A 72,089-nucleotide genomic window follows, 5' to 3' on the forward strand; every position below is an offset into this window, starting at 1 on the left:
CAGCAAAACAACTGGAATGCTGCCGTTCGAAGCCAAATCTATGTCGATGCCTGTCGGTAGATTGGCGTTGACACCGTCAAGTGTCCGGAAGTAGAACGAATGGACCATCTCTTGTAGGCATTTACCCCAAGTTTATCAGACTGGGTGAGGGGTGCTGCGATGTGGCATTCTGTGGAGGACTTTACGCACCATGAATTGGCAAGAAGATATCGTAACTGCCTCCACAATTACACGTAACTAAGCCATTAGTTCACTAAAGATTCGCTTTTATAATACAGTTACGATGTGTCTCCAAAGAGCTACGACGTGTCACCATTATCGCTTTTCCAACAAGACGGATATCTGCTGCATATGGTTACAACTTTCGACACCTTGTTTATCCATGATAAGACTAAGTGAAAAGCATATTCATTCAAATAGCCACTGTGAAAATATACAATGAGATGACGAATGTCATGGGATAGCGATATGCACGTATACAGATGGTGGTAGTATTGCGTACACAAGGAATAAAGGAGCAGCACATTGGCGTAGCTCCTACTTGTCCTCGTGAGTGCTGACGCGTTGCAGGAACTGGCGGACTTTGAAAGCAGAATGTTGACTGGAGCTATACATATGAGACAGAGATCCACAGTGCCAACTGAGTGCCGAGAAAACCATTTCTGGCATTACCTCTCACCACAGACAACGCTATAGCCGACGTCCTTCACTTAACGACCGAGAGCAGCGGCGTTAGCGTAGAGTTGTCAGTGCTATCAAACATGCAACACTGTGTAAAATAATCGCGCAAATTTACGTGGGACGTACAGCGAAAGCTACCATTAGGACAATGCGACAAAATTTGGCCTTAATGGCCTATGGTATCAGGCGACCGATGCGAGTGCCTTTGCTATCATATCGGCTGGACCCTAGGGACGACAGGAAACGTAGCCTGATCAGATGAGTCCGATTTCACTTGGTAAGAGCTTATGGTTGGGTTCGAATGTAGCGAACACTCAACGAAGCTATGGGCTCCAGTAGTCAACAAGGCAGTGTATGACCTGGTGATTGCTCCACAATGGTGTGGACTGTGTTTACATTAAATGGACTTCGTCCTCTGGTCCAGCTGAACCTATCATTGATTGTAAATTTTTATGTTTGGCTACTTGGAGACCATTCTCAGCCATTCATGGACTTCATGTTTCCAAATAACACGAACCCCCACCGAACATTTGTGGAACATAATAGAGAGGTCAGTTCGTGTACAAAATCTTGCACCGGCAACGCTTTCGCATTTACGTACCGCTAAGGCGACAGCATGGATCGGTATTTCCGCGAGGAACTTGAACGACTTATTGAGTCCATGCCGCGTCGAGTTGCCGCACTACGCTAGACAAACGAAGATCCGACACAAGATTAGAAAGTATTTCATGACCTTTACCACAACAGTGTACATCATGAACTACGCCCATCCACGTTACGTACAAGAAAATGATGTAATTTTGAGATTTGACAGTATGTGTACTGGAAGAGCCAGCACATGGGTACTACTAAATCATTATTTAAAGTGGAGTAAAGGACTAACAACCAGAAAATAGAAAAACAAATCCACTTACATTTCAGCTTCAGATGGTGGTTTCAAAACTTTCAGCATTGTGAGCCAATATTTTTCATTCGTCCCTGGCCAGGGTTTGCATGGGAAACTCCTGAAGCCTTTCTCCTGAAAGGAAAACACCAAGTATTAGGAATGGGCAGATATGCTCTGATAAATCTGTGTTCGTTTCTATTGCCACCAGTTGCTGGTTGACTGTTCTACCATTTAAGATAATGGAATTATTGGGGCAGTATCTTAGTGGATGCTCACTACAAATTACAAGCAAAGATATTGACGATGTACGTGTTGCTATAGTGGCAAGGAGTTGATCTTGTGCAGAATTATTATAGTTATTGTCTAGTGACGCCAAACTGTGTGTTCAAACTGTCAACAAGATGAGACATATCTGCATATATTGTTAATACCATAAAATCGTTGCCTGGTGTATAAGTACAAGGGCAACTCAGCATTGCGGGGTCTTCCGCCTTTAGCGGCAGTTCGCCATTCCAACGGTCATGAGATGCCCCGAACCTCTATCTGCTCCTCCGCAGCCTAGACAAAGCCGTTGGAAGAACGACGGTGAAGTCTTAAATGGGAAGAAGCGGTAATATCTGGTACAATAGGAAGTACCAACTTTCGGCCCTTCACAGAGGTTCACTAAGTATGACTATAGATGTAGATCCAATAATTTAGTTATTTGTCAAAGATGCTACCCTACACCACACTAATGTATCTGATGTTAACTGTGTTATCACTAAATTGTACGATAATCGAGGCATTCGCATTCCAAAAATTGGGGGGGAGGGGTAAGAATGTAGGGGATGGTAGATGATGGATGGAGGGAGTGTGAGGTAGCTCTGATTGGAAGAGGAGGATGTATGCAGTTCAAACGAAAACTCTGAAACAGTCTACTTCTGGGTTTGTAATAGTGGATGGTTATGGAAGAAGACAAATCAACATTACAAGCTATAATACATATTTTCTCATATTTATATCGTATGGCACAATTTTTAGGGCAATATATCCCTTGGAAAGAGCAGTTCAGGTAATGTACGTAGTTCACCTACCATCATACTACTGACAACTCTTGAAGGCATTAGACATTTTATTCTCATTTCACAATTCATTCACTTGCTAATAAAACTACAAAAGAACAGTCTATTTCTGTTCATAGTTACTACACTAGTAGAAAAAAAGGCAGGTTGGCACCAATCAAGACGCCAGCATCATCCGACAATTTTGCCAGTATAATAAATGTCTTAGGCATGACTTAATGTGAACAATATGTCAGGTATACTTCAAGTGAAGAATATTGGAATTTTTACTCTTACAGGTGATACGTACGTAAGCATCCTGTCTGATCAGCTGCATCCATTCATGTCCGTTGTGCATTCCGACGGGCTTGCTCAATTCCTGCATGACAATGGCATACCACACACCTCCAGAATTGCTACAGAGTACCTCCAGGAACAGTATTCTGAGTTTAAACACTTCCGCTGGCACCAAACTCCCCACACATGAACGTTATCGAGCATATATTGGATGCCTTACAACGTGCTGTTCAAAAGAGATCTCGACCCTCTCGTATTGGGTCGGATTTATGGACAGCTCTGCAGGATTCTGGAGTCAGTTCCCTCCAGCACTACTTTAGACATTAGTCGAGTCCATGTCACGTCGTGTTGCAGCACTTCTGCGTGCTCGCGGGGCTCTACACGATATTAGGCAGGTATATCAGTTTCTCTGGCTCATCAGGGTACTCATTTCATTTGTTGAACCATTTGAATGCAAATCAATGTTTCAAGGCCTCACAGTAACGTTTAAGAATTGAGTAGTAAATACGAGGAATTGTTCGAGCAAGGTTTAGCAAGGGCTACAGTCTTTGAAGCGCACATTACTGTGAAAGACAATGCACAATCAAAATGTTTTCGCGCACGGCCTGTCCCCCATACAATACGTGAGGAAGTTGCTGAGGTACTGTAAATATGTAAAGACAGTTGGGCTGTTCATCCCGTTTCTGCAATCTACTGATCATCGTCCTTGGTCATTCTCAAGAAGTCTTCAGGTGGTTTACGTCTGTGTACTGATTTTAAAGCAACACCAAACCAAAAAACTGCCGTGGGTTCTTTTCCTATTTCACGTTTGGAGGAATTTACGGAGAATCTGGGGCAAGGTCGATATTTTTCAAGTAAAGATTTGTGTGAGACGTATTTTCAGCTGCCACTGGACGAGCAGTCCAAGCAATACTTCGCGATAAGCTCTCACCTGGGTTGTGTTCCAGCATAAAGACTACCGTTTGGTCGAGCTTCACCTTATGAAGGACTGTACTACTTAGGTCATTTAATTAATGCACAAAGTATTCATTCTACTACATCACACTTGGATACGTTTATAGATCTGCGAAACATTAAGGAGCTCCAGTCAGTCGTGTGGATGCATGCATACTACATCAAATTTATTGCTAACTCTGTGTAAATTGCTGCATCGCTCAACTGCCTGCGCTGCGAAAATGTTCCTTTCGTGTAGCTCAAAGAGCTCCAGAACGCATTAAACGAAGCATTGTTCAGTCCTCGACGTTTCATTCACTTCGACCCAGCTAAGCAGGTTGTGTTAGCTGTAGATGGACCTTCATACAGGATCGGGGCAGCGCTCTCCCATAAAATTGTTTATTCCAGTAGACCTATAGCTTTTGTCTCGATAACTCGTAACAAAACACAGTGTAACCACAGCCAGATTAGAAAAGAGACACTCGCCTTATCTATGGTATTACAAAATTCTACCTACATTTCTGCCGTCACAAGATCTACTTGCCGACAAACACCCACCTGCCTCTGTGTCTGCGAACTATTCCACAACAGTACTGGCCTTGTGACATGACGCTTTGTATTGTTGAAAAATGCCACTGCCATCGGGAAAAGTGATCGTCATGAAGGGATGTACGTGGTCTCCAACCGGTGAAGGGTACTCCTTGGCCATCATGGTGCCTTAGCACAATGGAGAAGTCGCCTGTTTGTCCATAACCCGAAGTACATGTGTCAAGGAACTGTTCCCCTGGAAGGCGACGGACTCGCGACCTCCAGTCGGCATGAACATTATGACGAAAGAATCGGAGTTCATCGGGTCATGGAGTGCTCTGCCACCAGTGCCGATGGTCGCTTGCCCATTTCAGTCGTAGTTGTCGATGTCGTGTTGTTCACAGCGGCAAAAGCTTGGGCCGTCGGTTACGGAGGTCCATCGTTAGGGGTGTTGGGCGCACTGCGTGGTCACACATTGTTTTACTCTGCCCAGCCTGATGTTCGTTCCGACACAGTTCGCCGCCTTTCCTGTTATATAAGTCTGCCAGTCCTACGAAGTCTGAACGTGTTTTCACATGGTTTTCGCCACGTGTTGAATACACTCATGCAGTACTCCTCGATCTCCCAAAAAGTCGTACAGTTTCCGAAATGCTCGTGCTGAGCCTCCAGCCATCACAATCTGGCCTCGATCAAACTCAGATAAACAACACACCTTCCCCATTCTACACACGGACAGACACTCACTGATACTACTCGCAATATGCATGTGTCTGACTTCCACACATTCCTCGCCAGGTGACTCTGCTCCCGCCTGGACGTTTATATAGATAGTAGGTCGGTGATCATAATGTTCTGGGTGATCGGTGTATGAATAATAAAGATGAGGATGGCCAATGACCTCTTTAGTGCTGATGCACACCAGGTTCGATGTCTTGTGGGAATAGTGGAAGTACCGCGAATAAAAAGGGAAATGAGCAATGGGCACTACATCAGAAGTGTGTGGGCTAGGTTAGAATTTGGGTCTGACATGAGGCGTACTAACGAAGTGCGCGCAGTTATGCTGACCACGGTCTCTTAGTTGTCAGAGAATCTGCTTAGTAAGCAGGAGACTTTGTTTCAAATTCCTGTCTGGCACGAATTTTGACATTCCCTACTGACGTAAATCCATACCCACTGACAGCCATTGCCGTCAATTCCTTTGTGCCTGAAGTAATATTGATTTCACGAGTCCATTCTGGGACACACGATTGTTGTTAGAGGTAGGCACATAAACAATGTTTCCTTTTGTTGTCCCCAAGACATCCGGATTTGTTTTCTTTTATTTGTCGTGAAGGTCTTCCAGAGGTCATTGTCTCAGGCAATGGATCACAATTAACCTCAACCTATTTCCAATAGTTTTGTTCCACCAATTTCATACACCATTTGACTACTGTACCTTTCCATCCTCAGTCTAGTGGTGAAGCTGAACGTTTCGTTTGAACGTTAAAACGTCACACGGGAATACTCCATTTCCCCACACATGGGAGCAAGCTTTACAGATTTCCTGTCGTCCTACCACACTTTGCAACGTGTCGAGTCGTCGCCAACTGAATTGTTACACGATCGTAGACACCTTACCCTGTTGCATCTTATGCGGATACCATGGAAACAAAATTTCGGCTGCAAAGTGAGGTCTTCTACAAAGGATTTGCGCAGAAACAGTGTTGGTACCAGCGAAGGGTTGCGAGAGCCTTCCAGACGAGCTTCTTACTTCACACAAGTTAGTGTAAGGCTGCAGGGGTGACACTGAAACCAGATATGTTCTTCTTCAGAATGAGATTTTCTCTCTGCAGCGGAGCGTGCGATGATATGAAACTTCCTGGCATATTAAAACTGTGTGCCGGACCGAGACTCGAGCTCGGGACCTTTGCCTTTCGCGGTCAAGTGTTCTACCAACTGAGCTACCCAAGCACGACTCACGCCCCGTCCTCACAGCTCTACTTCTGCCAGTACCTCGTCTCCTACCTTCCAAACTTTGCAGAAGCTGTCCTGCGAACCTTGCAGAACTAGCACTCCTGAAAGAAAGGATATTGCGGAGACATGGCTTAGCCATAGCCTTGGGGGATGGTTCTAGAATGAGAGTTTCACGCTGCAGCGGAGTGTGCGCTGATATGAAACTTCCTGGCGGATTGAAACACAGTTTTAATCTGCCAGGAAGTTTCATGGTGTTCTTATTCGCATATTATTGATTTTGCCGCAGAATGCCTATCCTCAGACCGAGTACGTCGGCCTAGCCCACACCAGAAATCGCATTTGTCTCTCTGCAAGTCGCGGGTGGCACAATCCACATTGTTGCTCATGGAGGTAAATGGCTCACAGCCGCCCCTGATGTCATCAATTTGGGCGCCTGTCCAGCAGGCTGAATCGATGTCCACACCCAGAAGTGTCTTGTGCCGCCACAGATGGCCACATTGTTGTTCAAGACACCACAGTGTCTGCGTGTCTGGATGCAAGTGTGCCATCTGCGACTGGTTCTTCGTCCAGTGTTCCTGGTCACCACAATGTGGTGTAGACCCTCTTTACCCTCGCTGTGTTCTCCATTGTGTCAGCATTCAGTTATCACCCCATCCCCCCCTCACTCTCGTCAAAGCCACATGCATGATCCCTGCACGACGAAGGTGCGAAGGTGCGGTTGACGGGGAGCGGCTGGGACGTGATGTCGTCCAAAGAACAGGGCGACAAAGCCAGGTTGGCACCTCGCAAGGAACCCATAGAAAACAATAGTTGCTGCATGCCGTCTCTTCAGGTCGTACCAAGGAATGATGTGTGTCAGCGTAGCGACACCTCCTAGAGATATGCCACGCCACTGGATTCGATAGTCTAGTTGCAGCTAAACAGAGGGGGAAGTTCACCGCAAATCTCAGTCACCGAGCAAAACGATAGCGTATACTTTTCCAGTATGTTAGATATCTTAGACAGAATGAGTTTCGTGTCGGCGCCAAGTTTCAAAACATCCAGAGAGTCACAATGGTATTTCCCAAAATATAAGAAACTTGTGGAGATAGCAAAAATATACGTATAAATAACTGTAAATGAACATTTATGCAGTATGCTGGAAGTTAGTCAAATTTCATGTCTTACAGTTCCACCGAAAGCAAACCAAAGAACGCACCGTTGAACCAGGGAACGTATTTTCTCTCGGCACAACTATTAGAGTTTTCGATGGCCGAAAAGTTGTTCGATATTGCGCAGGGTGGCCATGCATATGTAACCTGTCGTTTAGAATATATCTTAATTTTCCATCTTTCACTGTATAATTTCATCTTGCCCGCTTTTTGACGTCCACTCCTGCCACTTACATCTTGTGTAATAAATTGCTAAAGAACTGAAGCTATCTGGCAGATTAAACTGTATGCCGCACCGAGACTCGAACTCGGGACCTTTGCCTTTCGCGGGCAGGGGCTCTACCGACGGTCGGTAGAGTACTTATCCGAGTAAGGCAAGAGTCCCGAGCTCGAGTCTCGTTCCGGCACACTGTTCAATCTGCCAGGTAGTGGTTTCACTCTCATTTTGCTAAATAAGTGATTCAACTTTTTTCCACTGGCTGAAAACGTAATAAAAAGCAAAACAAATGTAAAAACTGGCCGACAATCATTTCTCCTTGACCACTTCATCTCTCCTACAAACAAATTTTTAACTGAAAGTGGATCACATGAAGAAAAAAAGTGCAAGAATGAAATGTGAGTGTACCACTGGTTACACGAGCAGTATTCAAGACATACACTGCACCATGTAGGACGGCTTGCTTATGTTCCCCTGCGCCAGTGATTTGGATCTTAGCGCTGTGTTTGGCACTCCTGTTAAGACACGTGACCGAAGAGACCACCGACGTGGCGGTGCTGAGGAGAGGCGCGAACGGCGGCAGTCAGTTGGACTGAAGTAGAGGGGACAGACACCTCCCGGAAGCTAGCGCCGAGTCTGTAGGAGGGGCTGTCTGCACGCCGTCGAAATTCAGCGAGGGGGAACAGAGGGCTATGACGGCCACCGAGTCTGGGAGCTCGACCGGTGATTAGAGATGGACAGTGAATCAAGGGACCTTCTGGAGAGACCCCAAGAAGAGCAGTTCTGATGGTACGTGAGTCCAAGACTCTAAGTTGGCGTGTGTAGCGACACAAAAACGGACGTGGTCAGCACGGGCAGCACCGGAACTGGCGTGTGGACTGCAGCCTGTTGGAGGGGGTGCCGAGAGGTCTGAGGCGGTGCAGTCATGGAATGTGCCGCTGGTCCTGGCGGAGGTTCGAGTCCTCCCTCGGGCATGAGTGTGTGTGCTTGTCCTTAGTGTGTAAGCTTAGGGACTGATGACCTTAGCACTTAAGTCCCATAAGATTCCACACGCATTTTTTGGAGCGGGTGCTGTTTTCTTCAGTCACATGAACTCTGTTGGTGGTAGGCGAGGAATGGCTTCAGCAGATTGCAAGGACCTCAGCGAGAGTGCATTTGAGTTAATCTCGGCAGCCTGATGCTTTTGTATTCAAGTCGAGTGACAGAGTTACATACAAATGTGACGTCAGTGATAGCTCACTTCATCCAGAAGTTGCGATCGCTATGGCTTGATTGGCCTATTGTACGTGAGACAGTGATAAGAGGATATTGTGTTGAAAGGAAACTGGTTCACATCGGTGCATGCAGTGCTCGTGATTATTCAAAAGTAACTTAGCATCTTGTCACAACTGTGGATCTATTCCATACTCCTTGGTTATTTTGTCGATTCACTACAGATCCTGTAATTGAACCTGTGGTTCATCCATGTACACTGTGAATTTCTATATTAATGTATTCTCAATATATACTCTAAGACAAACAAAAAAGAACGGCTCACTGCAGAATCGGTGGGTGCGATGTGCATGTAGACATAAACAAATGATTATGATTTCAGAAAATTTTTATGATTTATTCAACAGAAAAGGTTTCACAGTTGTGCTAGTTAATAACGCATGGGTCTACCTCTGGCACTTATACAAGCTGTTATTCGGCTTGATATTGATTGACTGAGTTATTGGGTGCCTATGTGAGGGGTATCGTGCCATGTTCTGTACAATTGGCGGTTACATCGTGAAAATCCCAAGCTGGTTGGAGGACTCTGCCCACAACACTCCGCAAGTTCTCAATCGGGGAGAGGCTCGCCGACTTCGCTGGTCGAGGTATGTTTAGGCAAGCATGGAGATACACACTCAAAACTTTCGCCATTTGCGGGCGGGAACTACATGCTGAAGTTTAAGAACAGAATGGCTTGGCGTGATTGGCAAGAGCGCAGGGCGTGGAATATCGTCTACGTAGCACTGTGTTATAAGGGTACCGCAGATGACAACCAGAGGGGTCCTGCTACCAAAGGAAATGGTTTAAGAACAGAATGGCTTGGCGTGATTGGCAAGAGCGCAGGGCGTGGAATATCGTCTACGTAGCACTGTGTTATAAGGGTACCGCAGATGACAACCAGAGGGGTCCTGCTACCAAGGGAAATGGCACTCCAGACCGTAAATCCTGGTTGTCAGTCCATATGGTGGGCAATATTTAGGCTGGTATCCCACCGCGTCGCACGGTGGGCCATCAACGGAGACCACTCAACTTCAGCCAGTGAGATTCAAGTTTTCTGTTGTACATAAATGAATATTTACTTTTACAAAAAGTTGATATTGTCATAACAGTTGGAGGCCACAGACTTTCTAATGTAGTGTATTTGGATTTCCCATTTGGGACTATGTATGATGGTTTTATATTAATTACCGTCAGCATTTGAAGAAGGTATATCGCATTAACCACATTTTGTTGAAGTTTATTCGGGCCTCAAGGAATATTTTGTTCAGCATTTGAAGAAGGTATATCGCATTAACCATATTTTGTTGAAGTTTATTCGGGCCTCAAGGAATATTTTGTTCATAATACTTTTTTAGATCTGGTTAAAACAGTTTTTTCATTGTGAAAACAGGGGTAATAAAAATACTGAGTCCCATGTCTGCACAACCCCAGTCCGAACACCTCAATCACCACGTTAATATTCATTATATTGCATCCAGAGCACTATTTCGAGACCTTTAAGTGGCCAGTACTAACAAAAATATCGTGTGTAGTTGGCCTCTAAACTGACGCGGTTTACCGATTTTGATGAACTTTACGTACGAAAGACAAGAATAAAAATTAATTAAATGTGTGTTAAATCTTACGGGACTTAACTGCTAAGGCCATGAGTCCCTAAGCTTACACACTACTTAACCTAAATTATCCTAAGGACAAACACACACACTCATGCCCGAGGGAGGACTCGAACTTCCGCCGGGACCAGCCGAGACGAGAATAGGTAAAATTTTTTGCTCACCACAGTTTCCTCATCCGGGTTCCTCAGTGGCAGGCACCTCCTCGAGCCGAGGTCGTAAGTCTCGAGCCAGTTGCACTTCTCTAACAGCGGCGACACGCCTACACGATCGCAGACAAAGAACAATTCGCAGGCGAACCAAGCGGACGCCACACCTTCCTCGAGGCACTCCAACCTTCTGACCCTGGAACAATATAAGAGAGGACGACATGTGTTGTTGTTGTGGTCTTCAGTCCTGAGACTGGTTTGATGCAGCTCTCCATGCTACTCTATCCTGTGCAAGCTGCTTCATCTCCCAGTACGTACTGCAGCCTACATCCTTCTGAATATGCTTAATGTATTCATCTCTTGGTCTCCCTCTACGATTTTTACCCTGCACTCTACCCTCCAATACTAAATTGGTGATCCCTTGATGCCTCAAAAATTCTCCTACCAAGCGATCCCTTCTTTTAGTCAAGCTCCCCAATTCTGTTCAATATCTCCCCATTAGTTATGTGATCTACCCGTCTAATCTTCAGCATTCTTCTGTAACACCACATTTCGAAAGCTTCTATTCTCTTCTTGTCCAAACTATTTATCGTCTATGTTTCACTTCCATACATGGCTACACTCCATACAAATACTTTCAAAAACGACTTCCTGACACTTAAATCTATACTCGATGTAAACAAATTTCTCTTCTTGAGAAACGCTTTCCTTGCCACTGCCAGTCTACATTTTATATCCTATCTACTTCGACCATCATCAGTTCTTTTGCTCCCCAAATAGCAAAACTCCTTTACTACTTTAAGTGTCTCATTTCCTAATCTAATTCCCTCAGCATCACCCGAGTTAACTCGACTACATTCCATTATCCTCGTTTTGCTTTTGTTGATGTTCATCTTATATTCTACTTTCAAGACACTGTCCATTCCGTTCAACTGTTCTTCCAATTTTTTGCTTTCTCTGACAGAATTACAATGTCATCGGCGAACCTCAAAGTTTTTATTTCTTCTCCATGGATTTTAATACCTACTCCAAATTTTTCTTTTGTTTCCTTTACAGCTTGCTCAATATACAGACTGAATAACATCGGGGAGAGGCTACAACCCTGTCTCACTCCCTTCCCTATCGCTGCTTCCATCTCATGCCCCTCGACTCTTGTAACTGCCATCTGGTTTCTGTACAAATTGTAAATAGTCTTTCGCTCCCTGTATTTGACCCCTGCCACCTTCAGAATTTGAAAGAGAGTATTCCAGTCAACATTATCAAAAGCTTTCTCTAAGTCTACAAATGCTAGAAACGCAGGTTTGCCTTTTTTTAATCTACTTTCTAAGACAAGTCGTAGGGACAGTAATGCCTCACGTGTTCCAATAATTCTACGGAATCCAAACTGATATTCCATTCGCCTGTAAATAATTCGTGTTAGTATTTTGCAGCCGTGGCTTATTAAACTGACAGTTCGGTAATTTTCACATCTGTCAAAAACGGTTCAAATGGCTCTGAGCACTATGGGACTTAATATCTATGGTCATCAGTCCCCTATAACTTAGAAATGCTTAAACTTAACTAACCTAAGGACATCACACAACACCCAGTCATCACGAGGCAGAGAAATCACATCTGTCAACACCTGCTTTCTTTGGGACTGGAATTATTATATTCTTCTTGTAGTCTGAGCGTATTTCGCCTGACCCATACATCTTGCTCAGCAGACGGTCATAGCTGGCTCTCCTAAGGTTCAAATGGTTCTGAGCACTATGGGGCTTAACTTCTGAGGTCATCAGTCCCCTAGAACTTAGAACTACTTAAACCTAACCAACCTAAGGACATCACAAACATCCATCCATGCTGAGGCAGGATTTGAACCTGTGACCGTAGCGGTCTCGCGGCTCCAGACTGTAGCGCCTAGAACCGCTCGGCGCTCTCCTAAGGCAATCAGTAGTTGTAATGGAACGTTGTCTTCACCCAGGGCCTTTTTTCGACTCAGGTCTTTCAGTGCTCTGTCAAACTCTTCACGCAGTATCATATCTCCCATTTCATCTTCATCTACATCCTCTTCCTTTCCATAATATTGCCCTCAAGTACATCGCCCTTGTATAGACCCTCTATATATTCCTTCCACGTTTCTGTTTTCCCTTCTTTGTTTAGGACTGGGTTTCCATCTCAGCTCTTCATATTCATACAAGTGGTTCTCTTTTTTCCAAAGGTCTCTTTAATTTTCCTGTAGGCATTATCTATCTTACCCCTAGTGAGATAAGCCTCTACATCCTTACATTTGTCCTCTAGCGACGCCTGCTTAGCCATTTTGCGCTTCCTGTCGATCTCATTTTTCGTTTTTGCCTGCTTCATTTACTGCAATTATATAATTTCTCCTTTCATCAATTAAATTCAATATTTCTTCTGTCACCCACGGATTTCTACTAGCCCTAGTCTTTCTACCTGCTTGATCCTCTGCTGCCTTCACTAATTCATCCCTCATAGCTACCCATTCTTCATCTATTGTATTTCCTTCCCACATTGTTGTCAATTGTTCCCTCGTGCTCTCCTTGAAACTCTGTACAACCTCTGGTTTAGTCAGTTTATCCAGGTCCCATCTCCTTAAATTCCCACCTTTTTGCAGTTTATTCAGTTTTAAGCTACAGTTCATAACCAACAGATTGTGGTCAGAGTCGACATCTGCCCCTGGAAATGTTTTACAATTTAAAACCTGGTTCCTAAATCTCTGTCTTACCATTATATAATCTATCTGAAACCTGTCAGTATCTCAAGGATTCTTAAATGTATACAACCTTCTCTTATGATTCTTGAACCACGTTTTAGTTATGACTATGTTATGCTCTGTGCAAAACTCTACCAGGCGGTTCCGTTTCTTACCCCCAATCCATATTCACCTACTACGTCTCCTTCTCTTCCTTTTCCTACTACCGAAATCCAGTCACTCATAACTATTAAATTTTCGTCTCGCTTCACTATCTGAATAATTTCTATTATCTCATCATACATTTCTTCAATTTCTTCGTCACCTGAGGAGCTAGTTGGCATATAAACTTGTGCTATTGTGGTAGGTATGGGCTTCGTGTCTATCGTGGCCATAGTAGTGCGTTCACTATGTTGTTTGTAGTAGGTTACAAGGAAACCTATTTCTTTATTCATTATTAAACCTACTCCTACATTACCCCTATTTGATTTTGTATTTATAATCCTGTATTCACCTGACCAAAAGTCTTGTTCCTCCTGCCACCGAACTTCGATAATTCCCACTATACCTAACTTTAACCTATCCATTTCCCTTTTTAAATTTTCTAACCTACCTGCACGATTAAAGGATCTGACATTCCACGCTTCGATCCGTAGAACGCCAGTTTTCTTTCTCCTGATAACGACATCCTCCTGAGTAGTCCCCGCCCGGAGATCCGATTGGGGGACTATTTTACCTCCGGAGTATTTTATCCAAGAGGATGTAGATTCCCCTTGCTTTCAGCCGTTCGCAGTACCAGCACAGCAACACCGTTTTGGTTAGTGTTACAAGGCCAGATAAGTCAATCATACAGACTGTTGCACCTGCAACTACTGAAAAGGCTGCTGCCCCTCTTCAGGAACCACACAGTTGTCTGACCTCCCAACAGATACCCCTCCGTTGTAGTTGCACCAACGGTATGGCTATCTGTATCGCTGAGGCACGCAAGCCTCCCCACCAACGGCAAGGTCTATGGGTCATGGGGGGAGGACGACATGTATAACAACTAATCAAAGTACTGCCAACATGTTGAGCAGACACTGAGGAGAGCTTCCCTTACAATTAAAGACTTTTAGTACGAGATCTAAAAACAGAAATAACCCTTTCCTCGTTATTGTTTATTATTCCACACCCACATACGTTCCTCTCCCTTACAACTGCATCAGCAAATAGTAAGATAAAATACTTTATGATAATATGCCTTGAGCAATTTTTCATTTTACGTTACTGGTCACCAGTCTGGAATGCCGCATCAATGATGGTGTTAGTCAATGACGTCTGAGAACTTGGTTGGGAACTTAACCACAGGTTTATTTTGGGATGTATGGAGATCTTCGTATCTGTGTTAGTTGCCAGTTGACCAAATAATTTTAGATCCTCTTGTGCAGCCCCTTGAGAGTAAAATGTCTGGATTGAGCCGATGAGTAAGAAGTTCATTAACTCATCTTTAGTCTTTGTGGCACACAGCAACAGAAGTCACTGAATTACATTACAAGGACCTTTATTTGTCTGTATGAGTGTACCCTTCATCCTGTCAATTATGTGAACATATGCTTGTACGTGAAGATTCTTGTGAGCGATTGGAATTGCTTTGGCGCTGCGGGAGTGATCTTCTTGTTTCAGGTAGCTTGTCCTGTTCATTAGTTTGCTGACTGAAGATAAGCAGGGGGGGGGGGGCGCATCTACATACGGGAGATGGTACCTTCCCACGGCGAGAACTACTGTAGGCTAGCCCCCTCGTACGCAGCCACAGTCCGTGGTTAAGCAGCCCCATCACATCCGTGCCGCCTGCACGTCATACAGAGTGAGGTATTACAGATCATAAGCAGTGACCCAAGTTACGCATGTACCGAGAATTTATATAATGGAATCCTCTTCGATACTCTTGTAGAGGTATTCAAAGTACTCGCCACACGACTTTACAACGCCTCGACACACTCGAACAAATCCTTCAATCTGAATCTGAGAAACTGCTGTCATTCCCAGAGGTGGAAGTATAACCGCTCAACAATTCTGTTCCTTAGGGAAAATTAACCATCTATGGAGGGCTTAAATTAAGCATACAAGCTTTGAAGCTAAATGATAGGCACCGCCAGCTGTACAATTCAACGATTCAACACAAGCAGGGACGTGAAACGTTCCGTGCAAAAACAAAGCCCACACAACTCTATGCAACAAGCGGCCAGTTTTATAGTCAACATTAGTAGTAATATGACGACTTGGTAAGTTACAGATACGCACTGTTGGTGGCCCAAGAGATTTCCCCAAAGATAATTTACACCGGTATCACCTGTCCACTAAAATTTTCCAATACCCAAGCACGCTACTGGCACAAATTTATCGGCAGTCCTATTTCCCGCCCAGACAATTGCAGAGGTCTCTTTTCCCAATCGACTTAACGTAGCGCTTTTTCCGCCTCTGCACTTAAAACTGCTACCCTACAGTCACTTTCCGTCTAGTGTCTCCCTGAAGTGATCGTATCAATGGGTATCGCACCCAGACGTACAGGTGTTACAGACCCGCTTCCTGTGACTCCTAGATTCGAATACTAACTCGTAGAGGTGACAGTAGAACGTCCTGTGTTGGTCACCATGATAGTGCTGGCTCCACTACTTGTTAAATAACAAAGAAAAAAGCCTTCATCGTGTTTTCGTGACATATTCATGGGAAGAAGCAATTAATTTGTTGACTCTACCTGGAACGTAAGTTCTCGGAAGCTGACGTTAGCTTAGCATCCTCCTGATGCTTACGAATTTGCTAAAAGAACCTCCAGCGAAACACGTTACTCTTCTTTCGATCTTTTCTGTTTCCTCAATGAATCCTATCTGTGCGGAAGAACCTTCAGCGAAACACGTTGCTCTTCTTTCGACCTTCTCTGTTTCCTCCGTGAATCCTATCTGTGCGGATCCCAGACTGGGGAGCAATATGCAAGTACTGGTCGAACGGGGTTTTGTAAGCTACCTCCTTATGGGTGGACTATAGTTCCTGAAGATACTTTCATCGGATCTTAGACTGTCGTCTGCTTGCTTACAGTTTGCTTTAGTATTGTTTCAGATATCTAACGGATGCGACTGTTTTCGATGATTATGTTGCAATCGTGTAATTATAAAAATGGATCTTCCTCGTTATTTATACGTAATAGTTACATTTTCTTGTACTGATATCACAATCTCAGGCTCCTGAAAGAAGTGGTTACGTAACTTCAGTGTATTACCACACTTAGTTGCTGTTTGGTGTGTGGTCTTCAGTCCAAAGACTGGTTTGATGCAGCTCTCCATGCTACTTTGTCGCGTGGAAGTCTCTTCATCTCCGAGTAACTGCTGCACCCTATATCCTTCTGAATCTGCTTACTGTATTCATCTCTTGGTCTCCCTCTACCATTTTTTACCACCTACGAATCCCTCCATAATAAATTGTTAATGATGTCTCAAAATGTGTCCTACAAACCGATCCGTTCATCTAGTCAAGTTCTATTTAGTACCTCCTGATCTACCCAGCTAATCTTCAGCTTTCTTCTGCAGAAGCTTTCAAAAGCTTTTATTCTCCTCATGTATGAACTGTTTATTCTCCATGTTTCACTTCCGTACGTGATTAACCTCAGACATATACTTTCAGAAACGTCTTTCTAGCACTTAATTCTATACTTTTCGTTAACACATTTCTCTTAATCTTTTCTTGCCATTGTCAGTCTACATTTTATATCCTTTCCACTTCGACCATCATCAGCTATTACTCTGCACACATAGCAAACTCATCTACTGCTTTAAGTGTCTTACTCCTTAATATAGTTCCCTCCGCATCAACTGATTTAATTCGACTACATTCCATTATACGCGTTTTGCTTTTGTTGATGTTAATCGTTTATCATCCTTTTAAGACACTGCCGTTCCATTCAACTGCTCTTCCCAGTCCTTTGCTGCCTCTGACAGAGTTACAATGTCATCGACAAACCTCAAACTTTATCTTTCCTCTCCCTTCATTTTAATTCCTTACGCACACTTTTCTTTTGTTTCCTTTACTGCTTGCTGAATATACAGATTGAATAACACCGGGAATAGGCTACAATCCTGTCACACTCCCTTCTAAATCACTGCTTCCCTTTGATGCCCCTCGACTCTTATAACTGCCATCTGGTTTCTGTACAAACTGTAAAAAGCTTTCGCTCCCTGTATCTTCCCCATACCACCATTAGAGTTAGAAAGAGAGTTTTCCAGTGAACATTGTCTAAAGCTTTCTCTATGTCTGCAATTCCTATAAACGTAGGTTTGCCTTTCTTTAACCTATCTTCCACGAGGAGTCGTAGGGTCAGTACTACCTAGCGTGTTCCGGAATCCAAACTGATCTTCCCCGAAGTCGGTTTCAATCCGTTTTTCCCTTCATCTGTAAAGAATTCGTGTTAGTATTTTGCGACCATCACCTTTTAAACTGACAGTTCGGTAATTTTCATTTCAGCGTTTTAGCGTTTTCATTTCTCCACACCGCAAAGAATAAAGGACACCAAGAAGATTTATTGGGTAAGTTATTACTCAACTTCTCTGTAATTTGGCTCACATGGAAAACTGCAACTTGTGCTGAAGTCGTTCCATCTTGGTTTGGGCTTAGGATGGTATGTAGAAGTAGCTTTCAGTTTACAGCCCTTAATAATTGACAAGTCTCGGAAAGATTCATTGTCCATCAGTCACACCTCGTTGTAGCGTTGCAGATGTTCGAACCCAGCATTTGAATGTATGAGGCTTGGGGACACGAAGAGCATTTAGACAATATCACATAACCAGTGCGTGGCAGGGCAGTGGACTCAAGACTACAGTAAGACATACCTTAAGTTGTCAGTCTGTGCTTCGTGAAACCAGCAAAATACTTCGTGCACCGATGAATTTCTTCGTGATTATGGAGAAAAAACTCATCCTGGTGGCAGTTCGATGTAATAGCCATGTAACATTTTAACAAAACATCTACCCTCCCTCGCTAGAAAAGACAGTTGGATGTAAGCATTTACATAATTAAAACAATGTGGAGTCAAGTGGTCTTCTTTATTCTCCCATCATCTGGTAAGGTGTTGTGTAAATCCGTGGAGTTTCATGGCTGGTTGATTTCTTGCCCAAATTTGCAATGCATTGCAAATATCGGCTCAAATGTGCAAATGACGACATTACACGTTGTGTGTGTTCTATGGAAACTAACTTGTTTAATTTACTAAACGGTATTTGTGTACTCGCGGGTATACAGCCCAGTTGTTGTTCAATTTTCAGAATATGTTTCGACGAGTTATGCAGCCGTCGTGTTCAGGTGTTGCACGTTGTGGTGCTACGTGCACTCGCTCCATGTACTCCAGCCACACTGTTAACCAATGTTGATACCGCTCCGCTGTTTGTAGTTGATTGTGTGTTCGACTCCCGACGCCCAGTACGCACTTTGATGTTCTTTCGTTTTTCAGATCCCGTATAGGCACAGGCATATTCTATCAGTCTTTTCCAGCTGTGATGGATGTGACAGCCGTCGAGATCTTAATAAAGCGCCTAACTTCAATCATAGTTCAAATTGCAGCCTCCCTTCCCGTCTATTATATTTTGCATAATCTTCATTTAGATATATTACTTAAACGCTCTCTTCCACGAACTTGGAGTTTGCACTGCAATACTGATCTCCCCGTATTTCATATTATAATCGTATTTCAAAGAGTACTTGGCGATACCAAATGGTCTTGGTTGTTTTAGACGGGTGTGTCGCTAATGTTCACTGTATCTCGCCTCGACTTCTCTAAATGTGTGCCCCGTGTAAGACGCGCCGCATTCGCATGGAACACGGTACACACCAGGCTTTCGGGTAATTCGATCGTCTTTAACATTATAAAACACTCCTTATATTTTTATATGAAACAGAGGATGGGGAAAGAATGTGAAAGGAAGTATGAGAATTCGTGACTTCCAGCCGCTTAGGGTATTGTGGTAATGCAATGCCGAAAGTCGAATTTGTGCGATAGCGGGACTTGAATTCTGATGCTCCACGTCCGTAGAACGGTTTCCTTAACTTCCTCTGCTATCCGAGCATGCTTACCATCAAAACCAAATTCTCAAATTATCGTACGCTGCAATGCAGGGTCCCTCGTCCATTAATTATCTTGCACGCAAAAGAATGATTCTCGTAGGAGTGTAGACTGTACTAGTGCACCTGCATTGAAAATAACTTCAAGGAACCGTCACACTGTTTCAGAAAAGCATATATTCGACCATCAAACACAGCATACATCACTCATATCTACACTTCTTATCTTCTTTGACGGGAGCGAAACACAGCAAATGTCATTGTTCTCTAGAAGTTTACCAATCTCGCCAGAAAATGGGGTGGGCGTCACATAGATTAGAGATTCGTGGCTTCTCTTTCGGAGCGAGTGCACATAATATCGCAACTCACAGCACCTGAAGAAGAGGACTGGGTCGTCAAAATATTGTGCAAAGAAATGTAAGCTCATCACTAATCAGTGACACTGAGAAAACGTGAAGGATCTCGTCAGTCACGGTGCTTGCCACTGCCAATAGGAATTTTTTCCTTCTATGCCCTCAAGCTTGCATTCGCTGCTGCTCGGATTTCTCTTAGATTTGCTTTACCATTAACAGCGATGCACAGCAGTATATACAGTTTTAGTGGTGAAGAGTTGGCCGTTATCCACGTCGTGGTTGTGTTCGGTGCTGACCTGTTCTGGCAGCGACGTTCGGCACGTTGCAGTACTTTTGTCGCTACAAATTTTGCAACTCATGCAACACATTCACAGGAATTATTTTCATCAGAAGGAAACGAGTCGTAGATGTCTGTCTGGGGCTAGATCTGTTTGGGTTCAGGAGAAATGCAGTAAAACGGTAGGTAATATTGACCTATGACGTATTTTATAGGAGAGATTGATGAGAGAGAAACCTCCATTCATAGCTTTAGTATATCATATATACTATATCTCTAGTCAACATTCCTTTTTCTCAACACATAATAATCGTACAGTGGTTAATTAAGTACCGTTAGAAACTCATTTAACCGGCTTCTGAGATTGTATAGCGATTTTTCCCTAAGACTTACTATTTGTGGAAAATTTTAACATGAAATAGACTATTAACTAGCACAGGAAAAAGGGCGTCATGGATGCCCAGCTTCGTACCTGTTGTTTACGAAGGTACCTTATTGACAAGAAATTAGAGACTCCCTTTCCAAATTATGTTATTACGAATACCATTTCTTTTGTTTTAATACACTTATTAACAGGATAATTTGTAAAGAATCGCATTCGATAATAACCGTGACCAGTGCGGTAGTTCGTAACTCTACCCGTCGTACATGTTGGCTTTTCTAAATAAATATATTTTCCAAAATGACTAACACATTTTTCATGTCGCCATGAATTGTTATTTACCTACTGCTACTATGGCCTAACGTGCTTCTGTAACTGAAAACCGCCGTCTGCTTCACGTCTGCTGTGCAGCGAGCTACCTTAATTTAAATATTAACTGTATTTTTCTTAGTTGTCACTTCCTCTTCCGTGTGTTTTTGCTTTTAGGAAGCTTTATTTGTCGAGTGCTACTAATAGTGTTCCATAGATTTCGTGTTTGTTTTGAATACAGTCAGAGAGAGTCCCTTTAGTCAACCATAGTGCCAGTAGTGCTAGTGTTTGTTTTCAATACAGTCCAGAGACAGGTAGTGTTATTTTCTTTGTTTTCTACAAGAAGTGGCTAGCAATCACAGTTTAGTCAATAGTCAGCCGCCTTTAGTGAATTAGCAGTCTAGTTAAAAGTTGATTAACTCTCTTCAGTAAATTGATTCTTTAGGATGAATAGGATGTGTGACTGGTGTGTATGGACGCAGGAATAGCTGGCCACTGTTCGCGAACAGCTGAACGTGTTGATGGCCGCGTTCAGCCGTCTTCACGCTGCTGCCTCGGAGTGTAGCGGCAGTGGGGAGTCTGGTGCGTCGCAAGGTACACCCCAGGTGTTACATGCTTCACCCAGTGTCCCTGCTGTCGAGATATCTTCGCGGGTACCGGGCGCGGTTGGGCCACCCTCTCCCCAATGGGAGTGGCGGGTTCAGCGGCGTTCGCGGCGCACGAGGCGGAGGGTCAATGTGGAGGCTGGCCGTGTGGCATCGCCCGCTCTACCTGTGAGTGGACATGTGGCTGCTCCTTCAGCGAGGTCCGAGCAGGCATACGGGGGGAGGGGTTTATTAGTTATTGGGAGCTCCAACGTCAGGCGGTGATGGAGCCCCTTAGGGATATAGCGGAAAGGTCGGGGAAGAAGGCCAGTGTTCACTCTGTCTGCTTGCCGGGGGGTCTCATCCGAGATATGGAGGAGGCCCTACCGGCGGCGATAGAGAGCACTGGGTGCACCCGACTGCAAATTGTTGCTCATGTCGGCACCAATGACTCCTGCCGTCTGGGTTCAGAGGTCATCCTCAGTTCGTACAGGCGGTTGGCGGAATTGGTGAAGGCGGAAACCCTCGCTCGCGGGGTGGAATCAGAGCTAACTATTTGTAGTATCGTTCCCAGAATCGATCGCGGTCCTCTGGTTTGGAGCCGAGTGGAAGGATTAAACCAGAGGCTCAGACGATTCTGCGGACATACGGGGTGCAAATTTCTCGACCTCCGCTATCGGGTGGAGAAATGTAGGGTCCCCCTGAATAGGTCAGGCGTGCACAACACGCCGGAAGCGGCTACAAGGGTAGCGGAGTACGTGTGGAGTGCACATGGGGGTTTTTTAGGTTAGAGAACTCCCTCCCTAGGCCCGACAAGACGCCTCCTGAGACGCGGCAAGGTAGGAGTAGGCAAAATGCAACAGGGAATAAAAATATTAATGTGCTAATAGTAAACTGCAGGAGCGTCTATAGAAAGGTCCCAGAACTGCTGTCATTAATAAACGGTCATGACGCCCATATAGTACTAGTGACAGAAAGTTGGCTGAAACCAGACGTAAACAGTAATGAAATCCTAAACTCAGATTGGAATGTGTACCGCTGGACAGTGAAGGGGGAGGCGTGTTTATAGCGATAAGAAGTGCAATAGTATCGAAGCAAATTGACGGAGATCCGAGATGTGAAATGATTTGGGTGAAGGTCACGGTTAAAGCAGGATCAGACATGGTAATTGGATGTCTTTATAGGCCCCCTGGCTCAGCAGCTGTTGTGGCTGAGCACCTGAAGGATAATTTGGAAAATATTTCGAGTAGATTTCCCCACCATGTTATAGTTCTGGGTGGAGATTTTAATTTGCCGAATATAAACTGGGAGACTCAAACGTTCATAACGGGTGGCAGGGACAAAGAATACAGTAAAATTTTTTTAAGTGCTTTATCTGAAAACGACCTTGAGCAGTTAAACAGAGAACCGACTCGTGGCGATAACATATTAGACCTTCTGGTGACAAACAGACCCGAGTTATTTGAAACAGTTAACGCAGAACAGGGAATCAACGATCATAAAGCGGTTACTGCATCGATGATTTCAGCCGTAAATAGAAATATTAAAAAAGGTAGGAAGATTTTTCTGTTTAGCAAAAGTGACAAAAAGCAGATTACAGAGTACCTAACGGCTCAACACAAAAGTTTTGTCTCAAGTACAGATAGTGTTGAGGATCTGTGGACAAAGTTCAAAACCATCGTACAATATGCGTTAGATGAGTATGCGCCAAGCAAGACCGTAAGAGATGGAAAAGAGCCACCGTGGTACAACAAACGAGTTAGAAAACTGCTGCGGAAGCAAAGGGAACTTCACAGCAAACATAAACATAGCCAAAGCCTTGCAGACAAACAAAGATTACGCGAAGCGAAATGTAGTGTCAGGAGGGCTATGCGAGAGGCGTTCAATGAATTCGAAAGTAAAATTCTATGTACTGATTTGGCAGAAAATCCTAAGAAATTCTGGTCTTATGTCAAAGCCATAGGTGGATCAAAACAAAATATCCAGACACTCTGTGACCAAAATGGTACTGAAACAGAGGATGACAGACTAAAGGCCGAAATACTAAATGTCTTTTTTCCAAGCTGTTCCACAGAGGAAGACTGCATTGTAGTTCCGTCTCTAGATTGTCGCACAGATGACAGAATGGTAGATATCGAAATAGACGACAGAGGGATAGAGAAACAATTAAAATCGCTCAAAAGAGGGAAGGCCGCTGGACCTAGTGGGATAACAGTTCTATTTTACACAGAGTACGTGAAGGAACTTGCCCTCCATCTTGCAGCGGTGTACCGTAGGTCTCTAGAAGAGCGTAGCGTTCCAAAGAATTGGAAAAGGGCGGAGGTCATCCCTGTTTTCAAGAAGGAACGTCGAACAGATGTGCAGATATCTCTAACGTCGATCAGTTGTAGAATTTTTGAACACGTATTATGTTCGAGTATAATGACTTTTCTGGAGACTAGAAATCTACTCTGTAGGAATCAGCATGGGTTTCGAAAAAGACGGTCGTGTGAAACCCAGCTCGCGCTATTCGTCCACGAGACTCAGAGGGCCATAGACACGGGTTCCCAGGTAGATGCCGTATTTCTTGACTTCCGCAAGGCGTTCGATACAGTTCCCCACAGTCGTTTAATGAACAAAGTAAGAACATATGGACTATCAGACCAATTGTGTGATTGGATTGAGGAGTTCCTAGATAACAGAACGCAGCATGTCATTCTCAATGGAGAGAAGTAAGAGTGATTTCAGGTGTGCCACAGGGGAGTGTCATGGGACCGTTGCTGTTCGCAACATACATAAATGACCTGGTGGATGACATCGGAAGTTCACTGAGGCTTTTTGCAGATGATGCTGTGGTGTATCGAGAGGTTGTAACAATGGAAAATTGTACTGAAATGCAGGAGGATCTGCAGCGAATTGACGTATGGTGCAGGGAATGGCAATTGAATCTCAAAGTAGACAAGTGTAATGTGCTGCGAATACACAGAAAGATAGATCCCTTATCATTTAGCTACAAAATAGCAGGTCAGCAATTGGAAACAGTTAATTCCATAAATTATCTGGGAGTACGCATTAGGAGTGATTTAATATGGAATGATCATATAAAGTTGATCGTCGTTAAAGCAGATGCCAGACTGAGATTCATTGGAAGAATCCTAAGGAAATGCAATCCAAAAACAAAGGAAGTAGGTTGCAGTACACTCGTTCGCCCACTGCTTGAATACTGCTCAGCAGTGTGGGATTCGTACCAGATAGGGTTGATAGAAGAGATAGAGAAGATCCAACGGAGAGCAGCGCGCTTCGTTACAGGATCATTTAGTAATCGCGAAAGCGTTACGGAGATGATAGATAAACTCCAGTGGAAGACTCTGCAGGAGAGACGCTCAGTAGCTCGGTACGGGCTTTTGTTAAAGTTTCGAGAACATACCTTCGCCGAAGAGTCCAGCAGTATATTGCTCCCTCCTACGTATATCTCGCGAAGAGACCATGAGGATAAAATCAGAGAGATTAGGGCCCACACAGAAGCAAACAGACAATCCTTCTTTCCACGAACAATACGAGACTGGAATAGAAGGGAGAACCGGTAGAGGTACTGAGGGTACCCTCCGCCACACACCGTCAGGTGGCTTGCGGAGTATGGATGTAGATGTAGATGTAGATGTAGATGTAATCAGTTAGCAGTGTTTCAGAGGTACCTTTGTCCTGAAATTGGTACTAGCATTTGATTAATGCTGATACTTCTTATTCGACGCAAATTATGTTATGTGTATTATTGGCCCTACTGGTTAAAGTGTAAGACTTTCATTTTTTTTCTTTATTGATTTTCAATTCCCCCCGAAGGGGGCGGGCTGGCAGCTGCTTACTACGCTGCTCTACAGCCTACAGACTTTTTTTAAATAAAGGAAGAAGAAAGAAACAAGGAAAAACAGGCGATAAAATGATGATTTAAAGTGTAAAATGGCGTAAAATTGCGGAAAGTTAAAACAGAAAGCAAAAGGGGTTGGCAATGTAGATAAAATACACAGGAATCAGACAATTAACATAGTAGACACACAATTAAAAAACATGGCGACAGTCTGGTTTCTGTTCACAAGAGATAAAAGGCACACCCAGCGACAGTATGATGGCCGTTCGCAACAAGTCCCAAAAAACAACACGGAACACTCACTGTAAAACATGCACTGTAGAACACTCACTGTAGAACGCTGCACGAAAGTGGCAGCACAAAGACGACACTCCCGAGCCAAAGGCAGATGGGGGGGGGGGGGACTGCAGGAGGGGAAAAACAAGGAGGGAGGAGTGGAAAAAACGAAAAGGGGGGGAACCAAGGAGGGAGAGGACTAATAAAGGGGGAGAAGGGCTGATGCGAGAGGGAAAGAGAGGAGGCCGAGGAGGGAAATGGAAAAGGATGCGGGGGAGAGAAGGGGGCAAAGAGAGGGGAGGTGGGGAAGAAAGAGGATGGAAGAGGGGGGGGGAGCCGGGGAAAAGGACAGAGGAAAGGAGGGGGAGTGAGGATCAGAGTTGATAGGAGGGGTAAATGGAGGGAGAGAGGGCATCATCCGTGAGGGGGAGTTGATGGAAGCCACCTTGGGAAAGGAGATGTAGGGTGTAGAGATGGAGGGCAGGGGGACACAATGGTGAAGACGTGGCAGGGGGCGGGGATCGGAGAGGAGAGGAACCAGGGGGTGAGGGGGTTCAAGACGCTGGGAGGTGTAGAGGATGCGTATATGTTCGAGGAAGAGGAGCAGATGGGGGAAAGGAATGAGATCATAGAGGATCCGCGTGGGGGACGGGAGGCGTATACGGAAGACGAGGCGGAGCGCATGACGCTCAAGGATCTGGAGGGACTTATAGAATTTGGGGGGGGGGGGCAGATATCCAGGCAGGACTGGCATAACAGAGGATGGGATGGATTAAGGATTTGTAGGTGTGGAGGATGGTAGAGGGGTGCAACCTCCATGTCCAGCTGGAGAGGAGTTTGAGGAGTCGGAGGCAGTTGTGGGCTTTGGATTGGATGGAGCGGAGATGAGGGATCAAGGTGAGGTGACGGTCAATGGTGAGGCCAAGGTAGGTGAGGGTGGGGGTGAGGCGGACAGGACGGGCACAGACAGTAAGGGAGAAATCCAGGAGGCGGAAGGAGCGAGTGGTACGACCTACGATGATTGCCTGGGTCTTGGAAGGGTTGAGTTTCAGGAGCCACTGGTTACACCATGCAGCAAAAAGGTCAAGGTGATTCTGGAGAAGGCGTTGGGACCGTTGGAGGGTAGGAGCGAGGGCGAGAAATGTGGTGTCATCAGCATATTGCAAGAGGTGCACTGGAGGGGGGGGGGGGGTTGGGGCATATCTGCCGTGTACAGGAGGTAGAGGAGAGGGGAGAGGACAGAGCCCTGGGGCACACCTGCAGAGGGGTAGAAGGTGTAGGAAGTGGCATTATGGATGATAACATAGGAGGGGCGGTGGGAGAGGAAGGAGGCCACCAGACGGATGTAGTTGATAGGAAGGGCGTAGGTTTGGAGTTTAAACAGGAGACCGGAATGCCAGGCATGGTCGTAGGCCTTTCCGAGGTCAAGGGAGACAAAAATGGCGGAGCAACGGGAGTTAAGCTGGAGGGAGGGGAGATGAGTGAGGCGGAGGTGTTGGTCATCAGCAGAGAAGGAAGGTCGAAAGCCACATTGGGTGTTTAGGAGGAGGCGGTGGTGATGGATTCGCCGGCAAAGGATGGATTCCAAGAGCTTGCTGAACACCGATGTGAGACAGATAGGACGATAGGAAGAGGCATCGGACGGAGGCTTGTTGGGATTGGAGAACATCAGGATACGGGAGGTGACTTTCATTGAATACGAACAGTTTAAACCTTACCTGGAACCAGTATAGCCCTGTGAGAAGAACAGGACCTGTAGAAGTAAAAAGTACGAATTAAAAAAATATAGCAGATTATCATAAAAGAAAAGAACTACTTAGTCATATACAGGGTGGTCCATTGATCACGACCGGGCCAAATATCTCACGAAATAAGCGTCAAACGAAAAAACTACATAGAACTAAACTTGTCTAGCTTGAAGGGGGACACCAGATGGCGCTATGGTTGGCCCGCTAGGTGGCGTTGCCGTAGGTGAAACGGATATCAACTGCATTTTTCTTAATAGGAACCCGCATTTTTATTACGAATTCGAGTAGTACGTAAAGAAATACGAATGTTTTAGTTGGACCACCTTTTTCGCTTTGTGATAGATGGCGCTATAATAGACACAAACGTGTAAGTACGTAGTATCACGTAACATTCCACCAGTGCGAACGGCATTTGCTTCGTGATACATTATCCGTGTTAGAATGGACGGTTTTCCAATTGCGGAAGAGGTCGATATCGCGTTTATGTATGGCTATTGTGCCCAAAATCCCCAACAGGCGTGTGTATGTATGCTGCTCGGTATCCTGGACGACATCATCCAAGTGTCCGGACCTTTCGCCTGATAGTTACGTTATTTAAGGAAACAGGAAGTGTTCAGCCACATGTGAAACGTCAACCAAGACCTGCAGCAAATGATGATTCCCAAGTAGGTGTTATACCTGCTGTCGCGGCTAATCCGCACATCAGTAGCAGACAAATTGCCCGGTCACCATCAATGGACCACCTTGTGTAAATACGCAGTCTACAACACTGATCCTAGGAACACGGTATCGAGAGATAAATCCTTATATAGCGCAGGCACACACTCTGAAAATTCGATGGAATCATATAGCAGCTGTAGCAAAATACTGTACAGTCTTACTACTGGAGCGATGCTAGACAGGCACTCGTTTCAGTTGCACAGCGAGAGACGAATACTGAGCTAGGATAAGGCTCTGTCATAACCTTAACAAATGGAAGACAAACAAGTAAACAGTTCATTATTTCAAAATTAATCGCCGTTACCGTTAACTGTTTTATCCCACTGTGAGAGAAGGTGGTAAGTGCCTTCAAGGACTACTTTTAGTGGTTTCCTAAACCAGTAGATCGAATAATTAATTAGCAAGTACCGAATCTAAATGGGGAAAAAAGAGAGTACAATTACGGTAAAGGGAAGGAACGGTTCACGGGCCAGGCCGTATCCTGGTTAACTATGAGCTGTTGCGTCTCTGTAAATGTCACTTTCTTCCCTTTTTCGTCTATAAGTAATGTCTTACCACCAGAAAATTTCTCCTGTCAACATGGCGGTGGCAGCGTTACACTTCTTACCTTATTGAAAGGCTCCTGCCCGACATTGCTGTATGGATGTATTCGGACAGGTGGGACATTTAGAGACAAGAAACAATTAGCAGAAGTTTGGTCTGATTTAACTCTTCTTCACTACGTAACAAAGTTGAGACAGCGTTTCAAATTTTGGCAGCCACTGATTCACAATACCGATTTATTAATGAAAATAGCCCCATTACTCTTGGTAAGCTGACAGAATAGAGAGAGAATTGAAGACAGTCAACTTGGCTCACTCCAGCCTGTGTCACGTTACAAATACAACAACAATATGGCAACTGACCAATCAGCTACGATGCTTGCTTAAAGAGACAGGGACTGGTTGGACTCAATATTCTGCAAGATATATTAATTTATTAATTAAACCTGTTTTCGGCTTACAATGTCACATTATCGTCGTAAAAGAAGTTGCAACATTTGTAGATAACATTGTAAGAGATGTTACTCATCCAGAGTGAGGTAAAAACACAGAATAAATATTATTTTTGACATTGGAATCAAAGATAATGCAATTATATTATGAAAATGAAAGGTGCTACTCACCATAGAGCGGAGATGCAGAGTCGTAGACAGGCAGAACAGAAAGCCTGTCACAAATAAGCTTTCTGCCAGCAAGGCCTTCGTCAAGAATAGTCGACACACACACGCACACACGCAAACGCAACTCACAGACACATGATTGTAGTCTCTGGCAACTGAAGTCTGTCGTCTATTCTCTGTATTTTAAGTTTAGCAGAACCAAGTGCTATAATTTTTCCATAAAACGACGGGTGCATTAAATTTCACTCAAAACAGGAGTAGATTTTTCTCGAAACGTAGAAACAGATTAGAGATGTTTTATAATATAAATGGGCACAAAACTTGTGTTGCCGCAAACTGGCCGCAAACATCCTGACTCGGAGTATTAAGCAATGACGTGGTCAAATAGATGGAAGTTTCAGATGTAGTTCAACAAACAACCATGGTTAGTTCTAACCAACTACACTCTTCAGTAATCATGCAGTGTTGGAATACGTTGTAGTAGCTGAGTTTCAGCAGAACGTGATTCTACGGGATTATGTTTTATAGTCTGTGAAATTATCATCTGAAACGTCTGTATGGTTTGAACTTTCTCAGATGTCTTCCTGTAGCGGATGACAGTAACTATAGCTTAGTTGAGCTGTTCATACAGGGTACATTAAGTTCTTCACATTTGGCTCTGAGCACTATGGGACTTAACATCTGAGGTCATCAGTCCCCTAGAACTTAGAACTACTTAAACCTAACTAACCTAAGGACATCACACACATCCATGCCCGAGGCAGGATTCGAACCTGCGTCCGTAGCAGTCGCGCGGATCCGGACTGAGCGCCTATAACCGCTAGACCACCGCGGCCGGCTCTTCACATTTCCTGGTGTACTGCTCTTAGGACACCATCGAAAGAATAGGACACAATTGTTCCGAAATTTCGGATTTAATTCATTTAAGATGGGATACTGGAACTGCTGGGGACTTTTTCCCATGTCGGTTAAATCCCAGGTTTAGCACTCATTTGAGCACAGAAGACAGATCGTCATTCATGCCGTCGATGACCGTTTTGATGTATTCCGGTGTGGAATTAAGATAGGGATGAAGGTTGTTGGCGCAGAAATTATAGATGCTTGTAGGAGCACAAAATCAGCTGCACGTCATTGATGTACAAGGAAAAGAATAGTGGTCTCAGGATTAAGACTTGTGGCTGTGCTGAGAGGATATCGTTCCAGAACGGCTCCTCATCCCATGTCTGATTTGCAAATGGCTTTCAAAACACTACGGCACACTATCTGAATAATTTAGCTGGTGCATGTTTTCTAACATATTTAGCAAAGCTGGCAGTGTAAAATGCTTTTCTGAAGTGCTACAGTGTCAGTATTTGAGCATCACGGTTGCCCGTAGCTTAATTCAGGTCATCAGTTACCTTAATTAGTGTAGTGTTTACGAAGCGTAGCCTGATATTTGTCGTGTAAGTTGAATTTCCGGAAGTATTCAGTCAGATGATAGCGAATAATATATTACTGGGCTTTGGACATGGAGGGTAAGAAACTGGTTGGGCAGAAGTCACAAATTTATAGTGGAATTTCATTCTTAGGGACAGGCATGACCGCACTACTTTGCAACTGAGATGGTTATCTACCGCTCACGAGTGAAAAATTCAATGTATGTCTTTTAAGACTAGGAAGAAAAGACGCAATCTAATCATAACTATCTGGCCAGTTGTCAGTGAATTCTTATATGGGGTGCTCCATCCCTGACGACGGCTCGAACGGTGATGGGGACACTTTAAGGCAGGTTTTTTAATCCTGGAAAATCAAAAATACATTACGGTAGGCGCGTGCTCTACTCTGGGCTGCCGCGTCACCTTTTCTCTTTGCCTTTGAAGAAAACGAAAACATAAAAGCAAGAAATGCGAAAGGTACATCACAGAAGCCACTGCATAAAAAGATGTTACGCTTATTTTCTTTTGAGAAATGAAATGTGCAACTAATCTTGAAGTTTAATGTACAGATCATTTTGGACTCCTGCCACCGACCACTGCAACCTCTCTCCTTCCTTGTTTGCGTCCGTGCTGACTTCCACAGTAGCGACGCAACACTCTGTACTTCAGTAATGGTGCTGCACAAATGGCAGTTAACAACCTAAAGGAATTCGCCAAATCTGTAATCTACCCTCGCACAACCATAGGGTGTAGCGTGTTAAACACTGCAAATCTCTTGTTTCAGGTTATTCGAAATCCAGTGGCGTCGCTCTTTACTATTCCTTTATCTTTTCTTACCCCTGACCACGGCAGAGTGCAGATAAAGTGGAACTGATCGACCATTGTACCACATACACTACTGGCCATTAAAATTTCTACTCCAGGAAGAAATGCAGATGATACACGGGTATTCATTGGGCAAATATACTATACTAGAACTGATATGTGATTACATTTTCGCGAAATTTGGGTGAATTGATCCTGATGAATCAGTACCCAGATCAACCACCTCTAACCGAAATAACGGCGTAGATACGCCTGGGCATTGAGTTAAACAGAGCTTGGATGGCGTGTACAGGTACAGGTGCCCATGCAGCTTCAACACGATACCACAGTTCATCAAGAGTAGTGACTGGCGTATTGTGACGAGCCAGCTGCTCGGCGACCATTGACCAGACGTTTTCAACTGGTGAGAGATCTGGAGGATGTGCTGGCCAGGCCAGCAGTCGAACATTTTCTGTATCCAGAAAGTCCCGTACAGGACATGCAATATGCTGTCGTGCATTATCCTGCTGAAATGTAGGGTTTCGCAGGGATCGAATGAAGGGTAGAGCCACGGGTCATAACACGTCTGGAACGTAACGTTCACTATTCAGAGTGCCGTCAGTGCTAACAAGAGGTGACCGAGACGTGTAACCATTGGCACCCCATACCATCACGCCGGGTGATACGCCAGTGACGCGATGACGAATACACGCTTCCAATGTGCGTTAACAGCGATGTCGCCAAACACGGATGCGACATCATGATGCTGTAAACAGAAACTGGATTCATCCGAAAAAATGATGTTTTGCCATTCGTGCACCCAGGTTCGTCGTTGAGTACACCGTCACAGGCGCACATGTCTCCGATGCAGCGTCAAGGGTAACCGCAGCCATGGCCTCCGAAGTGATAGTCCATGCTGCTGCAAACGTTGTCGAACTGTTCGTGCTGATGGTTGTTGTCTTGCAAACGTCCCCATCTGTTGACTCAGGGATCGAGACGTGGGTGCACGATCCGTTACAGCCATCCGGATAAGATGCCTGTCATATCGACTGCTAGTGATACGAGGCCGTTGGGATCCAGCACGGCATTCCGTATTACCCTCCTGAAGCCACCGATTCAATATTCTGCTAACAGTCATTGGATCTCGACCAATGCGAGCAGCAATGTCGCGATACCATAAACCGCAATCGCGACAGGATACAATCCGACCTTTATCAAAGTCGGAAACGTGATGGTACGCATTTCTCCTCCTTACACAAGGCATCACAATAACGTTTCACCAGGCAACGCCCGTCAACTGCTGCTTGTGTTTGAGAATTCGGTTGGAAACTTTCCTCACGTCAGAATGTTGTAGGTGTCGCCACCGGCGCCAACCTAGTGTGAATGCTTTGAAAAGCTACTCATTTGCATATCACAGCATCTTCTTCCTATCGGTTAAATCTATCGTCTGTAGCACGTCATCTTCGTGGTGTAGCAATTTAAATGGCCAGTAGTGTACTTTTCAATGTGCTAGCTTGGCTACTCAAACCACTTTTCAACTCACGAGTGATTTCTTCTGCTGATTTCATGCGATTTCTTACAACGACTCTTCGGCATGTTCGACGCTGACAGTCCTTCAGCACAGAGGTCTGCCCGGTGTTGTTTATAAGTAGTTTGTTCCTTCCTGCTTCCGCTTTACTGCCACATCACCAAAGGTCGAATGCGCAGTCGTAAAAGGGTTGAATGTCCCTGGCATATTTGTTACACAGGGGACATAGAATTGCGAGCCACATTCGAAGCTACTGAGTCCTTCTGACTGAACCAGTCTGCTGCTACTACTACGCACTCCTGCAAACACAGTAATCACCACGTGCTTTTATTCTGTCAAGTACAACTCTCATGCCATCTATCGATGAATTTCGCATTACATTGGGTTGTCCGGATACTTTGATCGGTTAGTGTAACTAAAGACTTCAGTTTATTCGCAGAGCGTGTGTTTAGCATATATCACAGGACAACAGTTAAGTATCCTGCAAGATGTGTTAAATACATAAAATCAAATACTTGAAAATGGCGTAATAGGCCGAAACGTGGATTGTACTTAAATAAACAACAGAACAGTCACCTGCTGGTGTGGCCCTTTGAAATAAGTTTGTTGGTAGGTGTGTGGAGGTGTGTGACATTATACGCCTATGTACAGGTGTTGTAATTCGCGTAAATAATGGGCCGCTGATTTGCGCACGTGGTGATGACGCCCGACAGTGACCCAGAGGGGTTCCACAGGCATAAGGCGAATCTGGCCGCCGAGGCATCAGCGTGAGTTAACTACAATGCTCTTCAAAGCACTGTACCACGGGTCTGTCTCCGAGACACGGACAATTATACTTCTGAATTATGACATCGCCGTCGAAGAAGACATCAAGCATGAAGCAGGTGGTTCGTAGCTGCCAGCGTGTTTTCGATTACTGCCACAAGCCCTATGTAACAGCAGCATGATGTCCAAGGTCAAGTTGTATAGGTAAATACATGGACTCCACATAAATATGGAAACGCAGCGAGAAATGCAAGCTTGAAAATATACGCAGATGCTAGCCACTCCTGAAAGGTGCACTGTAGTATTTTACTTGGAACGGCTCAGGTGCAATGTCCTCAATGAGTTACAGATGTTATTCGTGGTCTGGGCAATATCACGTGTAGTTGTGAGTGCATTACGTCGGAGCTAAGCGAATTCGATTGTCGACAGTTATTCGTGCTCGTATCGTGGGCGCCTCTGTAGCCAAGGTAGGTTGGTATTTCAAGAGGCGGCGTATCGAAGATATAAATCGCATGCAGGGAAAGCGGAAAAGCGCCATCCCCTACGTTACGACGTGGACGAAAATGTATGTTGAGTGATTGTGACAGACGGTCATTAAAGAGGACTGTGACAAGAAATAAAAGGACGACGACTGTGAAAGTCATTGCATAACTGAATTTCGTGCTCGTGGATCATGCTTGCACCGAAACAAAAAAGTGCTCCCCAAGCTGGAAAGTACTGACTGAGCTCGATTCCTAAACCACGCCGTAATAGGGAAATGCGGTACCGAGCCATAAAATATGGCATACGCAGCAACGGGGAAAAATTCATTTGGTCGGATGGGTCTTGTTTCATACGGTTTCCAACATCAGACCGAGTTTGCGTCTGGCGTACGATGTGACCAGCTTACGATGCACACTGCTTGCTGCCAAGAGTGAAACATGGTGAGGCTTCTGTGATGATTTGAGCGGTCATTTCACGTTATTCCATGGTCATATGGTTATTCTGCAAGGTCGCATTACTGCTAAGGATTTTGTGACCATTTTGGGTGATCACGTCCTTCCCATACTAGTGTTTGTTCCCCACTGGTGATGCTGTGTTCATAGGAGACAGCGTCCCAGTTCACAAAGCATGCATCTTACAGGACTTCTTTAGTGAGCACAAGGATGTATAGCCGCATCCACCGTGACGACCTCAATCGCCAGATCTCAATATGTGGTCTAATTTAGACAGAAGTGTATGTAATCGCTATCACCTCCATCATCATTATCCCAACTAGCCATCGTTTCGCAGGAATAGTGCTATAAGAGTCCCTTGAAACCTTTACAGAATCTATATTCACTATTTCCTGACAACTGGAAGTCGTTTTGAATGCGATATGTTTTTATCCATCGTATTAGGCAAGCCAAGTATATTTGGTCGCTTCAGAAGAGGTTCTCATTATTTCTTTCCCGAACGACAGATCTCTGCCTGACAACGATACGGTTTTCTCTCCGTCATCCAGTGAAAAGATTGTCCAACCCGGTTACCGGGATTAGTAACCGACGCCAGTGAAAAGTGACAGGTTAGAATTGTCGAACAGAAAAGGAAAACGTCACTTTACGAAAATCTGTCTTGAAGATTCCGCCTCGAACAATGAGCAATTTGTTATTTTTTTGGGTTTCGTACAACATTCAGTGCCAGCGGAATCATTATAGGAATTCTTCGCAGTCTGTTTGTCTGTCTGTTTTTTCGTCCGACTGTTCAGACCACGACATTCAGAAATGGGACAGGAAGGGGGAGAGCGACGTACAGTTTCACCAGTAGCGCTCTCCGGTGCACACCGTAAGGTAGCTTGCGGAATGTGGATGTGGATTTAGTTCTAGGACACTCTTTGCAAACCACTATGTATGTTGTGCGGAGGTGACGTCTCAAAAAACTTGTTACGAAATTCATGAAGACTTGAAGAAAATCAGTGTCTGTTACAGGGAATAGCTGTTAACTCCGAACTCAAAGTATTGTAATATAAAGCTTATAAATATAACGTGTGATACAATACGCGACTGGCGGTCAATTAATGCAAACAGTCACAAACTTCAAGTATCCAATTTCATTTTCCCGACCCATTCAAGGTGTAACTACACGCCAGTATGTTCTTGGGGGAGGCGGACACCAGATTCAGGTTTGATAGCATAATGTCTTTTTTCCTTAAGTCACTAGCCTTTTGACCGGTTTGATGCAGTCTGCCACGAATTACTCTCCAACGTCTTCAGCCAACGGACTTGCCTCAGAGGTAACACTGGTTCCCGTCAGATTACCGAAGTAATGTGTTGTCGGGCTTGGCTAACACCTGGATGTCTGACTGTCCGGTCTGCCGAGCGTTGTTAGCAAGCAAGGTGCACTCGGCCCTTATGAGACAAATTGAGGAGCTACTTGATTAAGAAGTAGCGGCTACGGTCATGGAAACTGACAACTACCTGAAGAGCGGAGTGTTGGTCAGACGCCCCTCCATGCCCGCAACCAGTGACGCTTACAGGCTGTGGATCACGGGGGTTGGTCAGTACCTTAGAGTCTTCCGAGACCTGTTCGATCGGAGTTTAGTTTTAAGTTATCCTCTTCATCTCAGATTAGCATCTGTACCATACATCCTCAAGTATTTGTTGGGTATGTTCCAATCTCTGTCTTCCTGTACAGTTTTTACACTCTACAACTTTTCTAATAGTATGTACAATAGAAGTTACTCCCCGACGTCTTAACACACGTTCTGTTATCGTGTCCCTCCTTTTTGTCAGTGTTTTCCATACGTTCCTTTCCTCGCCGATTCTCCGATGAAATTTCCCATTACCTACGTTACTAGCATCCATAATTATAAGCATTGTTCTGTAGCATGACATCTCAGAGACTCTGATATTCTTTCTCTTCCAGTTTTCCCAAAATCAGATATTTACTGTGCTACAAACGTACATTCTTATAAATTTCTTCCTCAAATTGCAGCCTATGTTTGATACTAGTACACTTCTTCTCTTGACCAGGGATTCCCTTTTTGCTAGTGCTAGTCTGCTCTTTATGTCCACTATGCTTCGCCCATCAAGGGTTATTTTGCTACCACGGAAGCAAAAAAAAAAACAGAGTTCCTAAATTTCGTCTACTTCGGGATCACAAGTTTTCATGTTACACGATGTATGGACTGAACACTAGGAGCGAAAGACTGCATACCCGTCTTACATACTTCTTAAGCCGAGCAATTCGTTCTTTGTCTTCTGGTCTTCATTTTTTCCTCTTGGTTCCTGTAAATAATGTATACAAAATGTGTGTTTCCCTGTAGCTTACTTCTATTTTTCTCAGACTTTACATCTTGAACTATTTTACGTTGTCGAACTCTTTTTCGAGGCCGGAAAATCATATGATGATGTCTTGATTTTTCTTCTGCACAACGTCAGGACTGCCTCTCTGGTACATCTTTCCTAAAGCGAAACTGTTTGCATCTAACAAATTCACATTTTTCTTTTCCCTTCAAATCTAGTTTATTTTTGTCAGCAACTTAAATTCATGAGTTGTTACGCCGATTACGCGGTAGTGCTCTCACTTATCTGCTCTTTTGGCTCAAATGGCTCTGAGCACTATGGCACTCAACATCTGAGGTCATCAGTCCCCTAGACTTAGAACTACTTAAACCTAACTAACTTAAGGACATCACAGATATCTATGCCCGGGGCAGGATTCGAACCTGCAACCGTAGCAGCAGCGTGGTTGCTTACTGAAGCGCCTAGAACCGCTCGGCCACAACGGCTCACTCTATCTTCGGAATAGTGTGGCCGAGATTTTCCCTAAAATATGATGGTATGTCACTGGTCTCACAAATTCTACACATCGATATGAATAGTTCCTTGGTTGCCACTTCCCCAGTTATTTCAGAAATTCCAGTGGAATCTTATTTAATTCTTGTGCCGAATTTGATGTTAAGTCTTTCGAAGCTCTTTCAAATTATGGTTCTAGTACTGGATCCCTTAACTCTCCGTGTCGGCTCCAGTGCGAAGTAAGTGAAATTCAACAGATAGAAACGATTCAATTAAGAATGGCACGGATCGTCACGGGCTTCTTATGCAAGAATGTATCACAGAAGAGAGGCAGTTACGTGGAAGATGTGTGACATTTCAGAGATCCTTAAAAAATTCTTAAATAATTCTTAAATAAATTTTTATATAATTCTGAAATAAATTCCGAAACAGGTAGAGAACCAATCTACTTAATGCATATTATATCTCGTGTAATTTGCCACGACTTTTTAATTAGACGCATTCTGGCCGATTCAGAGGGGTACCACCAACAGTATTTTTCTGACGCAAGATCGGAAAATGTATTCGTAGAGGGAAACCACGCCCGTAAGCACTGCAGAGTGCAATTGTAGATGTAGATGCATCTGCAAGATTTCATCCATTATCAAATGTTGACGTCACCATAACCCCGAAACAGTGACGGATCTCTACAGTTAAAAATAGTGAACATAATCTCCAGTTACTGAGAAAACAAGGCGACAGATGCTCTGAGCAATGACTTACCGCTAAGACAAAGGAGAGCGCGAAGTATGCGGGCGGTGACTTCATGATCGTAGCAGCCAGTGCAGATGGCGTCACCAAAATTCAACAGCGCCTCCGTTTGAGTGTTTATTCTGAAATGAGGTGACACAGAACGTAACAACTGTATAAATCAGATTTCAGGAGTTTATCATCGAAAGAACAGCTGAAGAATATAAAGAAAATGAAATTATATGAGAAGATGAACGATTCAGGCGGATATGTTGCTGAAGAACTGAAGGGCTTACCTGTTTACCAGCGCTGGGTTATGTAGTAGAGTTGTTTCTGCGCTAAAAGTTCCCACACGTGCACCCCGTGCGGAATGACTGTTCTGGGTGCCGCGCCTACTTATATTAGCGTTCTGAGTTCTTACATGGTAGCGTTCGGCACACGGCGTAAAATTATCCAAATAAGAAATTACGCCACTGGGTTTATGGCACCCTTTGTTCTTTATTTAGACAACGGACCACTGCCTGCACGAGTGAAAGTCTTTCGGTTCTAAAAAGCTGCCATATAGCTCGAAGAAAAAGAGACATTGAGTAGAACAATCCAGTATAGTTATGTTTGTGAGCGAATGTTAACTTCTCACAAAGGGGATTGTTCTCAGGTTACGCTCACGAGTGCCGACCGACACACTTCTTTTAGCCCTGCATGCTTTCTGTGTTGTTAAAAACTCATCTGGTACAATGGCGGCATCGTGAAAAGATGTTCCATAGAGGTACAGATTTTCGTTATACTATACTACAAGCACAAAATTATACACAGGGATCGGTCTACATATGGCCCACATTCTCTACATTTTTACCTCGCAAGCCGCCGTACGATGTGTGGAAAAGAGTTAGTGGTGTACCAGTGTCATTCACTTCTTTCACACCCATCCGCGCCCCCGTTTCCACACACTTATCCTTTTTAAGGTCATATGTGGAAAGAAAGACGATTTGTGCCATTCGGTATTAGCCCCAAATTCCCTAATTTTAGTGTTTTCGTCATTAACCGGCATGTACAGGGTGAGGCAGCTAAGACAGCCAACTCCACATATATCCAGAATGAGTAAACATATCGAGGTGAGGGCAATACGGCAAATTTCCCGATGTTTGTAAGTAAATTCCATTGTTTTTAGTCGTCAAATTACAACGACTTTCTTTCTTCTAATGTAACTATACAATTTTTTTTCAGGGCATCTGAAAGAAGCTTTTAATAGAACTTCAGAGACATGACATGTATGAGAATTGATCAAAAGTATCAAGATAACAGCGCCGTAAATCCACTGTTATGCCGTCAGCGGAAGAGATTCCACAGACTTCTGCCCTGTTATAACAAATGCACACAAAAACGTAAGATGAGATGTGGTGCTTGTGTTTACCTGTGCATTTGAAGCCCATCAGCATGTTGCAGCAAACAAATAACTTGGTCTAAAACCAGCAGAGAAAATGAACGTCGTTTATGACGAATGTCTCAAAACTGTTAGAGTAGCACTAAGGTTTTCTGCTGAAGAGTATCCAGATCGCGCCAAGCACTCACGATTTCATTTTGCTACTATTAAAAATTTTAGATTCTAGAAGTGTGGAGAGTAAAATATGCCAAGAAAACAGAACAGCAACTAACGGAAGAAATGGAACTAACATCTTAACAGCATTAACACACAGTGTAAATGACACTAAGAAGCGCCTCGAAAGTTCGAGTGAGATTCATATATCGCTGCAGATACAGATTCATGGCAATTTACATCTTATTTTGGTTGCAGATCTTCGAATGTTATCTCCGAATAGCGCAAAATAATGCAGCATACAAAAATTTTTTAAGGAAAATGTACCGATGAGCGATAATGCTCACCGCATTGCTGCAAAGAATAGTGAGAAATATTAGACAATAAATACTTTCTTACGAACACTTGAACTGTCATACCAAGAAATAACAGTAACAACAAATTTAATGTGAATGTGAACAGGGGTCTGAGGATGAATCTATCGGTTCGAAACCGATATTGGCGCTACTTGTTTAAGTAAGTAGTCTTGTTAACATCAGTTTCCCTCCCCAGTCAGAACATGTGCGTCTTGATGTTGAGTAGAGCCCGTAGATTTATTAAAAATTGTGACTGAGGCAATGATTAAAACATTCATAATGCATTCCTTATAATTTCCATGTATTTTCATGTTGGTTACATGGATAAGTCACAAACTGCAACTTTTGAGTGCGCTGTGTGGGTGACAATACTTGTGGTGGCTTATTCCTTGCATTTAGTAAGAATGGGTATATTAAAAAAAACGGGAGTTTAGTAATTCAGCGTATGACTCCGATTGGCACGTTATTTTCGCTGTTCTATTGGTAAACAAGTCTTGAAAACTATTGTAGCGATGTTGGATATTGTCTGCTGTCAGCTGTCAAAAGGTTTCACGTATATTCGTAGCATCGACAATTATTATTTTTCGTAAAAACGGATTATAGTACTTGCGTTAAATTTTTTTATATAAAAGTAATGAATTGCAGCTATGTTCGTTCGATCAACCAGATCGTTGCCATGGCAACCATCGAAGAGGCTTTGGCACTCTTCACAACACAAATGTTGTTCTGGTCTCTCTACAGATACCACTTCAATGTGGTTGTTCCTACTATACGGCTGTTTGCATCGTAGAGGCACATTGACCACCTCACCTCAGCGAAATCCACGTTTTGTGGAGTAATGACGGTAAATTTAGCTGTAGGAAATGAATACAGGGCAGCAAAGTTTTAGAAATCTGAAATGTTGCTTTTATTGAGTGCTTTAAATAAAACAAGGCTTTACATGTGTTACAAGCGTTTCGAAGAAGACCGTGGAGACCTTAAAGACGACGGGCGCTCATGACGTCCCGCTGCATCATCAACATATGATATCGTGTAAAAATTAAAGAAATAATTTTTAACTATCGCCGAATCATTTTCAGAGAAGTAGCTGATGATATGGATGTATCAGTTTGCACATTACATATTTTTTTCGAATGTTTTGGGTACGAAAAATGTGGCAATAATATTTATTCCAAAATTGTTTAATTTCGCTGTGAGAACCTGTTTTATTCAGCCACACGTGTGCAAACTCTATAATGTCACGTCTGTTATTATAGTAAACATCTTTTCACTGTACTTGAAATCATCTCCAGATGGCAGAAATTACTTTAGAAGCATATGACCTGACTGGGGCCACATGGAAACAATATAAAGGACAGATGACCAATACATTACACACTAATCAGCACATTCACATTGACCTGGAATTTTCTACTTAGGATAGATACCGATTCTACGCCAAAGTTACGTTCCTCAAATAAGGAAAAGATTAAGAATACGTGGAGGGTCGGTCCAGTTGACCAACTTTACATCACACGATGCGACATTTCGAGTCGTATTTGCCAGACGAGATACGTTTTCTAAGTTTGACAGTAATACTCAGCACTATTTAGAGACAATGTTGTCATCATAGACCAAGTGGTCAATGGTTGAGTATAGCTGCGATACGTGAATGATTGCGAGGTTGCGACCGTGCTGTTATACGTTTAGTTATGAACAGTATCAAGACATAAGAACTACTGTATGTCGTTGTGATGGGAGGCGGTGTGAAATACTTCGAGATATTTACAATACATGGCCAAAAATGCTGTAAGACCTTTTTTCTGCTGGCGTCTATTTTGGTAGCTTATCAAATAAGCGCAGTACATAGAGATAAATGGAGACAGAATTGTAACCTAGCTCCGATTTTATTCAGTCTTTATGTTAAGCAAGCTATAAAGAAAACCAATGAAAATTTGGGAAGGGTATTAATGTTCAGGGAGAGAAATTAAAACTTTGAAGCTTGCGGAAATCATTATGTAAAGCCAGACATCTCAAGACCTACGAGAATATTTGACAGAATGATGACGTCATTAAGGGATATTATGAGATGAACATCAAGGAAAGTAACCCAGGAGTCGAATGTGATCGTATTAAGTAATTCGATGTTGATGTAATTACATTAGGAAATGAGTTGATATACTGGAAGGATCTGATGAGTTTTGTTAATAGGTACACAAAATACGTCACGGTGGTCTAAGTAGAGAGCATATAAAACATACACTGGCAAATTAAAGAAAAGCCTTTACGAAAAGAATAAATTTGTTAACATGAAATAGGCTACATATTTAAATATTACACTATTCTTATGGTATTTGTCTGGAATTTAGTCTTGTCCAGAAGTGAAAAGTGAATACTCCAGACAAGAAGAGAATAGAGACATTTTAAATGTGATGCTACAGGAGAACGCTCAAGATTATAAGAGTAAAATGGATAACTAATGAAATGGTACTGAATCGAATTGGGGAAGATATAAATTTTAGGCACTTACTTAAAGAACGGCTAGGTTGATGCTCTGGCTTAACCCCAAGCGCTGGAACGAAGAGGAAGAACGCAAGACCAGACAACGCAGTGAGGTGACGTCAGCCAAAAGCCCGCTGACAAGGACTGCACCACGACAGGACAACGTCTGCAAGAAGTGAATGTAAGCGCCATCCTCGAGCGATCATTAGTGGAGTATTAGTACGGCCTTGCAGGGAGTGCTACGAGATCAGTTAGTAGTGATCCATACCCATTGCTTGTTTGGACTTGGTCTATAGCGAAGATCATTACTGTTTGCATGTCTCTCATCGTTTGCAACACTTGCTGTAAATTCAAGTTAAGTAGCGTCAAATCTGATTTATTGAAATAAAACTACCAATATTATTTGTTTAAATTGTTGTATAGCATTCCGAGAACGCAGCATCCTGTAGGCATCCTGTACAAGATCAGTGGGCAGGATCCCACAGTTCGTAGCACTCATTCTGTGGCATCCTCGGATCTTACCTGGTAACGTTGGAAACTGCGAGCGCAAATATTGCTAAGGAAGACCAATGCTTCTCAGCAGCAAATTGGGTAAAATAAGATAGGATGCAGTAGTCACAGGGGGAGGAAGATATGTCCACATAACATATTTTCTTTCTTTGTGTGTGAGGAATGTTTCCTGAAAGTTTGGCCGTACCTTTTTGTAACACCCTGTATATGGCGTTGCCATTCATCCATCCGCACCGACAAAAATTCTAGAGAGATAAGGTCTGGAGTCCTTTATGGCCAAGAGTCTCTAACATTCCTGCCAGTTCATCATCCTGGGAATGTTAGGTTTAGATGTCGTGTCACTTGACGACTAGAATGCGCTGGAGCCCCGTCATACGAGCAGAACATACACATATTTTTAGCCTAAGGAACCGCTTATTACAAGGCTGAAGAAAGCTCTAGGTAACTGTTCTATGTAAGACGATGCCGTAACACAATAAGCCCAGTTAACTGATTGTCCATCACACCACAACTCACACTAACTTAGAAGCATTCTTGAAAACGAAAGGCCGTAACATGTCGGACCACCAACGCAAGTTCCATGTGTTATTGAAACTGTCACGAGTGAAAGCTTCTTCCCCAGCGAGCAGTACTAATGGGACTGCTAGGCGATTTGCAACGTCTCTCAACGATAAAACTACAATGATCTTATTTAATCTCATTCTCGGAGGTATTAAATCCGCTATAGGGGATGAGAATAAAGGCCGTACATACGTAACATACCCTGAAATCTTGCATGTGCAGTACAGAAACAAGCAGAAATTTTGCTTTTTCTTGTTGAAGGAATAAGTTCTACAAACCGAATAATCTCTTCTACTTCAGTTATACTCTGTACATTTGCATGACTGCTGACACTGTCCCTGTCTTACAGAGTTTAGTGAAAAAAGTGGATAATCTTGAACCTGCTACTCTCTTCTTCTTTGAGTCATCAATCTTCTGTCTGGTTTGATGCGACCGTCCATGAATTTCTCTCCTGTGCCAACCTCTTCACCTCAGAGTAGCAGCTGCAACCTGCATCCTCAATTATCTTCTCGATATAATCCAATCTCTGTCTTCCTCTACAGGTTTTGCTCTCTGAAGCTCCCGCTAGTACCACGGAAGTCAGTCCCTTATGTCTTAACAGATGTCCTGTCATCATGTCCCTTCTCCTTGTCAGTGTTTCCCACTTACTCTTTTCTCTCCGATTCTGCGCAATATCTCCTCTTTCCTTACCTTATCAGTAGCCCAACTAATTTTCAACATTCGTCTGTAGCACCACACCTCAAATACTTCGATTCTCTTCTGTTCCACTTTTCCTACAGTCCATGTTTCAATACCACACAATGCTGTGCCCCAAAGGTATATTCTCAGAAAATTCTTCCTCAGATTAAGGACCATGTTTAATACTAGTAGATTCTATTGGCCAGGAATGCCCTTTTTGCCGCTGCTGGTCTACTTCTGATGTCCTCCTTGTTCCGTCCGTCATTGGTTATACTGCTGCCTAGGTAGCAGAAGTCCTTAAATTTGTCAAGATCGTGACCATCAACCTGATGTTAAGTTTCTCGCACATCTCGTTTCTGCTACTTCTCATTGCTTTCGTATTTCTTCGATTTACTCTCAATCCATATTCTGTGCTCACTACACTGTCCATTCCATCCAGCAGATCATGTAATTCATCTTCACTTAATCTCAAGATACCAATGTCTTCAGCTAATCATGTCATTGATAGCCTTTCACCTTAAATTGTAATTCCACTGCTGAACCTTTCTTTTATTTCCATCATTGCTTTTCCGATGTACAGATTTAACAGTAGGGGCGAAAGACCGCATCCAAGCCGTACACCCTTCTTAATCCGAGCATTTCGTTCCTGGCCGTCTGCTCTTATTGTTCCCTCTTGGTTCTTGTACATATTGTACATTACCCGTCTCTCCCTACAGCTTACCCTATTTTTCTCAGAATTTCAAACACCTTACACCATTTTACATTGTCGAACGCATTTCCTAGGTCGTTAAATCCTATGAACATGTCTTGATTTTTCTTTAGTCTTGCTTCCATTATCAACCGGAACGTAAGAATTGCGTTTAGCTGTTCTAAAACCAATCTGATCGTCATTCATCACAATCTAAATGTTCTTTTTGATGCTTCTGAATTTTATTTTTGTCAGCAACTTGGATGCATGAGTTGTGAGCTGATAGTGCGATAATTCTCGCACTTGTCAGCTCTTTCAGTCTTCGGAAAATCGTCTACAGTATTCTTTATAAGCAACAGCAGTGTTTCCATTACGAAACAAGACTAGAGACACTGTGCCTTTTTAAATACACTACGCAACAAATTAAAGGAATACTTTTTCAGAACACCGTTATTGTCTCCCTTTTTGATACGTAAGTTTCAAATGTGGCTAAAGGGTGCGTACAACTCTCCTCTTAAGTGGCTGAAATGCATGGCGCCCTCTGGCACCACTCTCTTTTTCGGCGACGCTTCAAACAGCGGGATGTAGAGACATGCGGGAAAAAAAACTTCAGAGCACATAAGTGAGGTGTAACCTGGGCTAATGATGTCACAATGGCACCAAATTTCTCAAAAAATGTTGTTAAACGCCCCAACGGACGTCGCACACGTGTAAAGGACCATAAGATCCCATCTTATCCACATTTGACGCCTCTGCGATGGAGGTCAGAACCACAACATTCAGAGCTGAAATCACACGGTTTTCTTATGGGTTGTCGAGAAAAGTCTCTCATATACTTCAACGGTCAGGCTCGATAGGAAAAGACCTGAGGAGGTGGCATATAGTGTGTCAATGAAACTACCCCTTCTCGTGGGGCGTTCATTTCCACACATTTTCCGGTCGAATACGGCAGTTCGCAGGTGCGATGAGCAACACTATGGCGTTCATGACGACCTTTGACACTGCTGATACCTCAAGAACTCTGCAACCTATCACTCAGGACATCGTGGACCGGCAACCCCACTGAACGTGATTGCACCACTTTGGATTGCAGTACGGCCGCTATTTTTGACCCGATTTAGATGCTGGAACCACTATGACCCTTCAAAACCATTAGAAGAAATTTAAAGGTGATCCGGAGCAGCGAAAGTTGCTTTTATTTTTCAGTCCTCCTGTTTCACACCCTCCAGTGGCGTAATTTCCGCGAGGTGTGACGTTGTCACATGTATGAGAAAACGACAATGGTCCCTCCTAGACCACTCATTTCGGTAACATCCTCGGTGTGATCCTCTCACTTTCGTTGAGCACTTAAAAATTTACCTGAACAGAGAAAATCAGTGACGAAGCCCTGGGCTCTCGCAGACAGGCATGCCTCCAACAACAATTCCGCATGGTCTACCGACAGGCGCAAGAGCTTCATCATATCCAGCCAGCAGACGGACTAATGTCAACGGTCCTGTCTGTGCAAGGACATTTTGAAGGAGCCCAGCAAGGACGGGTGGATGTCACCGAGGGTGTTGCCGAGTTGGTTGGTCCTAGAGGGACCCCTTGCCATTTTACTCGTGCATGTGTCAGTGTTGCACAACTCCGTAATCATGTCACAGTCGTGCGCGAAATAGATAGGCTGAAAAAACATTTTGCTGCTACGGATCACGTTCAAGTGCCGTCGAATAGTTTTGGACGGTCCCTAGTGTTTCCACCCTGTACACCAGAGTAAAAATTGTAGCCACACTGCACAGCGAACTGTCGTTTTCGAATGCAAAGTGTGCAGGAATCGACGTCCGCAGGAAGAAGAGGTTTCACTGTCACGATCTACGCCACAACCTTAAGTCTTTTCGTGTCGATTTTGAGCGGCGGTTTGTCTGAAATCTTTCCTCAGCTATCCATAAGGAAACAGCGCGATGTTAGCTCTGGGAGTTGAGGACCTGTGTCCATCGCAGAGGTGTCAAAAGAAGGGTTGGCTGTGGCTAAGAGGTGATGTGATGATCCTGTCATGGTGTGACCTGTCAACTATAGAATTGCACAGAATGCTATGAAATCTGGTGCCAGTGTGATATCATTAATCCACCATACACCTCACTCTTCTGAGTTCTGGACGTTTTCTCGAATGTGTCGGCACCCTGCCGTTAGAAGCGTCCCGGAGACCGAGGGTGATGTGGCAGGGCGCAACGCATTTGCACCATTAAATCGGAAGGTTGTCTTAATTTCAAACTTATGCGTCGCAGTGGGACACAATTATGGAGTTTCGAAAAAGCTACACTTTAATTGTGTTGCGCAGTGAACGTAAACCATGCTTGAAGCGATCCATTAAATTTGAACTATGTATTACACCCACAGTTGAAAAAATCAGTCATATCAGCTCATGCACAAATTCGCAACTAGACCTACAAAACCAAAATGACAGTGGATAATATACCCACAGCAACAGGAGTACTGTCACGCGATATGAAAACTTCTGGTATGTCTGTAATGAATAAAACCTGGACGCATGTAATATGTTTTCTGATGCCATCTGTCCGCCTTGAATCTGGTCATTTACGTCTTCCGCTAGAGTCCTTTACATGTTCAATTTTATTTTTATTTTTCCACCTCAATATTCCTAAAGTGCTGCTCTACAAATCTTGCTCAGCTATCTCGAATCCTGTAGGGACTTCACATGAAATTTCATGCATCTCTGTGACAAGTCGAAGTAGGTGCTGGCACTTTTATCTTCAGAGACATCTGAGGCTTCATTCTGAAAAGAATTATTCCTACAGCTCCAGTTTCAATTCATTTATATGTTGAAAAAATATTAATTGTCCTAGTTTCAAGGAAGACCATTGTCAAGTGTTTCTTGATATGGTTTAGGAAATACATTGAATACCACGAGGACGATTTAGGTTATGATTTAAAAACAGAAAAATCAATTTCTACTGAACCTGTTATATTAGCAGTCTACGGTTGTGTGTCGCTCCACCACCTCTTGCAATGAAGAAACAGAGTGATACTGATTAAATCTGTACTTAGTTTACTATAAATATTCCACACCAAATTCCCTCTTCTGTTTATTTATTCTGGTGTCCATCCAGACGTTGTATTCAGCTAGGCTAAGTAAAAAGCAACTGTTGAGCTGTTCCTCTGACGCTATCCGAAATTCGAGCCCAACTTTAGCACACCCCGTCGCTGAAAATAACTGTCTGCTAACAAATAGAGAAACTACTGTGAAATAGTTCAGATAAATTAGTGCGTTTTATCGGACACCTGTTACGCAGAAACATGACCGTATGTGTGAGACTATAATACACAGCAGGATGATTGAAAGTAGTGTATTATACCGACTAACTTAACACAACTGTCGATATTGTTATACTATACACAACGACACTTTCGAAAGCATCTTGTTGTATTCACCAAAAACAATTGGTGTCCCGCCTTAAAACGGAGTGACCCAGAAGTCCGTTAACATTTGAAAATGCACTAATTCGAGGCTTAATGTAGGTAGAGAAGTAAAAATTGACATACATGTCTGAAATGACATGATGGTTTATTGAAACAAAAACGGGTGCAAAAACGGACAAGCAGAAAGCGCTGGGAAGTACCACGTCAATGGCACTACATTAGGACCGTGTATAATATCAGCTGTAGTGATGGAAGGAGTCAGATGCGGCAGCAGCCGCAACTTATTAACTTTACCAGACACAGGTACTGCTGCTTCTCGGATACTTCAGAAAGAAACAAGGAGAGGATTCATCTCTGCATGGTGAAGCCAGCACTTGTGAAGTCACACGTCGCAAAAGCATTCCAAGCACTGCTGTTTGCAGAACGCTAAGGTGTAGCCTACAATTCTATCCATTCACAATCCAGCCTTATCATGAACTGCTACCCACCGATTTTGAGACGCGGAGAGCATTTGCGTTGTGGACACTTCAAAAGAGACGAGAAGATGACCATTGGTTGTCGAAAGTGTTGTGGACTGACGAAGCGCATTTCACACCCACGACTCCAGTATTTGGGCTGTCTCAAATTATAGAACTGTCGAGGAAACCCCATTACACGATGTAAAGGTCACGGTGTAATGTGGACTTACGACTTCAATCATAATCTGAATATAAATGTTGTAATACGTTTCATTGATTTATGGGGATAGATCCATTGGCAGCGATAGGAACTTTAACCTGGTCACTTGCGGAATAGTCAAGGCGTTGTGATCAGTGTGTAAACCAGCCTGCAGAAAATCTAAGAGTACCATACCTGGACCAGAACGTTATTCCAACAGATTATGAAAAACACTGATGTGGCAAGACTCATGGGACAGAAGTATTTAGTACACAAAGTATAGAGGGGCAGTGCACTGGCGGAGTTGTAATTTGTGCCAGATTATACATGTGAAAAGGTTACCGACGTGATTATGTCCGTCAGGACAGTGCAATGAAACATGGTGTTGGTAGGCTTTGGTAGCAGACGACTGACGCGAGTGCCATTGCTGACAGAATGACATCGCCTGCAGCGCCTCTCCTGGACTCGTGACCATGTCTTTGGGACCCTAGAGTACTGGAGAGACGCTTGGCCTGATCACATGAGTCCTGATTTCACTTGGTAAGAGCTGGTGCTAGGGTTCGAGTGTGACGCAGAAGCCATTGACACAGGCTATCAAGAAGGCGTTTTGCAAGCTGGTGGTTGCTCGTAATGGTTTAGGCTGTTTTTACATGGATTGGACTAGGTCTTATGATTCAGGAGCACCGATCATTGACTTGAAATTGTTATGTTCGGATACCTGGAAATAATCAGCAGCCATTCAACGATGGACATTTTATGGAAGACAATGAGCCCTGTCACTGGGCCGCAACTGTTCTTCATTGGTTCTGGACAGTTCAGGTGAACAATTGGGCCACCCAGTTCGCCCTGTATGAATCCTATCCAACATTTATGGGACGTAATCTAGAGATCAGTTCACGCACAAAATCCTGCACCAGCAACACTTGGGCAATTACGGACAGCTATAGAGGCAGCATGCCTCAGCATTTCTGCAGGAACCTCCAAATTCTTGTTGAGTCCATGCCACATCGAGTTGCTGCACTAAACCAGGCAAAAGGAGGTCTGACACTATATTAGGAGCATTCTCATGGCTTTTGTCGTCTCTGTGTAAAATTATATAGAAATACGTTGTTGTAAAGGGGTCGAAGCATTTTTCATTTTGTCTTAATCTGAATGCAGGAAGATGTCTGATGACTTACGACTGTTGAAGAAGTGAAGCTGGCGAGAGACAGGCTTATGTGGCAGTAATCGGCAGTATATGTTAAGGTATACTGGTTTTAATAGCTTCATATCTGGATGAGTCTAGAGCAGAAAGATCGCAACTGAAATGGTGCAGTAATTTTTGTTTGGTATATTGAAAGTGACGTCTCCGAGTAGAATCTCTTATAATTTTGTGGGGAAGCTACTACGTAAAGGTGATGTGCATTCATAGAAATACAATATATTGTGTAGCTCAGAACGCTTTACCGTGGCTGTGAATAAAATAACTAACAAACGCGTTTTTTCAATAATGTTGTTTTATTGATGTTACGTGCTTTTTTAAGCACTTATTAAAACCTAAGTCAAATTATTACCTGCTTTTCATGCTACATTTGCTTTGCACAAATGTAGTACAATTTAGATGTGGAATCAGCGATGTGGCAGTTAATTCGAGAGTTTACATTCATACTTCAGGTTTCACACATTGATTGCATTCTTCAAGCAGCTAACAGTAATTCAAGCTGCATGCATGTTTGTGGGCTTGCCTGCTTAGTTTAGTACTTTAACCAATATGTGTTTCGCTTTGTTTTAGGCTTGGTCGAGCGTGTATTGGAACAGTGCCTTAATTTAGACCTAAAGTTATGTATCAAGGACCTGCTCAACCTGATATTTTGTATGCATATGTGTTTTGTAACAACTTACCTGTGTAAGTAACATGTGTGTGTGTGTGTGTGTGTGTGTGTGTGTGTGTGTGTGTGTGTGTGTGTGTGTGTGTGTGAGTGTGGGAGGAGTGGGGGGAGACGGGAGTCCGTAGTCATGTCTAAGACACCAGTTTTCATGGATATTTTTAGATGTGGAAATAGTATGTTCAATAAAAAATGTGTTGCTCATATATTTTACGTAGTTTTGCAGATATATTAGATGATTAATAAGTTGTGTAATAATTGGCAAGTACAAATACCACATGTTTTGTGGAACAATATAGAACAGGAAATTTTTAATTTGATGATCCATTGTGCCTTAAACAAAGTGTAGGCTAAAACACAGAATGTCTACTGCCTGCTTAGCATGTTACTTTTAGCAGTATATGTTTTGTAATAATGTAAACCTATAAATATAATTGCAGTACCTAATTTGAGATTCCACACTCCTGGCAAATGCATGAATTTTTATAGATAGTTTAGATAATGGAGTTGAATACATTTAAACATTGTGGTGTTGATGAAGGTCACATGTTTTTGCAGACTTTTACATGTTGAATTAACATTTTGACTTGTGGCAAGAAATCTGTATTTTGTAGAAAAATTTTGATTTTTAAGTATTCAATTTGAAAATCCACTGTGCATTACACCAAGTGTATTCCAAAAAATACAATGTCCACTGCCTGATTAGTGTATTACGTTTTAGCCTAATATATTTTGTAATCATTTAGACATGGAGATATGTTTGTGGCTCTTATTGTGAGAGTCACCAGGAAAATTTAGATAGATATTTGTGTGAGTGGAAATAACCTTATAACGCTTGACATACACCTTTCACTGCTGTTTTACTGACATTTTTTGGACACCTTTCATATGGAAACAACATTGTCGTATTTGGCACCCACCATATGTTTCATAAAAATATTTAGATGTGGAAATATTTAAGTTTCCATGTGCCTTACATCAAGAGTGGTACAGAACTCGAAATATGCTCGTTTGCAAGTGCTGCTTAACCTGTAAGGTAAGTCGGTATATGCCAATTTATGCAAAATTCAGATCAAGCTTAAGTATATTTGACGTGGAAATACAGCAGTATTTATCGATACCATTACATACTTCTGACCTTGGAACAAATTTCAGATTGCTTGGATGCCTTTGAATATTGTACCACAATGGCTGCTAGTACAAGAGAGCTGGTTACTCTGTCTTCGTTTATACATCTATTTAAATTTTTAACTTTTTTCTTAATTTCGTATCAGCAACAAAGGGTTAGTTCCACCATCGACAAAAATGTACATAGTCGAATTTCGACTTTGGAAACTAGTGTTGATATCATATTGGTACTTCTGGAAAGCGTTTGTGCCGGCCGGAGTGGCCGAGCGGTTAAAGGCGCTACAGTCTGGAACCGTACGACCACTACGGTCACAGGTTCGAATCCTGCCTCGGGCATGGATGTGTGTGATGTCCTTAGGTTAGTTAGGTTTAAGTAGTTCTAAGTTCTATGGGACTTATGACAACAGCAGTTGAGTCCCATAGTGCTCAGAGCCATTTGAATCATTTTTTTTGAAAGTGTTTGTCAAACAGGTGAAGACAGTAGATAATAAATTTGTAGAAAATGTAATGTTAAGTAACAACGAAACCAGCACACTAGAAAATAATTTTTCTCTCCTGTACAAAGAAGTTGAAAACTTGCCCACTGGTATACTTAATAGAAACTTGCTAACAATTTTAGTACTGTGTTTTGCTACATTCCAAATGTTTGAGGTGAAGGTGGTTTACATCCTGTAGATTTTCTGCGACGTTGTAGATATTATTTTGTGTCGAATATGACTGATATGAAAATAGGGTTTGCTGAGACGTTTCTCGAAGGTGATGCATTAATTTTTGCTAATCAGTAAACTAGTGATGACACAAGCTCTACAGAGTTTCAGAAAGTATTTTCAGATAGATTTTGATTAGAGACTGAACAAGCAAGAATAAAATGTCTATTTCTCAATAGATCAAATTACAGGGAAGAGCTTATTAGCATGAAACAGTTTTGCATCAACTTAAAAAATTAGTTCATTTGAGCAAACATTTCCATGAACTCTTTCAGAGTGATGCTTTAAAAAGAAGATTACCAGCTGACGTACAGTGGGACTTAGTGTATGGGCCAGATGACACAGTTGGCTAATTTAGGAAACATCTATATAAATTAGATAGAGTTTTGGAAAAATAAACACGGAAATACAGCCACAACAGGTTCACTCATTTTGAAAGAGGTAATAATCCAAACTGCCACACTAATAATCAGAACAGGAGGGAACATCATAGCCACATTGGTAACAATTATCGTAAGCAGGAACATAATAGACTAAATAGCTACATTTTTTTTATTCTGGAGAGCAACATGGCAATAGCTGGAACAGTTGGAATATAGATGATAACAGAAACACAAGGAAACAGGATTGGGTGATAATTCAGGAAACGAAAAATTAATTTGGACCCCACTGTCGGTCTGAAAGTTGGTGGCTCATGAAACAAATAACAGACTACAAATTACACAAATACTGACACACAAGAAAAACACTGTAATGAAGCTATCAGTAGCTATCTTAAATATGTGTACTATCCTGTTAATATTACGTCTGTTGAGAAGGAAGTATGTTCACCAGGTAAGGCAAAATATGCAAATAAGGTAACCGAGCACACAGAAATTGGAGACAGGGTAAACAAGAAATTAATTTATCAGAATTCTGAAACTGGGTAGAGATTAGTCATATCTTAAACGCTGAAGTAATAGATTTTAGTGATGATTTTTGTATTTAGAAATTATTAGAAGAACCAGGAAAGAAAAACCTGAATAATGTATTCATAAACAGCAACTCAAGTGAAACTGGGTATTTAAACAGGAATGATGATTTGGTAATCTGTGTGATGATATTGACGATGTTTGTGGTATTATTGAATATAATAAACAGAAGGTCAGTGATGATGTGAATAGTAAGAAGAAAAGTATTTTGTTTGTTTTAAAGAAGAACTGGAGGGATTAGGTATTAGTAAGGAAATGAGGAGTAGTGGCTATGATGCTGTAGAGGTACCCAAGGACGCTGTTAAAGGATTAAGCAAACAAAACTTTTGATTTAATTACTAGTAAAGATGCATGTATAGATGATCATACTAATTCAGTTACGAGTTATGACAGTGACAGGAAGCTGCTTAATGTCGTGAAAGAAAATGAATCTTTTTTATATAATATGCTGTTAAGTGATGATGCTGTTGTGAATGATAAAACCTTTAGAATCATGATAAGAATCTGTGCCCTACTTTATATTCAGACTGGTGGCATAAAATCAAATGTGTTATTGTAAAGCAATTTATAGATAATGCGGATCTACATGAAACAAGTAAGTGTACAAGACTGAGGAAATTCCCAGGGACAGTGATTATGATGTCTGTGATAATTTAACGAAAGAGTGCCAAGGCAATGGAACTGCTAACAACAACAGTGATTTTGAAGGCTTTAGTTTTGAAGAGATAGAAGATGACCTGTTTTATGAGGATGTTGAGGCTGATAAATGTACTGATGTTTGTTGTCTGTTCTTTAAAGCTGGAATAGCATCATGGGAAGGCAGGTATCTTATTGACACAGGCAGCCTGGTTCCAGGAGTGTCTGAATCCTTAAGTAAAAACTAAGACATATTGGGGACTGCTGTAATCTGAGTATGAATTAAAGGTGCAACTGTGGACATAGTAAAGATGTTAAAAGTCAGGCTTTAATAACTTCCACAACTGAGGGAATATCTTTTACACATGGATGTTTAACAAATCAAGATCTCAGTGAGGATCTTATCCTCAGTATGTCATGGATAGTTAATGTGATTGCAGATTTTGATTGGGGAGGATGGAAGTTGATTATCAATGCACCTCATTCGGATTCTACTTGTACTAATTTAATAAAGTCGACAGTATTTTATGAGGTGGAAAAACTAAATAGTGTACAATTTTTAGAAGATAGTGGCTTTGTAGTCAAAGATAAAAAATTGGATATACATGAAGCACAATTTAAAAAACTTGTAGACACTTAGATTTCAGAAGCAAATGGGTTAACTGATTATCAGGAATGGGCTTTGGAATCATTCTTGTGGGAGTATAGTGACGTGTTTAGTAATATTTCAGGTAGAATGAGAGGATATCAGTGTACCTTACACCTAAAACAACACGAACCATTTTTCATAGAGCCATATTGTGTACATATAGCTAATAAAGTTGAAGCTGAGAAAGAGTTGCATAAGATGGAAGCATGTGATATGACTGGGAGAAGTGTTAGCCCATATAAAATCCCAATAGTCAAAAAGAGACTGAGAAGTGACATTGGCACTGGGTTCTATGCATTTGAACATCTATTTGCACAGAGAAACAGATCACTTCAAAAACAGTGATAAATTTGACACAAATATAAAAATATTGAAAACATGTCTAGTTTGTACTTAACCTCTGGATTTTATCAAGTACCATCAGCTCCATGATCATGTAAATAAACTGTCTTTCTTTACAGCGGTAGATTCTACCAATATTGTGTAGCACCTTATGGTCTGAACTCATCTGTAGCTGAAATTATAAGAGCATTAGATTATGTGTTTTACCAAGATCTAGTTCGAAAACTTAATGTTTATGTAGATGACATTTTGGTAACAGGACAAAACTGGGAAGATTTTGAATTGTTGAAGCAGGTATGCAAAAAATTTTGACAAGGAGTTATGACTCTTAAGACATAGCAATCAAACACTGTCACAGAAGAAGAATTATTAGCTGCTTACTGAGCATGTACTAAATTTGGATCTAATTTGTTGGGACATAAAGTAATTGTATATTCAGACCACAAAGCATTAAGTTACCTGCAGGACTATAGAATTTATCACAATATACTTACCAGATGGGGAATGTATTTGCAAAAATTTGATTATGAAATTACATATATTAAGTGATCAAACAATGTTTTTGAAATGCTCTGTCAAAGAGGTCATTAGGTGTAAGTGTTACACCCAAAATTAGGAAAAAGAATTTAAAATCAAATATATGAAGGGTATACATTATAAGAAAATTATTAGGACCATGGGTAACACAATTAGAAAGAATCAAAACTGTGATTCAAATTGGATGTTAGTAAGGAGTTGTTTAAGCAAAAGAGGCTATGAAAAATTGGATGCTTATTGTAAAGTATAAAAAGGAACAGTTTTCAGGAGAATAGATGTGGATTGTAACCACTGGAAGCTATGTTGGCCAGAGAAACAGCCTGGGAAGTTGATTAAGCATATATATGAGAGTTATGGACATTGTGATATTCAGAAGTGTGTACAAAAGCTACAAGAAAATATTTATTTCTATAATATGGCTAAAAATATCACCAAAAAAAGTCTACTTGTGACAGGTGTTAGAAAGTCAAAGTAAGTAACAAAACTTGTCAAGGTGAGATGCAAAATATGATATGTGACAAACCTATGGATTTAGTTGCTGTGGATTTTTAAGGTAATTTATCAAATTTCTAATTGGTTATTGTTATATTTGTGTCGTGGTTGATGTTTTCTCCAAATATTTAAAATTATATCCTGTCTGAGATGATACAAGTAAGGAGATTATTGATAAATTTAAGAAGTAATAATGGATTATATACACTTTTGGTGTATTTGTTTAAAAAGACTCTGGAATCTGAAATACAACCATTACAACATTTTTTATGAGTCTGAAGTGTGAGGATGGAGTAGAAGCTATGTCAGTTGTGTTAGCATAGTGGTTGGTTATAATTTGTATTGTGAAGTGTAATGACTCAGTGTATATGTATCCAAGAACAGAAACTCCGCTAGTGTTCACATTATTTAAAGAAAATGATGCTGAGCATCCTCTAGATCAATATACAGAGCTGCATTTCAGAAAGGACTATGAACCCACAACTCAACAAAGAAGAAGTATAAAAGACGAGTATTACGAAAACTATTTATACAAGTTCTTCCATTGCTACTTCTCCCTGCAGGGTGTCCCTAACTCACCATGCCAAGTTTTGTAAAATTGTCACCAGCTGCCCAATTATTAACTTACTTCAAAATTAATAAATCAACTTTGGGCTACAAGACAGTGGTGACCATTAGAGTAGGTAACCACAAACATTTTTCCATGAAGACTGTGACAGCCTTGTCTCAGAGTGGGATAGATGTACTAAAAAGTGCAGCTATTACTTTTGGAATAACAAACAGTTTACTTACTTTTTCCGTCTGTCTTGTTTTAATTCAATTGTCCGTTGTATGTGTATGAGATTAAAAGACTGGCACAGAAGAGGAAATCACCACGTATTATGTCAAAACATTCGGTAGAGTGATGGGGGAGGGGGAATGATTATATTAATAATTTAAAAATTTGAAGAGGAAAAAATTAGGAAATGCAGTATGTCTCTCACCAGCTAGGCGACAAAAGAGAAACACTATACAGTAGCTAGATATGAGTAAAATGCAACACTCATAGTTTCCTGTTTTGACAGAATTTATCACCTGGTTCAGGATCTAGGAAAGCCCAGAAACAGAACGCTGGTAGGCATTAGTGGGAACAAACGCTCCAGCTACTTGTAGTAGACTCTCAAGTCGAGGGCAGCACAATCAACCTTCCCCTCCAGCACCCCCTCCCCACCCTCTCCTGAAATGTGCGACTGGCTGGTATAAACATGTGCCCTGCACGTCTGAGCACATAACGATCGTTTCATTTATGAAACGTAGCGTCGGAACTGTACACTCTGCACTTATCGTGCACTGACGTAAGACCACAGCTTTGATATGATGATCAAACGCCATTTTTGCTTGGCGTACTTTATCTTATATACACACCATCAAGTCAAAAGCATCTAGACACATATTACTGTCCACACTTCGTCCTAATGACGTGTTTAACTGTCAATGAGATGTCGGAATGTCTGTGGAGGGACGACAGGTCATTCTACCTCAGGAGTCAAAACCATAGATGGTACTCGTGTGGACGTTGGGATCTGGACCACAGTCGATGTTCTCATCCATTGGGTTCAGCTTGGGACTATTGGCAGGCCAGTGCATTTCTGGAGTCTTACACTCTACACAAATTATTGCATGACATATATTGCTGTATGACAGGGTGCATTGTAATGCTGAGGCAGTCATCATCTCTGAACTGTTCCTCTACTGTACAAAGCACATAGTTCTGTAAAACGCTTTCATATCATCCCACATTTAGAGTTTTCTTGTACGTAATAAAATGAACTCACACTAACCATGAAAAGCACCCCCATACCATAACATTACCTTCTTTATACTTACCCTTCCATCGGACTGCGACCGGACATATCGCTGCTCATCACACCAAATCACTCTTTTCCCATCGTCCACTCTCCAAGCACCTAAAGCAAATCTTAGCACTGACTACAGAAGTCTGCGACTAAAGTACTTCTTATTAACTCCCTGCACACTGCTTCACAGGCACATTACCAACAATCGACCAGAGAAACTTTAGAGGGGTTGAAATCTCCCAGATGGATTTGTGGCTCATTGTGACATCCAATGACTAGTCCACAACAGAAGGCATTGAGCTCTCCTGACTAAACCATTCTGCTGATTTTGCTTCTCTTCTGACAATGTAACTTCGTTTGCAATACTTCCCACTTCTTTCTCTATCGACAAGTTCTCGTCTCTTGGAATCTAGTCGTCCTTTCCATATTGCGTTTGGATGACCAGATGCTATTGATCATATATCGTAAAAAGAATAAGAGAACTGCTTCTCAGGTTTTTTTAAAGTGTAATGCCACTTTCCATAGCATTAAACATGTACATGTGCTGTAGACCTCTATATCTATATTCATCGAACTGCTGTGGTTTTGTGACATAGTGGCCTTCTACCGTTCCATTTTTTGTTCCTTCTCCCTGTTACTTTCCATTTTGCAGCATAGGAAGATTCATTACTTGTCTGGCTTTTTGCTAGCTGCTATGTGTCTAATTTAATATTTTTAATCCTTAATGTATTCATTCGGCCTGAGCAATAACCCTAATTCCTCTATGATAGACAGTTCTGGCAGTTCTCCAAGGAATTTCTCGTGAGATGTACGGTGCATTTCTGCTAGTTAAGATTTTTCAACATTCGTGATACCTTCTCTCATCATTCACACAATACTGAGACAATTCGCTATGAAATTCTACTTATATGCTCTGTAGCTTTTGTTGGTTCGACTTATACCAGTCTCACATACGTGAGCAGTTATCTATTACCAGCTTTAAAACTCTTTTGTTTCCAAGTGGACAAATTACAATTTCCCATATGCTAAGGAGATGATTTTCAATGAGTCTGAGTCCACAGTTCCCTGCAGTAAAACACTATCAATGTTTTCTATTTCTGTCAGCAAGTTCGTTTAGAGTGTCCTATAAAATTAAGTATAACATGTTATTGAGGGAATGCCACTTAAAATACAACGGATATAATCAAACGAGAATATACACTACGTGATAAAAAGCATCCAGACACCCTCAAAAACAAATGTAAATGTTCTTGGTTTATTACAGTTGAACAATGGAGAGGAACTTCGAGTAATGAGACTGTAGCATCTTCAGGTTTTTCGAAACGGATCACGCCACAATAAACCATGATTATTCGGCGATTTCCAGACCACAGCACTCCCTACATATTAAATTGCCCCTTTTGCTCACCTCATCATATAACTACCTTCAAGATATCTTGCCTGAGTTCATTCGAGGCAATTTAAATTTTCTAGTTGAGTTGTCACTAATCGATGCTGTAACGTTACAGTTATAGAGTGCGTTTGCTGAGGTTAAAGAACTCATGTGATACCTGCTAATATCTTGTCGAACGTCCTTTTACCCAGAATAGTGCAGCCCATGTGCCGTGAACTCAACAAGCCTCGTTCAAAGCCGTCTGCAGAAACATTGAGCCATGTCACCTCTAAAATAATTCATAATTCTGAAAACGTTACTGGTTAAAGATTTTCTGCACGAACTGATCTCTCAATTATGTCCCATAAATGTTAATTGAGGGATCATATAATTCACCCTAATTTATAAAATTATCTTCAAATCTATCGCAAGCAGTTGAGGCCCATTGACATGATGTATTGTCATCCATAAATATTCCATCTTTCTTTCTTTAACATGAAGTTCATGAATGGCTGCGTATGGCGTACAAGTAACCAAACATGAGCATTTGCACTCAATGATCGGTTCAGTTTGACCAGAGGACCTAATCAGTTCTATGTAAACACAGACCACACCATTTTGGATCCACTATTAGCTTGAACAGTGCCTTGTTGACAACTTTGGTCCACAGCTACAAAGGGTCTACGCCACACCCAAACCCTACCGTCAACTCTTACTAAATGGATTCGGCACTTTCCCAGTCGTCTAGGCTCCAACCGAAATGACTATGAGTCCAGGAGAGCTGAGAGCTGAAGGCAGTGCCCTGGTGCTGGAAAAAGCCATCACCTGCCCTCATACCCCATTAATCCCAAATTTCGCTGCACTGTCCTAACGACTACGTTCGTCATACGTCACACATTGATTTCTGCGATTACTTCACGCAGTGTTGCTTGTTTCTGACAACTCTACACAAAAGCCGCTGATCTCGGTCGTTAAGTGAAGGCGATCCATGACTGCATTGTCCATGGTGAGAGGTAATGCCTGACTTTTGCCATTCTCTTGAGACTGTGGCTCTCCATATAATGAACATGTTAACGATTTCTGAAATGTAATGTACTGTGTGTTTAGATCCAACTACCATTCCACGTTAAGAGTCTGTCAATTCCTGCTGTGGCGCCATAACCGCGTTTGAAACAATTTCACTTGAGTCACCTGAGTACAAAAGACAGCTACGCCAATGCACTGCCCTTCTGAACCTTGTGTAGTCGCTATTACCGCCATCTCTATAAGTGCATATCGCTATCCCACGACTTTTGTCACGTTAGTGTATACACGTCATTTACCTTGCACTCTTTTTTAGTTTTATTCCATTATATTTAGTTGTCGTTTACTTGTGTCTCACAATTCGGCTAAAACGCTGAAAATATCGCGCAAAATGGATTTATGTGGATAGCTCAAGAGCAATGATTGACGATGAATAATCTGTGAACTGTGACCTGCATTTAAATGGGCATACTGTTGCCCGAGTACTACGTACAGAAACCATATGCTTGTAGTTGCAACAACATGTGAACGGCATTAATACAAACAGCAGGAAGATTGTGTTTAACAGTGACTGAATTACATACCGTGTTATGTAACCAAGTAGACGAGCACACATTCGTAATTACTACATACTTACACACTGTCCGGGCAATAGTGTTCCATACATAACTATGCAACAAGTTGTAACGTTGTACAGGTCTTGAAACTGAAGACCTACAATTTTAAAGTGTCGATAATGAAACCGTGAAGACCTCTGGATTGGTCAGATAGATGTTAGATAAGTTAGCGGTTTCTTGTAAGTTAAAACACTTATAGTTCTATGAAGTAATATTACTCTATCATAAATTTCGCTGTATTTCAGTGGGTTAACTGCCATCAAACACTTCGAACACATTTGCACAGGTGGCAAACTGTTTTGGATGTTTAGATGAGAGTATATGGCAAGGCTAGGAACTAGTTTCGGTGGCTTTTGAGTGAGACAATAAGTAAATTTCATTTCTTTTACATGTGGCATTACATTAGTAGTAGAAGAAAGCGGGCCCTGGTGCACTTCTGATATCAAATTGATGGGATAATCACTTAACCTGACCAATTAAAACATCCTGCCCAATCCAAAGTAGTTGATGTATTAAACCCTGGGGATAATGTCCTTCTGAGACATGTCACATCCCTATCCTTCTTCCTCCCCCTCCCCTCCCCCCTCCTCCACCCCTCTGGGAAAAGGGACACATGTTCATTTCTAAGGCACCTGTTCCCCTCTGCAGAAATCCCCCAACATACACCAACCCTGCTTCCACCTCCCTCTCCCATCTGCCCAAAGTAGCAGAAAAATATCTCACTCTGTGTTGGAGAGGAAGGATCTTATGTCATATAATTCACATAAATGTCAATAACAGTAATATATTAATGCACATCTTTTATTTGATCCCCCCCCCCCCCTGGTTGGAAAAAGCTCAGTTGTGGTTCCTTCACTCTTTTGACATCACCTCACATCTTATTGGTGGATACTGGTGCAGTTAGGTCAAAATCCTTACTGCATTGAGTCCATCACCCATCAGTTCTGCAGAAATATTGAGGCAATTTTGATTGATCACTTGCATATTTGATGGGAACTCTCTCATCAAATTGATTGAAAGTGTAGAATATTGCAATTTTCAGGAAAAGTACTCATCATATATCTGAGATCTTGTACACAGTGATGCGTGACTACACAAGCAAACTCCTCCACCACTGCAATCCACATCTGGTGAAGATGTCTTAGCACCAGTGACATGGTAGACATTCAGGGAACCACAACAGCCAGCAGCACCAGTGGCCTCTCATATTTCAGCATTTGCAGGTCGATAAAGACGACTGCATACAGGGCTATATCATTTGGCATGCACATCAGAAGTCGCCATAATCCCTGAACAAAGCATCATATGATGACAACGGTCTTTGTGGTTGAGTCATCAGGTCAGAGGTGGCAGGAAGCACTAGCTTTCAGCTGCCACAAACAGAAGACATGATGTCCTGCTCTGATTACACTGCTACAGATTGGAAGTGGGAATAACATATCGCAGAAAACATCGACAATAAAGACTTGAGCATCCCACAAAGATCACAAAAAAACCTCCTAATACATATACCACAAATAAACCGTATAAAATACACACACACACACTAACAGCTTGAACAGATGCATGGTGGTAGACAAATTACTCCCTTATTTTCCTTTGCTGGGAGCCTTGTAAAGACACATCTGCTTCCTACAGTGTCCTGAAGCGTTGTACGCAGGCCTGTGGACAACATTGACTTATCCAAGTGCCTCAAGTGCAATTGGTAAGAACTATTGACTGGTGAGCACATCACTAAGAGAGACTTGTTCCATCCCCATGTATATGGAAGAAGAAACCAAATCACATAATTAAATTTCAAGAATTCTCCCGAAGCATTGGGGGTTTGTAGGTTATGAGTGGAGAGTTCTTTGAGAGCACATAAATTACTTACTAGAACAGTCGGTTAAGGGGAGTGTGGTTCAGTTGATCAAATTAAGTAATCAACCAATCAATTTTGTATCAAAAGTGTCCCAGGATCCACTTGGCCCTACTACTTAACTACAGTTTTTCTATGTATTCCATTAGGATCATTAAAAAGAAAAAAAAAAAAAACAGGTTAGCTCACACAGTCAGACTGTAGACAGTGCGACATATTGAAATTCGAGTGAATTTGGAGAGTGTGTATAGATAACCACTGATGTTAATGTGCCGCTCGTGGTAAGTGGGAAATCAATGTTCCGAAACCAGTCTAGCATAAATTTGCTGTCACTGTTGGGTATTAGATATATATAAACATAGCTAATGGCCAGGAAATTCGCAGTCAGTGAATTAATTTCGAAACTATTTCATACATCTGCGAGTCATCAACAATGTCTGTTCTTTCAGACATGAAGAAACTATATTACTTCGGTTTCCGTTGAATTTTTGGCCTGAACACAGTGCCAGGAGGTACAATAACAATTTAAGTTTTGTTACAGAGGCTGTCCCAGAATTTTATGACAAACACTTATGCAGTGTGGAATGTGTTTTGAGGAACAAATTGAGGACAGGGACCCGTGTCCAACGACGCTACATGGCGTTGAAGTTTCAGACCTAGGCGTCTGCTACTAGGCCAGCCCCTCGGCAGCAGATGTGACTTTGTAAGTTGACGAACGTCTCTCAGTGTAGTTTTTTGTCGTCACTGGTTGCGGCGATAGACAGTGCAGAAGACAGGACTGCCTTCTGCGCCAGCAGATTTTGCCTTCTATGAATGCAGTGCTCTACTTTCTTGGTGGATGACGGTTTCGGACATGGTTTTCCATCTGCAGTTTCTTTTCCTCCTGGAACACTCTAAAATCTCCAACGTTTTACTGTATACAAGAGAAAAATGAAATGCAGATGGAACCCGTGGCCAAAAGCGTCATCCACCAAGGCAACACAGTATTTCATTCACAGGAGACAAGGCCTGTCTACACAGTATTCACCACAGGCGATCATGGCTATCAGTATCGATGACTGAGTAGCAAACTACGTTGCAAGTCGGTCCACCTACGTCCATCATTCTACGAAATTACGTTGCCTGCAGAAGCGTGACCTAGCGGCAGACGCTTGTGCCTATAACTTGTAGCGTCGTTGAGTGACTTTTTCGGGCAAGGGTTCCTATCTTCAAGATACCCTCTACAATACGTCGAATTTTGTCTCAACATTTATATGACACTGTGTGTAAACTGAATAGTACATAAATCGTTGGAATATCATGGAAGTGACTCGAAACATTTCTTCTGTGACCATAAAGGGAGAAGAAGAAGAAAGAGAGAAAATGGTAGATATAAATTTCATAGGCGCCAGATCATGTACCGTGAACGTACTATACAGGGTCAAGAAAAGTTGGCGCACTCGGACTTCGCAGTGCGATTCCTTACTTACTGACAATACAAAAATTTGTGTCACAAAATTTCGTCCTGCGCGTATTTCCGGCAGTAAATGGACGTTAAGTATTGGCAGTCCGGCAACACTGTAGTCATATGTACGGTAACTACTTCTGTCAACAGTTACAGCAGTCCTGGGCAATTGGTGCAGCGGCTAGCGTTTTGGGTTACCCTGCAGGAGGTCGAGGGTTCGACTCTGGGTGGTGGCTAATTTGTTTGTATTTGCTAAAAGTACTCTGCGTGGTACGATATCTGGGGTGTTAATTATCATACAGAGGTTACAGTGGGTCCTCTACAAAATATTTGCAGTTACGTACTACAAACACAGAAATGGAACTACATTCATTTTCGTTTATCAGCTTTTGAGGAAGCTTTTTGCAAGTCTTGGACATGAATTGTTTCGCGCCAGTGCATCTGCTAGATTACAAACCTGTTTTCTGTATACCCTCACCCAATGGTCCCGAAGAAATTATTTGCATAGGACGTTGCTGGCCCAACTGGTGAAAGGTCTTAAAGAATTAATGAGCCTGAACTTGGCAAGAATAGTAGTTGGTATTAATCGATGGGACCATTGGGGGAGGGTAAAAAAAAACAACGTTGGAATCTAGTAGATGCAGTGGTGCGAAACAATTCGCGTCCACGATGTGCAAAATGTTTCTTTAAAAGCTGACCAATGAAAACAATTGTATTTCCATTTCTGTGTTTATAGTACGTAACTGCAAATGAACCACTGTAATAGCCGTATGACGATTAAGACGCCAGGTGCCGTACCATGCACACTACTTGTAGCAAATAAAAACAAATAATCCTTCACCCAGAATCAAACCGTCCACCGCCTGCATGCTAACTCAAAACGCTATCGACTGTAGCAACTGCACAGCACTGCTGTATCTGCTGACACATGTAGTTACTGTACATGTTATTACACTGTTGCCGGATTGCCAGTCATTAACGTTCACTTACTGCCCGAAATATGCTCTGGATGAGATTTTGTGAGGGACATGTTTATATTGCTAGTACGTGAGGAAGTTCGAGAGCGCGAATTTTTCTTCACCCTGTATGACAGGAAAGAGGCGCGATCATGATTAACTTAAGCGAAGTGCCTACGATCTAATGCGAGTATCGGACGAGCTTCTTGAATTGATGCGCGACTTTATAGCAAATAGAGTTCAACTCCTTGTTCTTAGCTGAGAGAAATCGACGAACTCAGAGGTAATTTCATACATATCCAAAGAAGCTCGAAACTTCCACTCCCATTCCTGACACCATCCTCCCCCCTCTCTCTTTTAGCGTTTCATGGACCACCAGAGTGGCAATGTTGTCGGTTCTCTTACACAACCACTGTAAGAGCTGGGTGGCTACTGGTGGTGTCTTGGGTAGGGCAGTACTGGGGTGTTGCCCACCCGACCTCGCCCCCCCCCCCCCCGCCCCCACCTCCCATCCCTACCACCAGCTATCACTGCAAGTGGATCGCGCCAGCCAGCTTTAGTGGTAGAGGCAGGGCGAGGCGGCACAAAACTCAATTAATGAGCGCCCGGGCCAGGCTGCTGCTATTAGCGCTCCAGCCGGCTGCAGATGTAATTACGTTCATTCCATTGTTCTTGAAGCGATTCCGAGCTGAGTGAAACTAAGTGAATCCCTGTGCTCTGCCGCCGCATTAGACCGGCAGTAGTGTTCCTCTGGTTAGAGACTGGAAGGCCTCACCCACTATCCGGGCTGGCCGGTACTGGAGCGCCGGTGTCGTTACGACGTGACGTAACAGATACGTCAGCACAGCTGTCTCCTACACAGATGCTGGGTGCCACTAAACAGAGGAGACACCGAATCCTAGTGCCTTACTATTTGAACGCACTTTTGTATAGCAACATCTGTAGCTTTTGGTGTGTGCTGGGGTTATTTCTGCTACCACCTATGAACATCCTATAGCCGTGACTGAGGCGAAACTCATTTGTGGTATGCGGAACGCATATTTCAAACCGAGGACAGTCATCTACGTTATCACAAAACGTAGTCGAGTACTTAGCCTTTATTAATTACATAAGAGGTATCAATAATGTTGATACCGTTGCGCTTTCGCGGTTGATTAACATGAACGTTTAGAAACCACAACAGCTATTCTTCTACGTGCATTTACGAAGCCAGGAACGGTTTTACTCTATACGACACTTCTCAGGAGACTAAATGGCAGAATTGTGCGAGCGACGTGATTCAAAAACGCTTAACCGCCAAATAAAACATAGAAAGACAAATACTTCGTTGATTGTACGTACACCGAGCTCTGTCAATGAAAGCGCAATTGTATTTCTCGTACAGTAACACCTACTTTTCACCGTTTTTCTACATGATTTTTGTGAGCAAGGTTGTCATTCCCCGTTACACGATACCGAGCTGTAGACAGGCTAACTGGGTGTTGGAGCTGCCACCTTTAGATATCCTAACACACCAGTTTTTCTTTAAGGGTTGTGTCACCTTAGATGGTCGTCTTCTCTATGGCTATAGATCCATCTCTTCAAGCTTTGTAGGGTGCCACTTTTAAATGATTTTGATTAATGCTGTCTCCTCTAGGAAGGTCAGTTTCTCTAGGTCTGGCGCACAAAATTACACTAATATATAAATTCATAACTAAAAAATGATTTCCTCAAAAGTTTCTTTACCTCGCTTTCGTCCTACCGAAGTCCTCTATCACGTTTCGCCAGGAAGTCAAGAGATTGGTCACCTCATGTTCAACTCACAACACGGCGAGTGCCGAAATGCGTTCTTCTTGCATTGTAACAAGTAATTCTTTTCGAAAACGGTGAGTTTGGGCAATCCTCTCTCAGATTCACAATTTGCAACTGATAGTGGAACGAAAATTCGGTAAACAATCATCACATTTGGAGAAACATCGCCAAGATCATTTTCAAACATTTTCAACCATTAATTCATACAATTCGATTGGTGAAATGTTTATTTCTCTGAGGGAACACTTCACATAGACACTATAATGAAGAATCTAAAACGAAAACTTTCTTCATCGAGATCACCAGGGTATTTTTCACGAAGTTTTAACGCTTATATTAAGAGTTCTTTAGCATCCTGCTTTACAATATTGTTTGCTAAACGTATTAAAAGATCGACTACTTCAGAATTCTTTCCTTCTCACCTTTTTAGTTCTGCTTGTAATTTATCAACAACTGCGATAAAAGCCACATGAAATTTATCACGACTATTGAATTCTTCTGATTTTTCTCCATCACGAAATCTTCTTATTTTGTGTTTCCTTTGCCGGTATATTCTTTGTACACATTTTCACTTAAGCTCCTCGCTTGGTTTCCATATTGAACAAAACTTATCCTAACACGACTCAAAAACGGAATCAATGATCGCAACGATTGGCAACCGCTAGTTAAGTCCTGTCCAGGATTTTCCAAATATTTGTTAGTTTTGCCCATTCGAGACAATATGTCATCGCAACTGGCGTCCGCCCCCGGTAGCTGAGTGGTCATCGCGACAGACTGGCAATCTAAGGGCCCGGGTTCGATTCCCGGCTGGGTGGGAGATTTTCTCCGCTCAGGGAATGGGTGTTGTGTTGTCTTAATCATCATCATTTCATCCCCATCGACGCGCTAGTCGCCGAAGTGGCGTCAAATCGAAAGACTTGCACCAGGCGAGCGGTCTACCCGAAGGGAGGCCCTCGTCACACGCCACAAACAAAAACAACAAACAATGCAACTGCAGCCTCCAGTTTTTTTGGTTTTGATCGAAACGATACTGCCTCATTCGTTGTCACAGCTTTTTCTTCTTCGCTCTCGACAATTTCCTCAAGTGACACTGCACCAAATTTCTGTCGGGCAGCTGGTATTGCTTCTTCATGGCACGACCATCTAGTATCGGACAGTGTTTTAAGTCACCCATTATTCTTCACAAAAATGTGTCAACGATAAGTAGAAACTACAAAAAAATCATGTAGTCATAGCAAAACTTGAAAAATAAAACCAGCTGATTTAACGATTCCTCTGCATTGTTTTGGACCACGAGGTTTAACAATAGCGCAACATAGTACACATACAAAGCAAATGAATTCAGTTCCTTTACCTTTCCACTTAACACTGAATATTTCCCTTTATGTTACTAGCACTGGCATAGAATTGAGAAGGACGATATTCTACCCTAATACTGCATTTTCCAACGAGATCTAGAATAACTTTCCTAAGACTGTCTCTTCTATGACTGTGTATGTGAACAACATACAAACTCTTTCTTGGATTGTTCCCTCAAAACAGTACCTTACTGCAACAGCTAGTTGATATTCATGTGATGTGTCTCCTGGTGAATCTACAACTAGACCGTAATATTTTGCTGAGTAAATTTCATCAACTATTTTATTCAGTACCTTGTTTCCCATACGGCCGATGAATTCCTCACAAATAGACTTGAGGAAATATAACTGACGGCCACGACTTTTAGAGCCATGCTCTTGGATGTGGATCAAAATGAACAATTAGTTCTAGGGAATCTGAATAATTACCTTTATTTCGGTCTCCAAAATTTTCATTATCACCACGAAAAGCATGCCTTCTTATTGCCAAGTGTTTAACAGATGCTACCACGCGCCAACCAACAATTTTCCTCTGCTTTAATCATATGCTGAAATTCACTGTCAACCACAGAGGCCGCGTCACAGAATTTCTGCGATAATGAGCGCTGTTTTCGTGAGACGTCCCTTTTTCCTCTCCTTCCAGTCATGAAATCCACAGGTGGAGAATGGAGCACTCATGTAGTCTAAGTCCATGCTGTCAGCGACAAATTCATAGAAACATACTGTCAAATCAAACACTTTTCAGTCGTCGAATTTCCAAACTTCGCTCTTTACACGGTCTTAGCTGTTGCTTGTCAGTGACTACATAAGTGTGTGGCTTACGAGGGGCTCCTCGGCCATTGTGTCCCATTCTTTTTAACTACCTATGCATAATGTCTTTGTTACCTGGACTACTGGTTTAGGAACTCACGACGCTTTCCTTCCACCGTTTTCATGTGCCTTTTTACAACCACATTCCCCAACGATCGGTGGTCCCTGTTCACCAGTGTATGAGGTGTGTCAGGTCTCGGTTTATCTTCAGTTATTCTTTCGCGTTTCCACTCTGGAACGTCATCACCGACAATCGACTTAGGTAGCTTTACAAGAGGTGAAATGTCCCTGACAGATTTGTTATTCAGGTGATTTGCCGTGACTGGTCCACGTCCGAAGCCACTGAGCTCTTATGACCGACACATTATGCTACTACTGCTCCTCTGCTAACATCATAATACACAGCGCCTCCTTTTATAGTGATGGGTTTGGCTCTCGTGACATGTAGTGGTCTATTCCGTATTACTTTGGGTTAATGTCTAGTAAACATGGGCTGCAAAATGCATACCATAAGGAATATTTACTAGTCTTTGCTAGCGCTAAACACATCTTGTCCACTGGAAGCTCTGCTTTCCGTAATTTGAGAGAGGTGAGATGATCAAAACAAGAAAGAAAAGTCCAGCAAACGTTGGTTCTGAAATGCATACGTTAAGAGCCCTGAACACTTGCTCATCTCAAAGATTGTGAAACACATCTCCTTTACTGACCAAGCACTCATAGTTCGTAAGATAAGCCTTTTACGCCCCATGTTTATTGGACAGTTCTTTTCTTGTTTTTGTCCGTACTACATCCTCCTAAAATAGCAAAGAGCTTCTGCAGATGTTTCGAAGATGAATGGTGCTTGCGTATCTGAAGGTAAGCTGTTTGGAGATCTTTCTCTTGTGGAGATCAGTAGAAACATCTCGGAAACTTTGTCAATGGAGTTCTGGTATATAATCCACAAGCCGTTGAGTGGTCGAGAGTATTTCTTTTCAATATTATTATTCCATTCGCCTACCGAGAATGGGCAAGGTGGTCATTTATTCGGAGGCAAAGCGTCATTATTATCTTATTCTCAGGGTTCCTCCGCTAGGTGCACGATGGTGGCGGAAGAACTGTCGCTCAGCCTTCCCAAACTTCAGTTCGTTAAATTTGTTCAAGTGGGTTTCGCTAGAACAGCGTCACTTTTCCTTGTAAGAAACCCATTTAACCTTGCCGAGCACCTCTGTTACACTTTTATATAAGTACCGACCTGCTAAGGTCGTAGCAGAGCGTATTTGTTTTCATCTTATTTTTGTTAACATGCGTACTTCGTAAGGAATATAAACGATTTTGCAACAATTCAGAACTGACAGCAATAGTTTCTAGGCAGAATTGGCGATGAAAGTAATATATGGAAAACACTGACAAAGCGAGGGACAGGAGTGTAGGGCACCTGTTAGGACATAAGGGAATGACTTCCATGATACTTGAGGGAACTGTAGAGTGTAAAAACTGTAGAGGAAGCAGATACTGGAATATATCCAGAAAATAACTGACGATGTAGGTTGCAAGTGCTGCTCCGAGATGAAAAGGTTGGCTCAGGAGAGGAATTTGTGGTGTGCCGCATCAAAGCTGTCAGAAGACTTATGACAAAAAAAAAGAAAGTCTTGTACGCGATTTCATTTACAAATGACCTGAACGAACTCTCCCAGAATGCTTCAAACAGATCTGTCTGGTAATCGGTTTCCTTCGGCGATATAGCTATTTCATCGACTTACCACTAATCATTTATACAAAAGAGAAACGCGCCAGTTCTTCTCCACTGATCTTACAATTGCATATCACACACAAGGCTCTTTACCATAGCCATTGGCTTGCAGTCATCCACAATCTAACTTTCTAGGTTGTTGGAACAGAAATGTCCCACTAAAGTGAAACGCAGTTTCGAGCTTCAGGATGTCTATATCCAATATCTGGCCAGTATTACCACCTAGCGATGTGCTCTCGGAACTTCGAGAAAAATACTACGGGCCGTGAGGTGGCCAGGCCTTCAGGAAAATCAGATCATGTCACCCTCTTGTAAGAATGACTGAGATAACTGGCTGTCCTTATGCGTCATAGATGTTGTTGTACAAAATATTAGTAAATTACACAGGCATATTGAAATTTTGTGCTGAAAAATTGTGTGTTATATTTCGTGTTTTTGACAGTCAGAAGAGAAAAATAAGTATTGGTGGAGTGGCCGAGCGGTTCTAGGCGCTACAGTCTGTAACCACGCAACCACTACGGTCGCAGGTTCGAATCATGCCTCGGGCATGGATGTGTGTTTTGTCCTTAGGTTAGTTAGGTTTAAGTAGGTCTAAGTTCTAGTGGACTGATGACCTCAGAATTTAAGTCCCATAGTGCTCAGAGCCATTTGAACCATTTTTTATGTATTGGTACTGATTTGTTATGTATTTTTCCGTATTTACAGTCCAGCTAAAATCACACTACAAACAAAAATATATCGTTCAAAATACTCGGTTCACATGTGATCATAGACCTAATTAGGTTCGTTTGCCACATGTGTCCCATCTCCAAGATTCTCAAAGTCGGTCAACTTAAATTTCTTCCTGCGAAAGGTGTATTGCTGAACGTAACGGAAGACAGTTTTTATACCTTTCGTGTCCAAACATGTGCAAAATAAATTTTATCGGAAAACGGTTAAAATTACCTCCTCTGAAGGTTCA

The 72,089-nt window shown here is 42.5% G+C and overlaps 1 protein-coding gene across 1 annotated transcript; it reads right to left on the reverse strand.

Moving 5' to 3' along the window:
* Nucleotides 1–1,591: 1,591 nt before the first annotated feature.
* Nucleotides 1,592–38,481, reverse strand: LOC124795745. The gene is made up of 5 exons (XM_047259828.1): nt 38,423–38,481; nt 38,160–38,269; nt 27,219–27,253; nt 10,718–10,898; nt 1,592–1,699 (listed from the first exon to the last, which is right to left on the reverse strand). Exons 2-5 carry the CDS (start codon nt 38,202–38,204, stop codon nt 1,592–1,594), a joined length of 369 nt encoding a protein of 122 aa, XP_047115784.1. The 5' UTR covers nt 38,205–38,269; nt 38,423–38,481.
* Between the last annotated feature and the right edge of the window lie 33,608 nt (nt 38,482–72,089).

This window comes from Schistocerca piceifrons, chromosome 4 (assembly GCF_021461385.2).
Source record: "Schistocerca piceifrons isolate TAMUIC-IGC-003096 chromosome 4, iqSchPice1.1, whole genome shotgun sequence".
In the NCBI taxonomy this organism is placed as follows: domain Eukaryota; kingdom Metazoa; phylum Arthropoda; class Insecta; order Orthoptera; family Acrididae; genus Schistocerca; species Schistocerca piceifrons.

Bases quoted from the DNA above. Each gene is read 5' to 3' on its own strand.
- LOC124795745 (XM_047259828.1), bottom strand. From the start codon at position 38,204: ATGAAGTCACCGCCCGCATACTTCGCGCTCTCCTTTGTCTTAGCG. The intron at 27,254-38,159 runs GTAAGTCATTGC...TTACTTCTACAG, and splicing joins CGCTCTCCTTTGTCTTAGCG to GTCCTGTTCTTCTCACAGGG. The intron at 1,700-10,717 runs GTGAGCAAAAAA...TTTTCCTTTCAG, and splicing joins ACCCGGATGAGGAAACTGTG to GAGAAAGGCTTCAGGAGTTT.